Source organism: Myotis lucifugus, unplaced genomic scaffold (genome assembly GCF_000147115.1).
Source record: "Myotis lucifugus unplaced genomic scaffold, Myoluc2.0 scaffold_212, whole genome shotgun sequence".
NCBI classification, from domain to species: domain Eukaryota; kingdom Metazoa; phylum Chordata; class Mammalia; order Chiroptera; family Vespertilionidae; genus Myotis; species Myotis lucifugus.
In genome coordinates, this window is record NW_005871260.1 from 1115737 (window position 1) to 1187825 (window position 72089).

Sequence of the window (72089 nt, forward strand, 5' to 3'; positions counted from 1 at the left end):
TTTAAATAAATAAGAGTTTATTGCATTCAGATTTTGCTCCAAATTTTCGGGTAACGAGAACTAGTAAAATGGCCACATACATATATGATGTAGACTTGGAAGGAGATGTAGGGTCGAGATCTTTTCTTTTCTAGACTCATGCAGGAGAAAGAGCTTGTCTAAGTCTAACTTCTGACCTGAATCTCAAGACTCTCTGCTCAGTGCTCTTTCTCTGTCTCTAAATATATCAGACTAAAATAGCAAGGCCCTGATCTGCTTGGCTCTGATATGGGTTCATTCTACATGAGTCCAAGTTAGCATTGCAGATTTCTTTCACTCTTCCCTCTTTCCCCCCAATATTAACCGAAAATAAATGAGAAAGTATGTTGGTGCCAGACAGGAGAATGCTTCTATTCAAATCGAGAATTGCAAAGTCATTTGCATTTTGCTTTGCCCATATGCTCTGGTAAAAATGTGAAGGTTTTAGAGCTTATTTTGCATCTGTACAGAGACTCTAAATCTAAATTCAATTTTCCTTCACTGAACAAAGTAAGCAATATTTTTAAGTAAAGTTAATTTAATGCCTCTGAGTAGAAAACCAATTAAGAGCACCTTTAGCCATGCTGAAGTAGGCACTGGGGGTTCATAAAATATTCCTTGAGTACCCATGCTTGGTACCACCCAGGGGTGAGAGGGCCTCTGTGTCTAGTCCTCTAGGCATTTGTACGAGTCATTCCCCTTCACTGGGGTCCAGGCCAGGTCTGCCTTTCCCATAATCCTGCAGGGAGGTCAGTAAAACTACAGGAGCCTCAGGGGTGCTGCCTCGCCGCTCTATTTCTTATTTCCTAATTCATAGCCACTGCACTCAGTCCTGTCAAATGGAAGAGCAGAGAGCAGCTGAAAGTTTGTCCTTGTCTCCCTTAGTTCAAGCAAAGGCAGGGATTGAGGTTTAAGTGAATGCTTCTTCTTTTTTATAACTCCACTTGCAGGCTCAGAGCTCATAATACTCTTCCTCTGAGTGTTATTTTACTTACCAGCCTGCTGATGTGGTAATATGTGAAATGCAAACTCTACTCAAAAGGGAGGCGATGTAAGGATACTGACCTGGCCTAACCTGCCACGTGAGTCAACAAGCTGGTTCTGGTGGGCCCGAGATAGGTTTTTAGTACCTTCTTAGTGTTTAGAGGAGCTAGGGCAATTTGACGTGGAGTTTATTAATTTAACAGTGATTTCACAATTCCATTGGCTTTTTGCCAGTCCACTTATCTCACTTAAGTACCTAAGTGATGTTTTTCTCTCCAGCCTCTAATTTTTCCCCCCACGTCATCTGAGTTGGTCAATAGTTGGTGAGTCCAAGGAAAATGTGGCTGAAATGAAATGTACCCCAACTTTGCCATTGTTAGAGAAATGCCAAGAAAATGATCAATGAAGAGAGAATTACATTTGGATAAAAGCAAGAGGTATTATGTGAAAAGACAAGTATAAGACCCGAAAGGGAAAGACTGGGAAAATTGTGTTGTATTAGTTATGGTTCTTTGGTTGCAAGTAGCAGAATGTGATTAGTTAGGCAAAATTAAAAATAAATAAATTATATTTTTATATTTTTAAAAAACTGAATGGCTACTGAAGTATCTTACCAGCATCTGAGAATAATTGCTGGAGAGAGTTGGCTTTACCAGAATCTCACTCCAAAGTCTCCTTCTTTCTAAATTTCTCATTGGTTGGTGTGCGTGTGTGTGTGTGTGTGTGTGTGTGTGTGTGTGTGTGTATGTGTGTTATGTAATGTTCTGAATGGTCTACATCGCAGCAGGCATCCACCAGGATCCATCAGCCATGTCCGGAGTGCAGTAGACCTCATCTTTTGATACGGCTGCTGAGGGTCCACCTCTAGGCTCAGGGAAGATCCCAAAGAAGCTGGGAAGCCACTCTCAAAAGTGTCTAAGACCCATCCTTCCTTGTTGGCTTGAACATTGAATGTTCACAACATTTTTTTTTCTAGAAGAGTTTGCCAGTTAGACAGCTGGGGCTGGAGGAAAGGGTCCAAGGGTCAGTTTCAATGATAAAACATTGTCCTTTGCCAACTTTGTGATCCTGGCTTTACCTTGCCTCTGTTTCCTTATCTGTATAATATCTACCCTACTTGCCTTACAAAGGCATTGTGTGGATGAAAGGAGATGGTAGATGTGAAGTGTCACTTGTAGCACACCCAGACAGGACTAAGCCTTGTTGTGGTGCAATTCTGTAAGGAGTGCTGGTTATCTGGGCTGTCCAATCTGGGCGGCGAGATGCTGACTGCACTTGGCAGTGGGATCTATCTATCTAGACCTATTGGATACCTATCTCGAAAAAGCCTGAAGGGATTCCAAAGAAGCTGGGAAGCCACTCTCAAAAGTTCATAAAAAAAGTTTTTTATTAATTCAGAATGATTACACATCAGCTATGGAGTATGAGCCATATAGAGTTTATTAAATAGTATCTTCAGTATGATTATGATGGTAACCACTGATGTGAAATGTGTCCCTTTGGCTTCCTTCTCATTAAGGAGGAGATGAGAATATCTTTCATTTGGTCCAGTTTGGATTCTTTTCTGCTTCCCATCATCTATCACTGATGTGCTCTACTTGTACCCAATGCCGTTTTCGAACATCCTTTTCCTGTAACATTTGCAGAGGATTCTTAGTTTCTTCACCACCCTGTTTAAAACTGTCTTGGTCTGCCTGGGCTGCTATAACAAAAATACCGTGTACTGAGTGGCCTTTAAACAACAAACATTTACTTCTCATACTTCTAGAGGCCGGAAGCCCAAGATCTAGTGCCAGCGGATTTGGCTTCTGCTGAGACCTGCTTCCTGGTGCACAGACAGCTGCTTTTTGCTGGTCTTCACCTGGTGGAAGGGGTCAGGGGTCTCTGGGGTCCCTTTAATAAGGGCGCTAGTTCCATTCATGAGGGCAGAGTTCCCAAAGCCTAAGCACCTCCAGAAGGCCTTACCTCCAAGTACTATCACATTAGGGATTAGGTGTCAATATGTGGATTTGGGAGTGGGGGATGCAAATATCCAGTCAATTCCAAAAATGTAGCCTTGTGTTAGAATCCTTACCAGCCTTCTTCTGTGTTCCCAGCTGCTTTTGTTCTGAATGACAGTGAATTCAGGAGGTGCCTGCTTCTGTGATGTGCTGCTTGGAATGCATGTTGCTGGTAACTAATTGCGGTGGGTCTGACTTCTCTGCTTGGGCGGTGTCCAGTTCTCCATCCTCCTCTACACGGAGCCGACTCTGATTTATATGTCTGCGAGTCTCTGCTGAGCTGTGCGGTGGTGGCGAAGGGAGGCCGGAGCAGAAATGTATTGGAAACAGTACCGTTAGCCCTGATTTGAAGCTCAACAGAGAGTCAAATTTTGGCTGCTGTTCAGTGTCAAAATTTGGGCAGAGGAGCAGAAGTAGGTCTTATCATACCCAAACGTGATTCTACCTGGAGTCCATCAGTTCTCATTACTGGCTAAATCGGAGGCTAGGAAGATGGTTTGGGAGCTGGGCAGATGCGAGCCGGAGCCTTCTCCGGGGCCTCGGTGTTGTTTCCCAGATGCTGGTACAAGGATGCACTCTGCCTTTTTTGGAGACAGATGAGTCACTTCCAGATGGAGGCAGAGCATGAAAAGAAAACCCTCCCCTGAAAACCCTTCTGGCTTTTGCGTCTAGTCACCCCAGACCCGGTGGCGTGTGAGCCACAATGCCACCTCCGGGAGAGTGCGATGCGGTACAGAGCCTCTGGCACCGCCCCTGCAGACACGCTTGCGTTCGTGAGGAGTAACCGGCACTCAGAGGCTGCACTAACCCGGTCGGGGTACATTTTTACTGGCTTCCCGCTTCACTACCTTCCAGCAAGTGCCTAGGTAAACTCTGTTCCTCCCTCTCCCACAGCACTTCCTGGCAGCCCAGCATTGCCACGTGACATGGAGCCTCCTTTCAGGTCCAAACTGAGGAACTGACAAAGCTCGAGGTCACAGGTGAAAGAGTGATGCAGCGTCCCACCAGAACCCACTCCTCGTTGTTAGTTGGAAAAAGATCACACTGAAACTCTAAAATTGGGTGTTTTCAAGACAGTTTTAATGCCACTCTTCTGCTTTCTCCCAAGTACAGGCTGGGGCAAACGTAGGTTTACAGCCGTGAGTGCTTGAAACACGAGTTTATTCTTGTGATATTATTTTGTAATTAATGTATTATTTTCCACAAACAGCCAGCAGCCTACTTGCCCCACCCTGTATTCATCCTTCCTTTTCACACAGCTTGCCGCTTTTAATGTGGAATACAGAAGGTAGAAAGAAAATAGCAAACCTGTGAACTTTTGAGGGAATGGTTGGGGCATACTTTTTTTCTTTCTTTGTTTCCCAAGACTTTCAGATGAGAGGTTATGCTTAACTTTTTGTCTTAGTTGGGTGCGGTCTAGCCAATAAAAAATTAAGACTATTTTTCCAGCACAAGAGTAGGCATGAGAGAGAGAGAGAGAGGCCACAGATAGACTGGGTTATGCTGTGGTGGCAAAGCCCCTCAAATCTCAGTCGTTTACTACAATAATGGTCTATTTTCCCCACACTGCAGATCCATGAAGGGTCAACTGAGATTTCTCCCATGTTGCTTCATCCTGAGGCCCGGGTTGATGAGGCAGTATCTATCCAGAAACATGAATGGTATTGTTACAAAAAACAAACAAACAGAAAAATGGTGAGCCACTCATTGGCTCTTAATCCTCCTGCAGAAAGGGGCTCTAGAATATTTGGCAAGATTGTAGTAATACAATCTGCCACATCCAAGTATATAAAATATTTGTTATATGATAAAGATGCATTTCAAATTATTGAAGAAGTGGATAAAATAATAAGTGGACCTGGGAAAATCAGTTAATTATGTGGAAAAATAAATAAAATTAGATTGTTTTCTCATGTCATACACAAAATTAGGATGGATTAGTGCCAAAGAATTAGAAGAAATATGCATCAATAATTTATAATATTGGGTGTTGAAGGCTTCTTGATGTATAAAACCAAAGGTGAAAACTTCAAAGTCCAAGACCACTAGAGTAGACTGACCATATGAAAAGAAAATCCTCCAGTAAGTAAAAACAATTAGAAATAGAACTATATTGCAGCAGGTTACAACAAACAGGAAAAGTATTTGCAATTTAAATAGCAAAGAGTCAATATTACCACGGATAGAAGAGCTTTCATTTTTCAGAATGACAAAGAGGTGTGCGCCAGTGCGCTGTTCTAGGTGGCGCTTATTATGAGGGGGGATGCTACCCAGAACTGACCTCCCTGTCCTATCATTCCAGACTCACGGGTCTTTCCCAAAGAACCAGTAATCCAAGCCCAGGAGATGAAGAAAGGGACTCCTGAGGCCTCCAACTCTCTCACAAAATATTTTAACGCAGCCCCCTGGAGACATTGTCTCCACCTCTGACCCAGACAAGGAAGTCTAAGCCAGGAGAAAGGGCAGGACCCTTACCAGGACCTTCCGTGTTTTCCTCTCCTCCTTGTCCAAGTGACTCTCACCACAGAAGAGCCACAGATCTTCTCTATGTCTGGGAGAGTGGGGTGGATGAGGGAGGAGGGTAATTAGGGCCCCAGAGTGCTCACATTCCCAACTTTCCTCCTTCTGCCAAAGGAGACTGTCTTTCTCCCAATACATAAGTTATGTATAAATGACCCCTGAACAACTCTCTAGTCCAGTGGTTCTCAACCTTCCTAATGCTACGACCCTTGAATACAGTTCCTCATGTTGTGGTGACCCCCAATTTCATTGTTACAAATTGAACCTAATTAAAGCATAGTGATTAATCACAAAAACAATATGTAATTATATATGTGTTTTCCTATGGTCTTAGGCGACCCCTGTGAAAGGGTCGTTCGACCCCCAAAGGGGTCGCGACCCACAGGTTGAGAACCGCTGCTCTAGTCCACTATCTCATGAAGAGTTCTTAAGAGCAGTCATATTCCAGACTGGGAGCTTCCCAAGGATATGATTTCCTCCATTCATATGTTAGTAGATTTGCTATCCATCTCTCCTGGGCAGAAGAGAAGTCATAAGCAAAATGGTGTCCTATCCTAATATTGGCATCATCCAGCAGATTGCAAATGCTTTTCAGCCTCAAAGGAGGACAATGGCCTCAGGCGGAATTAACAGCCAGATGCTACCCTTTCCAGTAAAATGCCTGGACTCCTTAGCAGTACTCTAAATTTCTCCACAGTGGCCTCAATAATGTTCTCCTTTCTTCTCCTAAATCCTTCTCTAAATGACTATACAACCAACATGAATTCTATATTTTAATTTCCGTTTAGCTAACATACCTTCCACGTTCTGCAATTTTCTGGTTAACTATTTATACACCTATTTAGTGTTGTTAATTCTCTTGTGTTATGAACTTTAGCTGGTCTGGCTGTTGGTATCTCTGCTAACCTATACAAATCTTGAAGACAGGGAGGAGCTTTGTTCCCTGTCACCTTCAGTGTCTAGTACAGTGCTTAGCATGTAGTAGGTCAATAAATAATTGCTACATGAATTTGTCGCTAAGTGTTTTCACACCATGAGGGTAAGCAGTGCCTTGTTGAGGGCTGGGCTGTGACTTCGGGGGACCAGCAATTTCTGATTGTTGAGGCCTGGGCACCCTCTTCTAAGGTTTCTATTTGGCCTTTCTGCCAGCATGGATATATCAGCAATGGCCATAGTGGGAAAGTTCATTTCACTTTCAGTGACTACACCTGCACTATGGCTGGTGTAGAAGAACCCAGTTGAAATGGCCCATATGCTCTTAAATGCAGGACAGCCATGGGTTGCTGTGTGAGAGTTCAATGTCCTTAGAGTCATTGGAGCCTTATATTTAGCAGAAGAGAGCCTTCAAAGCAAGAGTAATCAGGTTTAGTAATTTAGCCTCTCTGTACCTCAGTTACCTCATCTACAAAACGGGGATACCAATCTTACATCTAGAGTAGTTTTGAGAATTAAATTAGCTAATAGAGGTAAAGTACTTAGTATCTGCTACATAGAAAGCCCTGTGTAATTGTTAGCCATTATTGGTATTATATAACTCACTAGCATGTCCTATAGCATCTCCAGGGCTGTGCTGTCACAGTCCATTACCAGAAAACACATCATCTTACCAATGATGAATCCTGAACACACCCAAAATCCAAAAAATGACGTTGAGTAGGTTTTGCTCTTTGAATCAGATCCCCCTTCAACCATGCACAATCAAGGTGGGGACATTCTTTTGGCTTCCTTCTCTCTTTTTGGTTAAAGTCCTATGCCCACTCCTCAGGTCCAGGTTGCAGCTTGCTGACCTCCTAAGTAACATTCGTGTGGTCAGGGCCAAGAGACCACTGTTTCAGGCTCCATCCTGCATAGATGAGATGGCTTTCCATAGGCTTCTGTAGGAGCAGGTCAAAGAAATTTTAGAATCTAATCACATCTCACCTCCTTCTCCATTGCCACCATCATCTTTCCTCTGAACCCTATCGCTGGACCCTCTACCTCTATTCTTGCCTCCCACAATGCGTTCTCCTCCCAGCACTAAGTCAACGCCCAGGACTACTCTGCTTAAAACTCTCCAGAGTCTCCAAGTTGCATCTAGAATTAAATTCAATCTTTGCCTTGGTTTACAAAGTCTTGTGTGAGCTGACCCCTGTCTGACCCATGACACCCTCCGTGTACTCTCTGGGCTTCAGCCACCCAGTCCTTCATTCTATTGCTTCAAATGCCAGACACATGTTCCTGCCTCCAGGAGCTGTCTTTCCTCTCCGAAGTTCCCTCAGCCTGGGATGCTCTCCTCCTGCATCCTCACATATTTGGCTCCATTCTTACATTCCATGCTCAGAAGCCTTCCCGGACCATGTTGTTTAGCCATCACTGCCTTCCCCATCCCTCTTGAGCCTTTGTGATGTTTTATATTTTTCACAGCAGTTTTTGTTATTCAATATTGTTTTTTTGTGGTTTGTTGTCTTTCTCTTCCCACTGGAGGGAAAATTCCATGATAATAGGGACTTGTCTTTCCCCATGTTCAACACTGCATTTCCAGTTCCTAGGACACAGTAGGTACTCAATAAATATTTAGAGAATAGATGAATTCCTTAGAGAATGGTATCTATTTATCAAACCTCTCTTTTGCTATCCACAGTTTTGATAGCTTATTGGGCTACAAGACTTCCTCCTTGGCAGGGAAGAAAGGGCAGGGAATGTGGCAGAAAATGTATCTTTCCCGCAGCTAGAAGCTGGTGTTTCTGTTTATTGTTTTATCGCGTCTGCCTCTAGAAAGATGTTTTATAGGGCAGGATGCTGTGTCTCCAACAAGAATGCAAGTCCTATTTCAGAGATGCCTGAGGCACAAAGATGCCTGGTTACTTTTCAAGGGTGTCATGTTTTCTTCTGGCTCAATCTCATACCCAGAAACCTGGACAAAATTCTACACTGGACAACTGGGTAGTTGGCAAAACTTCCCAACTTGTAAGTGAGATGACTCCAACACATTAAAAGAAAACTGTTGTGTGTGTGTTTTTTTAATTAAAACTTTAAGTGATAAATTTAAGTAGTCTAAAATCCCACAATCTACATCAGCCCCCAAATATGCTTGGTACAAGGAGAAAAATATAGAGTATGGATTCAAAAAGCCTGGATTTGAGTCACAGTTTCAGCACCAAACAAACTGGGTGAATAGGGAAACTCATTTAATTCTCTAGTACCTTGGTGTGGCAGCGTGGAAGCCTGCTCAGATCTGTGCCAGCTGCAGGGGCACAACTGACAGATGCCAGTGCTCTCTTCCATCCCCGCAGGAGCTGCGCTCTGGATCCGTCTAGCCAAATTCCCAGGGGTTCTTCCAACCCAGTGGCCTGGCACAGTAGGAGAACATTCTGGATGTGTTTGAGATTTCTTCAGTAGGCAACCTTGGCTTGAGAACACCTGCCTCCCCAAGCCTGGCTGTGTCTTTATTGTAACTTCACTGTAGCCCTAGACTTTTCTAACTGGATCCCCCATCTTTCCCTCCTCATCCTCACAGGGCTCAGACTTGCTTTGGGTCTGATGGTTCTCCCTGCCAACTCCCCTTCTTTCCCTCAATACATCACTGGCCTGTCTAACCTGTCTTGGATTCTGCTACTTGGTGGACTCAAACAACACATTTGTTTTACTCATTTGTGAAACATGGTCCACCCTCTAGGAGAGGGTTGTTAAACTCTTTGATTTACTCGCCTTTGGAGGGAATGGGTAGAATTTATCCCCGAATCACTGTATTGTTGTTAGGATTAGAAAACGAGGTGTGCAAAATTGCTGAGCGTGGCATCTGGCATACAGCTGGCACTCAATAAAGGAGAATGGATCTGAATAAATGTCTTCTACTTTCAGGAAAGTTCCTATATGAGGAAAGCCTTCTCTGCCTTGAACTTCTGTGTTACTCCCAAGACAGACCAAACAGGTGTATTTAGGGTGCCAGCGAGTCAGAGGCACTCTATTCTTTCTTTTCAAATTATTTGATGTCCTAGAGAAAAATACCAGAACTTCGTGGGCCCTTATACTTACTTTATGGCTTGGCATTGCTTTTTAATAATTAACTTTATGTGGAGGACAGCACTGTATCCTTCTCAATGCTTTGGGCCTCTACAGGTCTTAACCGGTCCCTGTATCTCCTCCTCCGCTGGTAGGCCCCTTGGCTACTATGGTCAGCTGCACCGAATCTTTTGCTGGGGCAGCCATCTGTTCCCTGGTGCCTTCTTCCTGTGGGTTTGACCACACTTGGGCTCAGGAGGTTCCCTCTAGCTGCAATATGAAGAATAAGCTACAGAGGGTGGGTGTAGAAGTAGGGAGATGGTTAGGAGGCTACTGGAGTATTCAGGTGATAACTTGACTAAGAGTGAACAGTGGAGATGGAGACAAATGGAGAGAGTTGACGCATTTAGGAGGCACCAGCCACAGACGGGGTGAGGATGAGGAACAAGGAAGTGTCAAGGATAACTTCTGGGTGTCTGAACTGGATGACTGAAGACATAGTGGCTGCATGGCTCTGTTTACCTTTGATCTCTCTTTTTAGGTATGTTTTGTCTCATTATGTTTTAAAGTCCGAAGAGTTGTACTTCACTGTCCCAAGAGATCCTATACCTGTTGTTCAGTGGCCTGGCTGCCCTGAACACCATGCCCAGTGCCATACTTCGGCTGGGTAATAAGGAGGAGGGGGCAGTAGTCAGTCATATTCTGATCAGCTCTCCTCAGATTTTTAAAAAACAGCTTTATTAAGATATAATTTACATGCTACATAGTTCACCTATTTTAACTATGCAGTCAATGGCTTTTAGTATGTTCACAGATATGCACAACCATCAACACGGCCAATTTTAGAACATTCCTCTCACCTCCAAAAGAAACCCAATATCCTGTAGCAATCATCCTCTCTTGCCCTCTTCCCTTGCCCTCAGCCCTGGGCAACCATTCATCTAATTTCTGTCTCATAAGTTTCCATGTTCTGAGCATTTCATATGAACGGAATCATATGTGGTCCTGCATAGGCTTTTATGAGTGGCTTTTTCACTTAGTGTAATGTCTACAAGATTCATCCATACCGTAGCATATATCAGTGCTCTGTTTCTTTTTATAGTCGAATCACATTCCATTGTTGGGATGTTCCACGTTTTGTTATCCATTCTTTGGCTGATGGGTATTTGGCTCGTTTCCACCTTCTGGTTATTGTAAGTAATGCTACTGTAAACATCCGTGTACAAGTCTTTGTGTGGACTCATCCCTCAACATTTTTATAATCTGTCTCAACGCTCTGATCACATCCAGGCCAAATAAGCAGCAGGATGTTGGATGGGGTGACCAGCCCCACACTTGCTGGTCAAGGGAAGGGACTCAGTCTTATGCACAAGAACCACAGTGCCTTGTTTGTTTGACCCTAAAGAGTTTCTTTGTTTTGCTCCCACTACCTCTGTGCCCACTCACCATTTTCTCCCAGCGGGTAATAGAAAGAAGGAAGACAGGGCCAAATGTAAGAACCTGTATAAATAACGATTCCTAATAATAAGCCTAAACTCTTCTTTGCCCACTGACCCTTCGCTCATTCCTACTGAGGCCTCCAGGTCATATAAATATCCCCATTGCTCCTGGATGCTTCGAGCATTTCAGATAACTGTGTCTGCGATCACCAGCCCTCTCTGCTTCTCGTCCCCTGATGGGAACTTGGCCATCTGCCAATCACAGCAAAATGCCTTAATTCCTTCAGCACATGTTTGGGGGTCCCCTGTGTGCGCAGCTGCAGGCACAACGCTGCTGCCAGAGCAACAGGAGCACAGCTGCTTCCCAGCTTCCAGGCTGTGGGGAGGGGCCGGGGCGCTGGACTTTACATCCCACCCAGCGTGCAGCTGAGCCTCATTGGATATCTGCGCCTTGTCAGGTCTTCACTGTAGCGTCTGTCCAAGCTGGCTCCCACAGGCTGGGGCCACAAACCGTTTGATGCCTCAGGGTGCTGGAAGAGGTGGCCAGCCTCCTGCAAAGAACTGGCCGAATTCTCCAGAAGTTAGCTCCGATGACCTGGTGTTCACAGTGCTCTAGCTACCGGTTCTTGCCTCTCTGTCTCCTACTTTTTGAAACGCCCACACAAGCAGTGGAGAGCTGGGATCCATCTGTACCATCTCCCAAGAGCTGACTGCAGCGTCTCTTCCCAACTGTGCATTTAGTCACATTATGGTGGTAGCTTGAAATCAGCTAGGTGGGTATTTACACTACAGAATTGGCACGTGCTATGATGCAGGGGTTTTATTTTCCACTCAGAGAGCAGGTTGTTAAACATTTAGCAGCATTAAACAGGTCCCTGCTACTCTGGTGTGGGAAAAGGGCTGTCTCCCTGGTTTTGATGGGCATATTGGAACCTTTGGCTATTATAAAATGAGAGTTGGATCAAGAGTATGAGGCAAGAATGACCACATACAAATTTTACAAATTATCTCGAGAGTTTCTTCCACCTTTTCTTCCTTCTTTCCTTCCTCCTTCCTTCTATCCCTCCTCTCTCTCTCCTTAGATGCTTTATTACTAAGCAACAGTCTCTGTTTGCCCATAAACCAACTGAGCAGACAAATGCAGGACAGACTCCTTTCCTTTCTCCCACTCTCTCTTCCCCCTCCTGCGTTCCACCCTCCCCCTCCCTTTCTGCCTTCCTCTCTCCCTCTCTCTTTTCTTCCCTTCTTCCTTTCCTTCCTTCCCACCATGTGCCAGGAGCTGTGCTGAGTACTGGGATACAAAGATGCATACGTTTAACCTCTGACAACGTCACTTCTTCCAGTTCTCTTCTCGTGCTCCTATGTCTTTGCTTACAGACATCTTCCCACCTACCTGGCTGATGACAACTGCACCTCTGACATGCTCTTCAGACGTCCACTCTTGGCACCCTTTCCTGAACCGACTCAGGCCATCCCATGCATCCCTGTAATGCTGCCTCAGGGTAGGAGGTCTTCTTTGATCCTCTCTCACTATGTTGTCCTCTTGCAGGCAGGGCCTGGGTCTGATTCATCCTTGTGGCCTCAACATTGCAGCTGGGATACTGCAGACAATGCATTTTGCTGAACTGAACAGAATACTCAAGACCCTTAAGAAAGAGAGAAGAGAAATTACACTTACAGAGCACCTACTATGTGCCAGTCACCATAGTAGGCACTTTATATTTTATTAAACTGGACCTTAGCAAACAGTAATTACTGCCCCCTTGTTGGCTGTTGTTGAGAAAAAGGTGCTGTGGAAGTTCAGAGAAGGGGTACATGAACCAGACTTGGTTAGAGAGCATCCCCAAGGAGGCAATAACTCACCTGAGTTTGGAAAGTACAAGTAAGTTGGCCCACGACAACCAGGATGGACAGTGGAGCAGACAGAATGACACGTGTTAAAGCTCAGAAATGTGGGATGGCTTGGTGAGTCCTGAGAATGAGAGTAGCTGAAAGAAGTTGGAACGTAGAGCGTGAAGAGTGTGAAGGCTGAGCCAGTAGGTCTGGAGACTCACACGGTGCCAGATCACAGAGTCTCTGTAAGCAGAGGCGTTGAACTCTGTGCTGATTAACTGCCTGGCTCTGTGTCTCAAATCTGAAGGGGATACTCTCGAGCTTCTTCTCAGTGGGAAACTCATGGCTCGCAGGCTGTTGCTGGCCCATGTATGTCGGTATACTCACTGGACTGAAGGTGAGGTCTTCCAGGGAGGTTTGCCTTTGCCTGGGACAGTCATGAGGGCACCATCAACCCCAAACCACTAAGTTCTCTGCTTAAGGATTACGGGGCTACAGTGAAAGTGTAAATACAGACCACAGAGCTGCAGGAGCAGCTGGTAGTTCAAAGTCTCCAGGGAGCCCCCCTCCCCCATTGGCAATGTGCAGACGTACGCATTTTCTTGCTGTCCCTTTCTGTGAGGTCCATTCATTTCTCATCTACACTTGCACTGGAGATATAACTGGTTGGCGTTCCAACTTTGTGAAGAGACTTCCTGTTAAGCTACATTATTTTGGGTATTTTCTTAATGGTACCTGTGTTTTGTTGTGTGTGGTTGTGTTGTGTTGTTTTGTTCTTAAATTTTCACCCAAGGACATGCTTAGAGAGTGAAAGGGAGAGAGAGAAAACCATCGATTGGTCACCCTCCATGCTCTCCCAAAATGGGGATCTAATTCACAACCCAGGTATGTGCCCTGACCAGGAATCGAATAGGCTATCTTTTGGTGCACAGGATGACGCTCAGCCATCTGAGCCACTTGGGCCAGCCTGTATGTTTTATATTCAATAGGATCTTAGATTCATTTGAATACAGCACTTGGCTCAACAGTGGATGCTCTCCTTAATGTGTAATAACCTTACCTGGAAGCTCCCAGGAGGCGACCCTCTGCCCCCACATCTGCCTGCAACCACCTCTGGAGAATAGCATGGCATCTGCTTCACTTCTGCATTCCAAGCATCCAGTGGTACCTCTCACTGGCAAAGGCTAGCCTGGCTCTCTGTGCCTAGCACAGAACTGTGGAATGTGCTATAGGTGCTGTGTGGAGAGGTCCTGGAATACTGGGGGAGGCGGGCACATCAGGGCTGGGGAGGTGGTGGACAGGGGCTCAGCAGCCAGAGCCCAGAGAGAGCTAGCAAGTTTCTTCTGCCCCAAATAGAAAAGTCTGTGACCCATAGAAGGTTGATGCAAGTGTCACACAATATTCAGCAAATTTCACAAATGTGAACAATGTAGGAGGGGAGGAGAGTATGAATGACCAGAAACCCCTCTTAATAAGAGTGGCTGTGGCCCCTGCCATGGTTGGGCATCGATATATCTTGCATTGTCCTAAGACTGCAGATGTAATCTGTACCCTGAGCTCCATTTATGATTTCTATTTGGTATTTATTTTAGTTGGAGTGATTTTTTTATTATTATACTTAACCTGGATATTCATGAACAAGGGGATCAAAGAAAAAAAGTGTTTCTTTTCTACCTGTTTTCCTAAGCACTTGCAGAAATAAACAACCAGAGATTATAAGGCAGGGGTCTGCAAGATATCTCCTGCGAGCTGAATCTCACCTGCCACCTGCTTTTTCAAATAAAGTTTTATTGGACTAAACCATGCTTATTGTTTACATACTCCTTTCACACTGAGTTGCATAGTCATAAAAGAGTCTGGTATGGCCCACAAAGCCTAGAACATTTACTATTTGGCATTTTATTTTAAAAAAATTGCCCAGCTCTGCTCTTTAGGAATATAATTTATTAGTACAATAAAAAAAAAAATAAAAAAATAAATCTTCCCCTTTAAAGTTTATCTTCCCACATAAACCCTCAGTCTTTTTTGGCAAAAAGCATCTTTTGACTTTGATTTTAACCAGACTTACTTTCTAATCACCAGCTTTAATAGCATATCTGACAACAGCTGAACAGAATTAAAAAATAAGATTTTATTTGCAGAATCCACAGCACCACTTTCCTCAATGTGTGCCAAGTATTAAGAGTTAAGCATGTTGAGTTTTTAACAGGGACCCACAAGGAGGGGAATCAGAGTAATTCCAAACCAAAATCGCGGTAGCAATATCGCATATAAATTTCATACGCATAACCTAGTCAGGGTGGCAAGAATTCATTTCACTGTAGGGAACATGGTTCCAAGTCGCAATTAAAGCTAATTGATCATTTCAACTGTTGAGTCGGCTCTGCTTGATAAAAACAATAATGGGAGAGATTATCCAGCAGAGGGGGAAGAGAATCATACACGTCTCTGGCTTCCTGTTTCCTCAGGGCCAAATGTTCTTTTCTGGTTGAACACAGCATCGCGAGGTTACTGGGGTCTCAGGTCAGATTGGTCAGGTCTCTTTGGAGAACACGAGAGCATGTTTTTCTGCTTGAAAGTCAGCCCAGGGCTGCCTTGTAGACACTGGCACTAAGGGATTGTTAGTGAGCCTGGGAGGTAGACATAGTTTTAACTCCTACTACATTTCTGACCTGTTTCCCACCACCCTGACCCTGGCTCACTCCTGCCCACTGGTCTGCATGTTGCTCCTCAGGCACAACCAGGGGGCTCAGAGCTTTGCACGTACAATTCTCATGCTCATTACTCTCTTCCTAAATACCTGCTTGGCTCCCTGACATCCCTCAGGTATCTGCTAAAGCGTACCCTTAAGAGAAAAGCCTTTCCTGATCAGCCATTAAAACAGAGCACCCTGCCTTCTCTCCGTCCCTCTAAATCCACTTTTATTGCTTTTTCCCCTCATAGCATTTATTACCATCGGGCTTACTATATCCTATGTCTTTGGTATTGCCTGTTTCCTCCCTGCAGGTCAGACGCTGACACTTTGATTTATTCACCAGCATATTACTAACTTCTAGAACTTACACTTGGCATATAGTGAAGCTTGCTTTTTATTTCGAAGGAAAAAATAAACTTGGGGAGCATCTTGTATTATGCTTACTGAGCTTTCCAAACATGCCTTATACCTCCATTTCATCCATGGCAGTACGATGAAACTGTTAGGACACATATTTAGTTCCCATACAGACCTGGTTCAAATCCTCACTCTGCCATTTAATGACTATGTCTGTAACTTAATCTCTCCAATTCTCAATTTTTTTTCACCTGTGAAATGAATATAATAGTAGTACTTATTTTATAGGCATGGTAGCATTGAATGAAATAATAAATGCAAAGCACTTACCTTGATATGCAATATGTATTTTAAAACATGATCTTTGTTATTTCACACATATTTGAATAGCACACATGTTTCAGTTCAAAGTGACTGTCGCCAGATTCCTGAATCTGGGTCAATATTGTATAATTAACTGCTGAACTAGAACCTTTACTGTGATTTAAAAAAAATGATTAAAGTGATTAAATGGTGGATAAAATGTGATACTAATATAAGGCTAAGAGAAAACTGGAAATCAGTTCAGTTGAGGGGCCGTGTGTTTTGTAACTGCTCTATAGAGAATTTAAAAATGTATTTAGTCAAATTAATGTCGTTTCCCTTATGATTGTAGTTTTTTATACCACTCTTGGAAAATCCTTCCCCATTGTAAGATAATAAGTACATTAATATATTATTTTATTATAAAATTTTAATAATTATTTTTTGCATTTGGATCTTAGACCCCCTGTCATTTATTTTGATGTGTTATTTTTAAATAGCGATTAATGTATCCTTAAACAAATAATTCAGCACTTCGGTGTTGTTCACATGGGGCATAATAATAGCCTTTAATGTCTAGTAGGGTTGGTCTTCTTTTGCTTTTAATTCCAGATGGGAACAAGCCTTTTAATGGGTTTAATCACAATCTTGTTGATTGTATAGAAAAAAATTATCAGCGCAATGTCAAATCTTTCTACCCATGAACAAGATATCTATTCTTTTTATTTGGCTACTTTTATGCCCTTTAGTCAGATTTTTAAAGTTTTGGTTAGTGTTACAGAGTAGATTAGAAGACCAGAGAATTAGGTTGGGAAATAAAACAGGAACCAGAATAAAAATTACATGATTGTTAAGCTACCACTGTTGGAATGAATAAACACTTAGGTAGTTTCTTTTGCCTTCACATCACTCTGTGTGACAAAGTCCTAAGAGAAAGTCTGATTGGATGAACTTAGGATACATGCCTGCCTCTTGATATCCAGAAAAAGTTCAGACAGAACAAATCTCAGGGACCTCTTCAAGAAAGCAATGAATATGTGGAATCTAAAGAACAATATAAACAAGCAAACAAAACAGAAACAGACTCATAGATACAGAGAACATATTGCCAAATGGGAGGGGAGTTGGGAGGTTGGGTGCAAAAGATGAAGGGATAGAGAAGTACAAGTTGGTAGTTACAAAACAGTCATGAGAATGTAAAGCACAGCATAGGGAATCTATAATAATAAAAGTGTAATATGCTAATTAGACCAAACAGCCAAACAACCCTCTGGACATCATTGCAGACATCCTTCCGGACAAAGCTGCGGTGGCGGGGGCCAAGGCAGAGGTGGTTAGGGGAGATCAGGCAGGTAGGTGAGTGGTTAGGGGAGATCAGGCAGGCAGGCAGGTGAGCGGTTAGGAGCCAGTGGTCCCAGATTGTGAGAGGGATGTCCGACTGTTGGTTTAGGATGTCCTAAACCGGCAGTCGGACATCCCCTGAGGGGTCCTGGATTGCGAGAGGGTGCAGGTCGGGCTGAGGGACACCCCTCCCCCCTGTGCATGAATTTCATGCACTGGGCCTCTAGTATATTCAGTGATATTGTAATAACTACGTATGGTGCCAGGTGGATACTAGAATTATCAAGGGATCACTTCATAAATTATATAATTGTTTAAGCACTATGTTGTACACCTGAAACTAATATAAAATAATTGAATGTCAGCTGCAACTGACGTTCCTTAAAAAAGGAAAAAAGAGGGCAGAGCATCTAGATTAGCCAGGTCACTGAGACTGATCTTAATTTTAGAGAGAAAATTCCCACAGAAGAAACAGGATTTCTAAAAAATGAAAATTGCCCATTCACACACAATTCACCATAGCTAAGATTTGGAAACAGCCTAAATGTCCATCAGCAGATGAGTGGATTAGAAAACTATGGTACATTTACACAATGGAATACTATGCTGCTATAAAAAAAGAAGGAATTCTTACCATTTGCAGCAGCATGGATGGAAGTGGAGAGCATTATGTTAAGTGAAAGAAGCCAGACAATGAAAGAAAAATACCACATGATCTCACTCATTTATGGAATATAAAGAACATTATAACCTGATGAACAAAAATATAGATACAGAGGCAGTAAAGCATTGAACAGACTGTCAAATTACAGTGAGAAGGCTGGGGGCGGGGGGAGGGGCGGGGGGAAGAGATCAACCGAAGGACTTGTATGCATACATATAAGCACAACCAATGGACACAAGACACTGCGGGGGTGGGAGGAGGGCATGTGACAGGGGGTTGGGAGGCTGGGGGAAGGTCAATGGGGAAAAAAAAAGATATATGTACTACTATGTGTAATACTTTAAACAATAAAATAAAAATTAAAACAAAATTTTTTAAAAAGAAAATTGCCCATTATTAGAAGACAATAGATGTTTATTGAAATGATACTCCAAGCTGGTGAAATATAATCTTGTTTAAAAATCATTTAATCCTTATTGTTCTCCTTTGAAGATATTTATATCTCCAAAAAGTTTATCAAAGAGATTCAGAGATTTGCTCAGCTTCACCCAAACGTGAAATGGCTGCTTTGGGATTAGAACCCACCTCTGCTTCATTCAAACCTCCCTGGTATCTTTTCTCAAAGGGACAGGTAACCACTGAAAGCTCGACAGAGGAAGTAAGAACCTGGGGAAGAGACAGCGAGCAGGAAGGAAGTTTGGCAGCAGGCAGGGAGGTCCGTTCAGCTAACAGACTGACGTTCAGTGCTGGTATCCAACGCTAGTTGTGGGCACTAAGTATTCATTTACTAATATATTCATTTGCTTAGCAAATGCATACTGATCCTTGCTCTGTGGCACAGCAATGTCAGAAGGACCTGTCTAGTGGTAAAGATGGACATTTGTTCATTTTTTAATTTACTCAGCAAGTATTTGTTGAACAACTAGTAGGTGTCACACACTGCTCTCGGTTTGGTATGGAAAGCCTAGGAAAGCTCTGTTGTAATCTTGGGAATTTACCCAATCTGCTTTTTGGATGGCACTATAGATTGAATTGTGTCACCACAAAAAAAAATCATATGTTGAAACCTTAAGTCCCAAAGTGATGGTATTTGGGAATGGGTTTTGGGAGATAACGGGTTTAGATGAGGTCCTAAGGGTGGGGCTCTCAGGATGGGATTAATGCTCTTAAAGAAGATATATCAGAGTGTGTTCTCTCTCTCTCTCTCTCTCTCCCCGCTCTCTCCCTCCCTCCCCCCTCACCCTTTCTCTTTCCTGTGAAAACAGAGGGAAACGACAGCCATCTACAAATCAGTAAAAAGCTCTCACCAGAAAATGACCATGCTGGCATCAGCTCTCACCAGAAAATGACCATGCTGGCATCTTGATCTTAGATTCCCAGCCTTCATAACTGAGAGAAAATCAATTTCTGCCACGGCCTGAGCTGATTTTAATTCAGATGGGGGAGGGGCTAGTTTGTTGCTCGAGGAAGGCACATCTCTAAAACTGGACATTTTGCTCATTAAAGCTTAGTCTGAAATACTTATAACATTGGTGGTAGAAGTCTCAGAGAAGGTTCATTACAAAACTACCTTTATCCTGAATTGTCAGGGAGTTGGTCTGACAGATCTTTTGACAATTAATTTCTCCAGCTTCAAATTTGTTGAAATAGAACATACTGATAATAAGAATAATGTAATGAGATTCAGTAGTAAAGTGAGACTAGAACAGATTAGGACTAGTAGGAAGCTTAGTTATTAAATAGCAGATATGAACATAGTTGCATGAAAACTTGCTGAGGCATAGCAAATATTGGGGTGTTTGTTAAAGAAATGCTGTGTAATAAACAGCAGGAGAAGGGAGAATGGAAAGAGATTTCTGGAAAGAAATTGTAATAAGCGACTGGAGGGAAGTATTGGTTTTGTTTATAGGTGGTTAGAAGTGCAGGACACACGACGGGCCTGATGCTACCTGCGAAGTAGCCGCTGGTTGAAGGACACACAGCAAGAGGACTGGACTGTCGGGGGACGTTTTGGTCCATTGTCAGAAACTCACTGCCCTGTAGGCTGTCCCTCCTTCCTTAGGAATCATGCTTTCCTGGGACTTAAACTTTGGCTCTGCACATGGGAACAGCCCAAGTCACACCTCTTTTGCAGTTGGTTTCATACCTTTGCAGGAGGTCCAAGGGCAGCATGGATAGCATGCTAACACTTGGATGTTAGGAATAATGACCCTATTTTTACCAATTCTGGTCTCTCTTCATATTCAATGTAATTTTAACAATATGAAGAAGAATTTTTCTAGTTCCTCCATTGGCAAATTTACTAGAAGTACTCCAATACACCATTTCTATGAATAACTTTATTAAATTATGCACAAGGAACCAAATCCTAGTGACTATCCCCTCTCTTCAACAAACCTGACATGGTAGGCAGATACTCCCCTCCCCCCTCCAAGATGTCTACATCCTAATCCCTGGAACCTATAAATATGTTACATGGCAGAGGGAAATTAAATTTGCAAATAGAATTAAAACTGCTAGTCAACTAACCTTAAAATAGGGAATTTATGCTGGATTGTCTGGATGGACTCAAAGTAATCACAAGGAATTTTTTTTTTTAAATTAAATCTTTATTGTTCAGATTATTACATTGGTTCCTCTTTTTTCCCACCATAACTCCCCTCCACCCAGTTCCCACCCCACCCTCCGCCCTCACTCCCCACCCACTGTCCTCATCCATAGGTGCACAATTATTGTCCAATCTCTTCCCGCACCCCCCACACCCTTTTCCCCCCCCAAGAATAGTCAGTCCATTCCCTTTCTATGTCCCTGATTCTATTACAATCACCAGTTCATACTGTTCATCAGATTATTTATTCACTTGATTTTTAGATTCACTTGTTGATAGATGTGTATTTGTTGTTCATAATTTGTATCTTTACCTTTTTCTTCTTCTTCCTCTTCTTAAAGGATACCTTTCAGCATTTCATATAATACTCGTTTGGTGGTGATGAACTCCTTTAGTTTTTTCTTATCTGTGAAGCTCTTTATCTGACCTTCACTTCTGAATGATAGCTTTGCTGGATAAAGTAGTCTTGGTTGTAGGTTCTTGGTATTCATCACTTTGAATATTTCTTGCCACTCCCTTCTGGCCTGCAAAGTTTCTGTTGAGAATTCAGCTGACATTTGTATGGGTACTCCCTTGTAGGTAACTGATTTTCTTTCTCTTGCTGCTTTTAGGATTCTCTCTTTGTCTTTTGCTCTTAGCATTTTAATTATGATGTGTCTTGGTGTGGTCCTCTTTGGATTCCCTTTTGTTTGGGGTTCTATGCGCTTCCTGGACTTGGAAGTCTATTTCTTTCACCAGGTAGGGAAAGTTTTCTGTCATTATTTCTTCAAATAGGTTTTCAATATCTTGCTCTCTCTCTTCTTCTGGCACCCCTATAATTCGGATGTTGGTACTCTTGAAGCTGTCCCAGAGGCTCCTTACACTATCTTTGTATTTTTGGATTCTTTTTTCATTTTGCTTTTCCATTTGGGTGTTTTTTGCTTCTTCATATTTCAAATCTTTGACTTGATTCTTGCGATCCTCTGGTCTGCTGTTGGGAGTCTGTATAATATTCTTTATCTCAGTCAGTGTATGCTTAATTTCTAGTTGGTTCTTTATCACAACATCGAGGGTCTCACTAGATTTCTTGAAGATCTCACTACATTTATCGGCGGTCTCACCAGTCTTTTCGAGGGCCTTACTAAATTTATCGGTGGCTTCTAGACAGTTCTTTAAAGACCTTAAAAGTGTGGTTTTGAACTCTATATCCAGCAGTTTGCTTTCCTCCATTTCTGTCATTTGTGTCCTGTTTCTTTGTCTCGGCATTTTTTTTGCTTCACTGTGTCGATAGAGTGATAGAGTGCCTTTCTGTGCTAAGTGTCCCAATTACCTGAGGTAGACACTCTTGGTGCACCCCCTTGTGGGCTTTGTGCACAGTCTTGTTGTAATTAAGCCTTGATTGTTGTAGTTATCACTGGGAGGAATTGACCTCCAGGCCAATTGACTGTGAGAATCAGCTGTGTCTGCAGTGGGAGAACTTCTGTGCTGGAGACACCCCTCTGGGGCAAGACTTGCTTCAATGGGGCTTTGGTGCTCACTGAGTCTGCCCCCTGAGTGTGTCCTTTATGGTTCCACGGAGCTGCAAACTGGATGGTCCCACTCTGACCTCTGGGATTCCTGGCTCCTGGATCTCTAGGGAGGTGCTAATCTAGCCTGCAGGGCTTGGGTGGGGCAGGTCCCACGGGATCAACAGGGCAGGGCTAGCAGTTATGGCTGCTCTCAGTCTTTCCCTCAGAGGCTCTGCTTCTCAGTGTCCGGGTAATCACTGCAAGCCCCTCGGAGAGAAAGCTGCCCTCAGGTTCTGACCGATGCCAGACAGTCCCGCTTCTCCCATATGAGTCTGGGTCCCTAGAGACTTGTCCGGAACTGGAGCTCAGAGCCTGAGACTCCCTCCTGATTGAAAATGACAACCCCGCCCTCAGCCGCCAGCCCGCTCTGCATGCACTCCGCACCTTAGTATTTTACTTCCGCATTGCGCCTCCTCTTAGTCTCTGTATGCTTTTCTCTTTCCTTCTAGTTGTAGAATTTCCACTCAGCCAGCCTTCCTGTGGTTCTGGATGATGTCCTTTCCGTCTTTTAGTTGTATTTTTGAAGTGGTTGTTCGAGGCAGCAAACTCCGGTGTTTACCTATGCCGCCATCTTGGTTCTCCACAAGGAATTTTATTTGATTTCTTAAAAAATATATTTTTATTGATTTCAGAGAGGAGGGGAGAAGGAGAGAGAGATAGAAACATCAATGATGAGAGAGAATCATTGATCGGCTGCCTCCTGCACGCCCCACAGTGTGGATCGAGCCCACAACCCAGGCATGTGCCCTGACTGGGAATCGAACTGTGACCTCCTGGTTTATAAGTAGATGCTCAACCACTGAGCCACACCAGCCGGACATCACAAGGATTTTTAAATGTGAAAGATGGAGGCCCAAGAGTTAGTGTTCGTGTGATGTGAGGTCTTGACCCTCCATTGCTGGCTTTGAAGATGGAAGGGGGCCATGAGCCAAAGGATGCAGGCGGCCTTTACAGGCTGAAAAAAAGCAAGGAAACATTTATCTGTGAAGCCTCCAAAAAGGAACACTTCCCTGCCAACACCTTCATGCTAGCCCAGTTAGACCCATGTTGGACTTCTGATTTTCATAACTGTAAGATAGTAACATTTTTGCTGTTTTACGCCTCGAAGATGGGTAGTTTGTTACAGCAGCCACAGGAAACTAATACACACGCTACACATTTTGTCTAACACTGCAAATGCAGAATAGGTAAGTGATTAATGCAATCAGGAAATTCAAGAATATGGTTATATATCCCCTGGAATTCTGGTCAAAAACATGCAGGAATACCACATAAGAATTTGGGTCTCTCCTAATGCCAATATTTAGATCAGAAAGAATTCTGATCATTCATGTAATGATTGAAATAAAAATGATGAAGACTGCTGAAGGAAATCTCTCCCCCCTCCCCCGAAGTAAAATAGCCTTATGGAAGGTTTTAAATCAATTCTAATTTTTAGTTTCTTTGGAATGAATGGATCCTTCGAACCATTTTGTCTTTTACCAGATTGGAGGACATGTAAACACATGAGGGAAATTTCACCTGTGAAAACAGATCTTCTGAAAATGTACTAGTAATTGTTCTCAACCTTAAGTTCTTATGCAAAATTCCAGTATCCATACCTGAGTTGTAAATCCTGCTTATTGGGAATAATTGGGATAACAATGCATTACTGCTCGTTCTTTCCTATGTCTTTAGATGGACCTTTTATATGGACCTTTCCCATACACGGGTTTACCTGGAATGTGCAAAACTGGTGCACAAGTTAATGCATATCTCTAAGTTTCCAGCTCTGAGCTGTTGCGTTCTTTCTTTCCTCTGTCCTCAGCTCCCTATTGGGCTCTAAGTCAGCTTTAATAATTTGCCCTTGTTCCCCACCCCTCATTCCCATGGCATTGATTGATATATCCGGGACATACTGCCCTGGCTTCCCTTTAGCACTTGAGGGTACCATTTTGGTATTTGCTTCTTGATCTTATGCAATGTAGTTGGAGGTAAAAGATAACCAACCTGCCTTCCATCCCATCCCCACCTCCCATGGCCAAGCCTATGCTAAGCGCTGACCCTCCTCCTGTTCAGCAATGTTTTTGTCCCTGCCTGACATATACCCCTTTGGAGAGAGAGGCCAAACAAATACTCTACATATGTCACGAATTTCAAATTTTATCATCCCACTGGTTCTGTCTTTATGGAGTATGCTACCTTTATTGTTTCATTGAAATTGGTAGCAATGAATTTGTAAGAACCTTTTAAAGTTTATAATGAACCCTAGCTCTATTAGTCCCATTTTTTTTTCTTTTTTCTGTATGATCTCTTAGTGTTCAACTGTGAATTCTTCTACCCTAGGGATTTTCAGAAACCAAATTCCCACAGTTGGTGAGGAACAGCTGTATTGAAAGTATGAATTGATTACAGTATGTGATATTTGAGATTTTAGTTAGGTGCCATCTCCTGAAACATCACATTAATATTCATCGCCTTTTCGATGAAAATTATTTTTTTAAATAAAACCATGAGATTTTAAGGGAACTGCTCCCAAGCAGCCCAGCACAGATTAGATGCAATTTATCATTTTATTAAAATAGAGCACCAATTGTCTTAAAGATCCAGTTGGGGACAGATGCATCGCTGAAGGAGTTTGAGCCGAGATACAAATACAAGACTGTCAAAGCAGACACCTCTACACTGGAAGCACGCTTTCCCTACACAGTTTCATCTAGAGTGGGCTGGAACGGGCCTGGAGATTTCTGGCCTGCACCTCAGGAAGTTCTGGGTGGCAGAGATAAAAGTCTCTGAGCAATGTGGGAGGCACACTGATGAAGGTGACGTCGTTTCCTTGACCGCTGAGGGTGCCCGTAGCTTCTCCCTCTTGAATGTGGCTGTGTGATGGTTAGTGTCAGGGAGTCAGGCAGCCTTCTTGGGAACACAAAGAGGATCCCAGATAATGAGAATGACTTGGATTAGGTCTTGCATGGAAGCTGTCATTCTTTGGTCGGGTGCCACAAAGGACAGTCAGGTCCTCCTGCAGTATAATGAGCACCTCCCAGTGGGTGACCGGATCTGCAAAGGGATAGTCATTATGAAGCAACGTGTATATATCAATTTATGGTTCACAGAGAGATTCCATGAGCAAGTCTTTATTTGAAACTGCAGAGCAGACAGGGCAGGGAGAATGACCCTCTTTTTATAGATGTAGAAATAGAGAAAGGTTACCTTGACCTGAATCCCACAGCTACTACGTGGCAGGACTGGGTCTCCTGGATGCGCGCTTGCCACCATACCTCCCTCCACTGGAGAAAGAGAATAGCTTAGCTGCACAGCCCTTCAGACTCACAGCGAAAGAGGGTGTGAAGCCCACAGCAAGGGTGTGTGTGTGTTTTCTTCTGCTACTTATAGGGACTATTACAGTAAAAGATGCTTTTTGTATATAAGAGATGGCAAGGAGAGAAACAAGAAGTGAGAGTAAGAGCTGGGGGTGGAGCTTGAGGAGAGAAAACGAACAAAAATGAGAACAGTGGACTAAAACTGACCGAAATGAATCAAAATGTTTTGAGGGAACAATGTTCAAAGGGAGAGAACCCACAGATATAAGATCACTCGTGATTCCAGCCCTAATCTATACTAATAAAAGCCTAGGTCCGTGGCCAGCAAACCGTGGCTTGTGAGCCACATGTGGCTCTTTGGACCCTTGAGTGTGGCTCTTCCACAAAATACCATGTGCGGGCGTGGCCCATGTGCAGAAGTCGGTATTTTGTGGAAGAGCCACACTCAAAGGGCCAAAGAGCCACATGTGGCTCACGAGCCGCAGTTTGCCAAGCCGCAGTTTGCCGACCACTGGCTTAGGTGGTCCTCACGCCCTCGCGTGACGCCCTCATATCATCACAAGATGGCCACCACAAGATGGCCAGCAGGGGAGGGCAGTTGTGGGCAATCAGGCTGGCAGGGGAGGGCAGTGGGGGTGATCAGGCCAGCAGGGGAGCAGTTAGGCATCAATCAGGCTGGCAGGGGAGTGGTTAGGGGGTGATCAGGCTGGCAGGCAGAAGCAGTTAGGGGCAATCAGGCAGGCAGGCAGGCAAGCGGTTAGGAGCCAGCAGTCCCGGATTGTAAGGGGGATGTCCCAGATTGGAGAGGGTGCAGGCCAGGCTGAGGGACACTCCCCCCGTGCATGAATTTTGTGCACCAGGCCTCTAGTCTAGCATAAACAAACAAACAAAACAAAACAAACACTGCCACTACAAAGAAAGACCCGAATATAAATACACAGAGTTCACTCACAGACCTCCTTATTTGGAAGGGACATTCTAGAAGGAAGAATGATGTCCATAAATCATGCTGGGGACCGCTCAAGGTGGGAGTAGTGTTTTCCAGGGTGGGCAACTCGCTGGAGGTCAGTGCAAAGGGCAGAAGTCAGCGGAAGCCAGCTCCCAGGGGCAGGGGCGGGGCTTCCGCTTTTCACCATGGAAGCTCCTGAACCTCACCATCTCCCACATGGTTAATTAAAAGGAACCTTTAATTTGAATAAGGAGGAAACTTGAATCTGTTCTTTGGTCCTCCTGTCGCTGTGGCTCTGGCACTTCATTACAGATCACTTGTCGTTGGGCTCTTCTAGGTCTCGGAGGCTAAGTCACCTTGAGACATTTTCTCTGAGCTCTGAGAGTGGGGAAAGGAAGAGCCTCATGAGTGCTCAGTGCCATGAACCATAAGGAAGGTAGCCCACTGTTCCTCCTCCTGGATGTACTTAGCCCATCAGTGCATAGCGCCTGCACAGCCCCTTAGAACTGGGAAGGAGGGCAGACACCAGCTGTGCTCCTCACAGGTGTGGGGCATCGCTTGTCAACCACTCTCTTTCCACTCAGCCTGGGCACAGCTAGCCACGCCACTGTCATCAATCAACCAATCTGAATTGACACCTCTTTGCCAGCCTTCTCCTAGATATTTGGGTAACTTTGCATGCCTGTAATTTGTGTGTGTGTGATAGAAAAAAGTATGGGGGTGGGAGGAGGCAAGCAACATTATGGTAAGCTGGGACAAGCGCAGGTCCCCCAGGTGAAACTTGCCCCCACCTTTCCATGGGCCCAGTGTCATTAAAGACTTTAGTCCAAGCATGTCAAACTGGTGGCCCACAGGCCACATGTGACCCACAACAAATATTTTTGCGGCCCAGCCAATATAACGGTATGTAAGAAATGTTTTAATAAAAATTCTGTAACTTAATTTTTACAATATCCTGTTATACATAACTATTAATAACAAACTACAATGTTCACTAATGACTGATTACTGTAATCGTGTTGCATTCATTTCCCTTGCACACCTTATGCGCAGGTGCACCATTTCTCTCCACTAATACTAGCAGCGAATATTTTAGCAGCTGATGGCCACATCGTTAGTCTTGTACTGACTTGTTTGGTGTGTGCAACAGGAAATATTTCGCTTTCGGAGAACAAGAAAAATAGGTTTATTTGTATTACGCTTCTTAATTTGTGCAGTTATTTAGTGTCTGGTAAGTTAATGTTCAAGAAAAAATATTGATTTTTATTAAAATGTTCTATTACTTTATGTTAACAATGACTCATTTATTTCAGCCCTTTGTATTCAGCATGTCTCTATTGAAATAAACCTACATTTCTATGAAAATTGAAGCTTTTGTTTTTTGTGGCCCACATAAACTTAAACCTGGTTTATTTAGCCCGTTTTAGCCTTTGAGTTTGACATGTTTGCTTTAGTCCCTTGACAGATGAAGAGGCAAGAATGGGAAAGATAAGAAGAATCACTCAAGTATGGAATACCTGGTGATTGTGAACCAAAATAAATGGACCAGAATCAACTACTCCAAGGATAATTTATCATAACAATTAAAAAAAACAAACAAAAAAACAAACAAGCAAAAATCCCTCAAAAAACAGTGGTGAAAGAAAAACAAGGAAAGGATCACTGGCCGCTTGGAATTTTTAAGCAAAAGTATGTAGTTGACACTATTTTTACATGTCTGGCTTATTTCTAGAGCCAAAATAAGTTGACAATGAGCTACTGGTTTCAGAACATAATTTGTAGCTGCTTTGTATTTCAAACTGAATGTCAATTTAGTAGCGAATTGAACTTAACTATAGCAAAATGCAAACTTTAATTTATCATTGGGCTAGAGCCAGAGTCAAAACAACTATTTGTTTCTCAGTTCAATCAAATAAGTGGTGGCTTGGGGAAGAAGAAAACAATTGTTTGAGTGGATTGGTCGAAAAGATTGCGGCAGAATCACAGCTCAGGCCCAGCCACTGAGCCTGTGGCCATGTCATCAGGCTTTTATCCACCCCCTCCCCCACCCCCACACTGTGCTCTCTCAATGGCACCAATGTTTTGTGATTATCTGATGAGACCATTAGAAGACCTGAATGGCTGGGTTGTGTCTCCTGCCAGTCTCTTTTCTTCATAACCAAGCCTTATTATGTGTGAAAGAAAAAAAATACATTAAGTGGAAAAGCGATAGAATTGAAAAGACAATGAACAGCTGAATTTAAATACATCTTTTCAATGTAGTGCTTTTATTTAAGGGTTTCAACTCAGAGCCTAAAGACATTATGCTTTCCCCAGCCCTCCAGGAAATCATATCAGTTTCAAGAAGGTTGTCTTACTTGAGCCACTTATTTGCATGGCCATTTAATGGAGAAGATAAAAGGCTGCATTAGGCTTCCCTACTTTGTCCTTGGTGGGACTCCATCCATTCTCTTCAGTCATCCACACTCTCTTTCCAAAGACCCATTGACTCCAGAGAGAGTTATCATTACAAATGCAATCCTGCTAGATGTACAAAAGAACAATGCTTAACTATTAGAAACCACTATCAAAGATAATTGCCCTGTGAGTACAAAGTAATAAAGCTGAGAAACCTATGGCAAAATCAGAAATGCTTTCAACATTTTTAGCCTTGGGTTAAGGTCAAATTACTTAGGCTTACCCATAAGTAAACTTTTTCCTCCTTGTTCCACTGTTTAAAATTAAAAAGCACATTGAATAATTACATAAATATTAGAGGCCCGATGCACGAAATTCATAAGGGGCTTGGCCCTTGCAGCCGTGGCTGCTGCCCTCAGCCCTTGCAGCTGTGGCGGCTGTCCTCGGCCCTCCCAGGCCCGCTTCATTCAGAAGGACATCCAGAAGGTAGTTTGGCTGTCCGGTCTAATTAACATATTGTGCTTTTATTATTACAGATTCTGAATATGTTTGAAATAGTAGTATGGGGATTGGGCAGCTATAAAAGGGCTCAAACTCTACCTCCAAGAACTCTACTCCCTTCACTATACGCACCTACAGCCCCTCTTCTATTTGTTAGTGTTTCCCCCATTATCTTAGGATTCACCCTCTCTATATAGACTTTATTTATTTATTGTTCCACTGATATGGCTCTCCACTTGGATGACTGCTCTTTAGGCTCAGAGAATATGGATCCTCTTGGGGCAGCAACCAGCTCTAAGGCGAAAACTAACAAATGTTCGCAAGTCTATTACACTGTCTGTGCTGAAATTGTTCTTTACTCCTGACCCGAGGATATTTTTCCACTAATTTCTAGAGAGGGTGTAAGAGAGAGGGAAAGACAGAAAGAAATATCGATGTGAAAGAAACACATCGATTGGTTGCCTCCTATACATAGCCCCGACCAGGGCCTGGGCCGGGGAGAAGCTTGCAACCGAGGTACCCTTGATTGGAATCGAACCTGGGACCATCAGTCCACAGGCTGATACTCTGTCCACTGAGCTAAACCAGCTAGCGCTGTGCTGAAATATTTTAAACTACATAGCACTTAACACACAAATCTCTTGAGACATCAAAGTTAGGAAATATAGTAGAAGTCAAAGGAACTTCAGAAAACCCTATTTCTCCCATCATCTGTCTCTTTTTCATTTCCTTCTTCCTTTTTAGCCTCTTCCAGCTATCCTTCAACATTCCCATTTATCATGAACAATCAGAAACATAACTCATGTCTCTGAAAATATGTGGAATCTTTCCCCTATTTTTCTCATGTTACATTAGTCATAACATACTGAATTCAGTGGAGAACCTGTCAACACAAGGAGAACATTGACAACATAACCACTGGGAAGAGGTGTGAGGCTAGGAAGTCTCTGTGCCTGCTGAGGGGGGATGGCCATTGTGAAATGGGTGCTCCTCAGAGCAGGTGGGAACCAGGAGGGATGGTGGATCCATTTTAGGACTGCACAGTAAGAGGGGTAACAATGACACTGACACTAACGGCAGTTTTTACCTACCATATTGGCAAAGAATAAATAACATGAGGAGACATGGAAATAGGCACTCATACATTTTTGTCAATCATGTAAATTGATCTTTTCTGTACAATGCATTTTGCCAGTATCTATTAGAATTATCATTGCATATACACTTTGATCCAGAAATCTCACCTCTAGAAATTCTTTGTACAGATTCATGTATGAGCAAGGATACATGTAGGAAGATACTCCTTGGAGCATTGTTTATAGTAATAGCTGAAATAAACAGTAAGAGGGAAATGGTAGAATAAAATAAGGCATACACAGTATAATATTGTATGTAGTCATTTTATAAAATGAGGCAACTCTATATGTACTGATATGGAACAATCCTTGCATCAATTATCTATTGCCACCATAACATCATATAACACATCATCCCTATTTTAGTGGCTTACTACCATAAGCATGTATCTAACCCATGAGTCTGTGCATTGATGACATAGGCTGGGCAGTTCTGGTTTCAGTTGGATGCTGACCAAAGCAATCAAGGAGAATTTTCTCTCATCCCACCAACAAATGTGCCATCATAACTGCCTATTTATTCTGCCTTCCCTTGGTTCAGAGTGGGTACACAGTCCTGGCTCTTGTCTGAGACACACCTCTCTATAAGTCAACGATCTTGACCCTGCAATTGTCCCCTCTCTCTTGAATCATGCATTTCCCCTCTATGCTAGATCATTTCTTTTAAAACATGCTGCATTGATTTGCTTCTAAAAGCAAAATACCTTTGGTAAATCCATGGAACCATTTCCCTCTACTCCTTTCCAAAAATCCAGAACTGTGCATATTTGCTGTCTCCATTTCCTCACATTCAATTCTCTCCTGAGCTTTCTCATCTCAAGCTGTTGTCTCCACTAATCCATGGATACTGCGTTTGCCAGGATCTTCAGTGATTTCCATGTTGACTCATCAAATGATTCCTTCTTTGTCCTCACCTTATGTAGCCTCTTGGCAGCATTTGGCACAGTCGATCACTCTATCCTTCTTGAAACTCTTTCTTCTCCTGGCTGTTGGTCAACTACTCTCCTTATTCTCCACCTACCTCACTGGCCACTGCTTCTCCGTTTCTTTGGCTGGATCCTCTGCATCTTCCTAACCCCTTCATGTTGCATGCTCCAGGACTCAGTTCTCAAATCTCTCTTTTCTTTCTTCATTCATCTCCTAAGCAATTTTGTCTAGTCCCTTGGTATTAAATACTAACTATATGCTGATGGCTCTGAAATTTATTCAGCCCTTCATTTTATGAGAGGTATTCGCTCTCCATTTTTTTCTACTGTGGGTAAAATGCAAGAAATATCTTTATACATATATCCTTCATTAATATTGATTTTACATCTTAGGAGTAGACAGTTGGGTGAAAGAGTGTATGTATTTTTAAAGCTATTATTATATTGCTATTTAAAAGATGACAAAATGTCACATTTTCACCAGAAATCTATGAGTACACACTTTTTCTTGCAACTCTGCCATTATTAGGCATTATCATTTCATTCTGTGTGTCTGATAGGTGTAAGGAGAGATCAACTTTTAGTAACTGGGTGGCAACAGTGTATCTGGTGTAACTGACTGACTGAAATAATACAGTTAAAGGCAGTGGGAGGGTTGTTACTGAAATAACAAACCTGTATTGTGTACTGTAGCAGAGGAAGAGATGATAAGATGGGTTTTCTATAAATATCTCAATGAAACAGCTGATCAAACTTTCTAAAAGGAAGAAGATAATGGCTCAGAGACTTCTGCAAATATAATAAACTAGAGGCCCAGTGCACGAAATTCGTGCATGGGTAGGGTCCCTAGCAGCTGCCAGCTGCTGGCCAGGCCTCCCTTCCCTTGGCTGCCTGCTATCCCCGCCTACCAGGAGGAAGTCGATGCCTGCCATGTTCTGCACCGCCCCCGGTGGTCAGCACACGTGTAACTCCTGGTCGGTCAAAATCCCACCTGTGGGGGCAATTTGCATATTAGCCTTTTATTATATAGGATGTTTACCTTAGGTAATTGTATTGGTTAATACCAGGTTCCGCTGAAAGTAACAGATATCCATAATAACAATGGACCCCCCTCCCCCACCCTGCCGCCAGTATCTCATATAGTAGCTGGAAGCAGTGGTTCCTAGCTGATGGGGCCCCATCACAGTGTCAACATTTTTTATCTGTTGTCCCAGCACATGTGGCTTCAATTCCCAAGGTCACCTCATAATCAGATATGGCTGCTGGAACTCCAGCAACTGCACTCACATGAAGCGGCAGAAACAAGGATTAGAAGAAGGGCTCGTGTCCTCTTTTGAAGGACATTTCAGAAAAGGGTGCACACTAATTCTGCTTAAAGCTCATTGGCAAGATTGGGAAATGGCTCATTCTTGGTGGATGCCCACCTAGAAATCAGGGGTTATTTTTTTAGGGTGAATGAGAAAATAAGTATAAATAAAAGAAAAAGTTAGAATTTTCTGCCATAGCTATCACTGGTTCTCAAATAGAAATTGTCTAAGAAAAGACTTGCTATACAATAATGATGGCAAGTCCCCATTATTACACATAGCCTTAAATAGGAACTGATAATCTTTGGAAAAAAAAAGAGACATGATTGTTTTTGGGTTCATTTGTACTAAACATACTAAACTAGTGGTTCTTTTTTAAAAAATTAAATCTTTATTGTTCAGATTATTACAGTTGTTCCTCCTTTTCCCCTGATAGCTCCCCTCCACCTGGTTCCCACCCCACCCTCTGCCCTTCCTCCCCCCCCACTGTCCACTGTCCTCATCCATAGGTGTACGATTTTTGTTCAGTCTCTTCCCACACCACCCACACCCCTTACCTCCAAGAATTGTCAGTCCACTCCCTTTCTATGCCCCCAATTCTATTATATTCACCAGGTTACTCTGTTCATCAGATTATTTATTCACTTGATTTTTAGATTCACTTGTTGATAGATGTGTATTTGTTGTTCATAATTTGTATCTTTACCTTTTTCTTCTTCTTCCTCTTCTTAAAGGATACCTTTCAGCATTTCATATAATACTGGTTTGGTGGTGATGAACTCCTTTAGCTTTTTCTTATCTGTGAAGCTCTTTATCTGACCTTCAATTCTGAATGATAACTTTGCTGGGTAGAGTAATCTTGGTCGTAGATTCTTGCTATTCATCACTTTGAATATTTCTTGTCACTCTCTTCTGGCCTGCATAGTTTCTGTTGAGAAATCAGCTGACAATCTTATGGGTACTCCCTTGTAGGTAACTGACTTTTTCTCTTGCTGCTTTTAAGATTCTCTCTTTGTCTTTTGCTCTTGGCATTTTAATTATGATGTGTCTTGGTGTGGCCCTCTTTGGATTCCTTTTGTTTGGGGTTCTCTGCACTTCCTGGATTTGTAAGTCTATTTCTTTCACCAGGTAGGGGAAGTTTTCTGTCATTATTTCTTGAAATAGGTTTTCAATATCTTGCTCTCTCTCTTCTTCTGGAACCCCTATAATTTGGATGTTGGTACACTTGAAGTTGTCCTAGAGGCTCCTTACACTATCTTCATATTTTTGGATTCTTTTTATTTCTCTGGTTGGGTGTTTTTTGCTTCTTCGTATTTCAAATCTTTCTTGCGATCCTCTAGTCTGCTGTTGGATCTCTGTACAATATTCTTTATTTCAATCAGTGTATTCTTAGTTTCTAGTTGGTCCTTTTTCATATCCTCAAGGGTCTCACTAGATTTATTGAGGGTCTCACTAAATTTATCGGTGGTTTCTAGAAAATTCTTGAAAAACCTTATAACCGTGGTTTTGAACTCTATATCCAGTAGTTTGCTTTCCTCCATTTCTGTCATTTGTAACCTGTTTCTTTGTCTCCGCATTTTGGCTGCTACCCTGTGTTGATAGAGTGGCTTTGTATGCTAGGTGTCCTATAGGACCCAGTGGCTCAGCCTCCCCAATTACCTGAGGTGGACACTCTTGGTGCACCCCTTTGTGGGCTTTGTGCACAGTCTTGTTGTAGTTAAGCCTTGATTACTGTTGGTATCACTGGGAGGAATTGACCTCCAGGCCAATTGGCTGTGAGAATCAGCTATTTCTATGGTGGGAGAACTTCTGTGCTGGAGACATCCTATGGGGCAAGACTTGCTTCAGTGGGCCTTTGGTGCTCACTGAGTCTGCCCCCTGAGTATGTCCCTTATGGATCTGAGGAGTTGTAATCTGGATGGTCCCACTTTGACCACTTAGTACACTGGCTCTTGGATTTCTAAGGAGGTGCTAATTTAGCCTCTGCCTGAGGCTACCCAGCAGGAGCTACGGAGAGATCTGCAGATTCCTCTTCTTTGTTTGGGGTTTGGAGGTGCCCAGATGAGGCCCAGCTGTGAAGCAATGCAAGCTGCTGTGGGGCCTTGGGCCTTCTTTTGGATGTTCTGGGTCTCTCTGACCCAGCTACAGTTTTTAGGTAATTTTAGATTGCAAAGGGCTAGGCCATTCATATGCGAAAGCCTCTGTGCACAGCTTGGGTGGGGCGGGGTCTCAGGGAATCAACAGGGCGGAGCAAACAGCTATGGCTGATCCTCAGTCCTGCCCTAAGAGGCCCCGGGTCTCAGTGTCCTGGTAATCGCTGTAAGCACCTCTGAGAGAAAGCCACCCTCGAGTTCTGCCCAATGCCAGACAGTCCAGTTTCTCCCCATATGAGTCTGGGTCCCCAGAAACTCACCCGGAACTGGAGTTCAGAGCAGTTGGGAACTTGTGTCTCCCTCCTGATTGAAAAAGACAACCGTGTCCTCAGTTGCCAGCCCTTTCCGCGTGCGCCTCTGTAACTCTGCATTTTACTGCCGCACCTCCTCTGAGTCTCAGTGTGTTTTTCTCTTTCCTTCTAGTTGTAGACTTTCCACTCAGCCAGCCTTCCTGTGGTTCTGGATGATGTCCGTTTTGTCTTTTAGTTGCATTTTTGAAGTGGTTGTGCGAGGCAGCAATTTCAGGTGTTTACCTATGCCGCCATCTTGGTTTCTCCAACATAAATTTTCTTCTAAACTACTGGTTCTTAATGGGATGATTTTATCCCCAAAGAGACATTTAGTAATTCGAGACATTTTGACTTGTCCCAATTGGGAGGGGGAAATGGGGGGAGATGCTGCTGGAATTAGTTGGTAGAGGCTAAAATCCTATAACGCACGAGGCAGCTCCCACGACAAAGAATTATCCAGTCCCAAATGTCAATAGTACTGAGGTTGAGAAATGCTGTCCTGAAAAATTCACAAAAGCTTTCATCAAAGTTCAGGATCTGAGCAAACAGCTGTGTGCATCATCAGTTTTGAGTGATGAAATTAATCAAATCTCATCTTTCTTTGGCTTCATTTGTGCTGTGGGATCTTCATGTATTTGATCTATTAGGCCAGAAATTAAGTAATTTCTCAGAAACACAGTGACCTCTTTTTAAGTGGAACTTTTTATGTAGCTATGTGACAATATGATCTATTTTTAAACCATCAGTATATCCATTTCAGAATCATTTTTAATCCTCTAGACCAGTGGTCGGCAAACTGCAGCTCAAGAGCCATATGTGGCTCTTTGGCCCTTGAATGTGGCTCTTCCATAAAATACCACGTGTGGGCACGCATGTACAGTGCGATTGAAACTTCGTGGCCCATGCGCAGAAGTTGGTATTTTGTGGAAGAGACACACTCAAGGGGCCAAAGAGCCGCATGTGGCTCGTGAGCTGCAGTTTGCCGACCACTGCTCTAGACCACCCTACCTTCCTACTATGCCCTGAGATGAATAAAGGCCTCTTACTTCTCATTCCCTCCCTCTCACCATACCATGTAGTGATCATATGTTGAAGTGTCTGAATCTACCCACCTAGATCACAATCTTCTTCAAATAAAGGATAATATTTCATTTTACCTTTGTATTTCTAGTGCCCAGTGCAGAATATGCAACTTAGCAGCTGTTCAAAAGTATCTATAGAATAAGCTACACTCTTGTGTCTCATTGGGTCTTTCTTTATGCCATGTCTAGTTGGGTGTCTTTTGGCTTGGAACCCACAACAAAGATCATATTGCTACTTATGCAAAATGCTCCTCATTCTGATATTTCATCTAAAATCCAGAGAATGGGAAAACTCAGAGGGTAGAGGCTGAGGTGTAAATAGTTCGATTCTCCTGTGCCATTTCTGGGTAAGATGCCTCCCTATGATTATATTGATTGCCAGCTTTCAGATGTAAGTATGAACAAGAAACTCATTGAGATGGTTGCTGTTGTATCCCAAAGGAACAGTGTATGTTCCATTTTGAAATTTTCTTGAGAAAAAAATGATATAACTTGTGACAGAGTTGGAAGGTGGGGGTACAAGGAGGTTGAGGTATAAAGATGGAGGAAGCAGGAAGCTTTTGAGATAAAAATCTTGGCAGGTGTGGAGGCAGGGAAAGGAGAATTTGCTGCAAACTGGGACATGATATTAATTATAAATTTTGGATGGTGAAAAGGTTAACTGTCAGGGGGTCCATTGGTCACACATCCTTTAGTAGGTTCCTATTGAAAGGTTCTGGCTCCCAGAGGCTAGTTAAGGTGATTTCTCTTTTACTAAGAATGCATTGTATCCAACAGAACTCAGCCCATTCCATTTTGAAATTTTCTTGGGAATTATTTATACAGTCTAACACTTATTACGTAGAGGAGAAGAATCTTCACAGCACAATGAATAGAGCTCGTTCTTTCTGACCACTCATCCATCTCCATGGTTCTTTGGGTGATATTGGGGAAAGGCTTGATTTAATGAGGTAAATAGCCAGTGAATTTTTTTACTTTTAAAGGTGAATAATACCGTATCTTCTGTATTGCTGCAATACCCTCTGCTGAGGCTCATTAAAGGCCATGTAGGCAATCTTAACTGACCGAGCCCATTCATTCACTCACTCATTCATTCATGTATATACACATACATTTAATTAATATTTATTGAGCTTCTATTAGGAGCAAGATGCCCATAAGGATTGTAAGACACTTGAAGCATGGCTCTCCCTTGATCTAATCCAGGTGAGAAGATAAAGCATAAAAGGTAGTGCCATCATAATACCAACTGTGACTTAAAAGCTTAGGGAAGTGGTATGGAATTAGAGTGTTGGCGAGTTCAGAAGAGCAAGTGGTTCTTCATCATATACTCCAGAGGTCAGAAAAAACTTCAGGAGAAGTTGCAAATTAAGCTGTAAATTTCAGGATGGGTGGGATCTGGGCATGCCTTAAGGTGCTACATATGAGGTTCTTTATTTATGGAATGCTCTATTGTCTGGCTAAATCCTCTTAATTTTTTACATTTCATATAAAAAAATTACTCCCTTAGGGAAATCTTCCATGAACCATAAATGAGATAAGATGCTCCTGTTACACGTCATCATAAGGCTTTGTATTTCTGCATAGCACTTGTCAAAGCTAAAGCCCAAAACTGCATTAGGAACCATCCTAAACACCACCATCATCCGGCTGCAGAAACTTTTAACTTTTTCTATTATTCATTCTTCTTTTCGTGCTCATCTCTGGATCCCCAAAACCTATTAAAATTTCTGAAACAGAGAAGATGCACCACAAATATTTGCCCAATCTATAATAATAAAAGCATAATATGCAAATTGACTGAATGGCTGAACAGCAGAATGACCATCCAGACGACTTTCCGGATGAAGCTGTGGCTGCGAGGACTGAGGCAGCCGCCGGGGCTGCAGAGACCTACTATTGCACGAATTTTGTTCATTGGGCCTCTAGTCTATATAATAAAAGCCTAAGTGACCCTTACGGCAGAACGACCAGTTGCTATGATGCGCACTGACCATCAGGGAGCAGGCGTTCAATACAGGAGCTGCCCCCTGGTGGTCAGTGCGCTCTCACAGGGGGAGTGCTGCTCAGCCAGAAGCTGAGCTCATGGCTGGCGAGTGCAGCAGTGGTGGCAGGAGCCTCTCCCACCTCCACGGCAGCACTAAGGAGCAGCGAGCTAAGTGGTAAGGAGCAGCAAGCAGGCGGGTGGCAAGGAGTGAGGGGTCCTGGACTGTGAGAGGGATGTCCCCAACTGTGAGAGGGCTCAGGCTGGGCTGAGGTACCTGCCCCCTCCCCCAGTGCACAAATTTTGTGCACCAGGCCTCTAGTAAATAAATAAACGAATGAATGAATGAATGAATGAATAAATAAATACATGAATAGGCAGAGAAAAAGGGTGGATTTTCACAGATTAAGAAGAGTGTAAGCAAGTCATCTTGATATGCTGTGACGTTCCTGAGTAGATCTCATAGCATGCCTGCAAGATGGAGCAGTGAGTAGTTAGGTTGAAATAATAGGTGATTCTCTAATGTCAGGTAAAGAGTTTATTCTTTTTCTATTGGCCATGAGGAGCCATTGAAAGTTTTGGACTCTGGAAATGACATACTGAAATTGGAATTTTAGAAAAAGTAATCTGCTCATATTGCACAAGTGAATTCAATGGGGAAGAGGGTTTGTGGAACTTTGGGACCTTAATAATTAATAGTAATGGGTCTGCCTCCCAAGAACCTGGAATAGGAGTTAGTTTATTGAAGAGTGACTTAACGTTTCCAAAGTGGAGATAATGACAGGGTTCTCATCCCTACCTCATCCGTACGTGGTGATAACAATCTGCATCTGGAAAGCAGAAGCCTCCTCCTTCCTATCAGGTGGTATAACCCAAGTGTCGGTTGATTCTGTGAGGATGCCCAATGTACTAACCAGGCAGGTCTCTCATCGGGTAAATTGCACAGTGAAGCTAATCTCATTGTAATCTCTGGAGAATGAAGTTTAGTTCCTGTCATGGGTTCTACTGATCTGGAATGTCCTTAAGAACTTCTTAGATGGCAATGCCTTCCCCATCTCCTACCCTCACCCCTACTCTCTCCACCTTAATTCCCTTCCATTTTAGCTTCCTCAATTTTGGCTCACAGTGGGGAATTGATGTTCTTCTGAAACCTCCCAAGTGTTAACTCATATAAGAATCTTCTAAAGGCAGAATGGAGCCAAGTCATTCTGAACACCGTGATCACGACCAGAACACCATCCTGCTGGCTCTTCTCCCTCCCCTGGGGTGGCCCTTCAATTACACCATAAGCTCCTGAGACAGGTTCCAAATGTCATCCTTGCATCTCCATATTCTAGGCTGTAATTGGTGCAGAATAGCTTCTCAGTCATTTGTCAGATGACTCAAGAATGGGTTAGACATTTGGATGCAGTTTTCCAGCTGTCACCTAGGAGTGAAAGAAAGCCTCATAGGGATCCTGCAGAATCAGGCTTTTTTTTGTAATCAGAGTGGACTCAGCCTACTGATTGTGGTGCAAGGATGAGAGCACCTTCAGTGACCTTCAAATTGTTTTTCTGCTTAATAGTGGGAGAGTTCCTTTACTTTGTTTATAATCTTCTTCCTCTTGTTCTGTTGATGGTCAGAGAGAGGTTCTGGGTTCTGGTTTCACTTTAGGCAGATTTGGCTACATGTACTTTTAGTCATCTAATTTCATAACACCGATATGGTCAGACTTCTTACTTGAGAGGTGACCAAGCAGAGCTGCAATGGAGTTGAGAGAAATAAGGAATTAAAATGTCCCATTCTGTGACCTGAAAATAATCTTATAGATCTACTAAGATTTCTAAAAATGACTCTCTTATTACTTACATGTGGAATTGCTCACATCATGTGTATTATACAATTGCACAATAAGCACACGAATGTCATGTTTGTTGTTCATCTCACCACCCTGCCTTGCAAATACAATTTCTGATCATTGTAAGAGTTGGTGGAGCAGTGGAAAGAGCACTTCCCAATAATTTAACAGGCTTTCCTCTTTTCATCTGTAAAATGAGAAGTTGGACTGATATAGCTGTTAAGAGCACTTCTAGCACTCAAATTCCATTAGTCATTAGTCTGCCAGAAAATACATCTTCACCTGCCAAATACGGACTCAGCACCCACGTGTTACAGAAGCTCCCCCAGATACCACTCCACAACTCCTTGGCTTCAGCCTCTCACTTTCCAAGCCTCCTTGAAAGCATCCTCACACTCTATTGGCAGTCCATTCCTAAAAAAAATGACTTTCTCCTGTCAATTTCTTTCATCAGCCCTTTCCTGTCTGCTTCCTTTGTTGCATTTAAATCATAGTAATGTCCAATATTTTTTTTTCTGGCTGACTTTCATTAAGAATGCATATTCATGAGATTTATTTTAGTCATTCCTCAAACATATATTAAGCACCAAATGTTTGCCAGATTTTGTGCTAGGTTGCAAGTTTACAAAGACAAAAAACAACAACAAAATGTGATTCTCATAAAGCACAATGAGCTCATGACCTAATGGAGATGGGGTCAAGAGTATGACTCCCATGGGCCCCAGGCACTTTTGCCTTCCTCCACTAAATAATATTTAAAGTGGTATTTTATAACAGCTGAAATGAAGATGACATTTTTGTATTTTAATATTACATATATTACTCCAACCTGAAAGGTTTTGTGGGTGTGTTTTTTGTTGTTGTTGTTGTTGTTGTGTGTGTGTGTGTGCCTACTTTGCCTAATGGATACATCAGCCCTGGAGAAGGTAGACAAGGAAATAATTACAGTGTAGTATGGTAATTAAGCACATGTCCTGTGAATAAGCAATTCTACTCCTATACTTGTACCCAAGAGAAAATCCATTTTTTTTTCTTCTGTGGAGATAGAGGGACAGGCCAGAAACAACCCAGGAAAGCTAGAAATGGTAACCCAAGGAAATACCGCTTTGCTAGGATGGTCTTCTATGACCTTGAAGGTCCTCCTTTCATTCACTCATTGAATATCCTCTATGTTCTGGGCACTGTTCTAGGTGCTTGGATTACATCCATAAGCAGAACAAAGTTTATTGCCCTGGCCCACCTGTCACATAAATCCGTACCTGAAGACACAGGTTTTTAAAGTGCATTGTTTCCTATGCTGCCTATTGAGGGCAAGGGACTGATGTATTTTCCAGCGGTTTGACGCATTAAAGCTCTCTGTCAATGCTCAGTGGGGAAGGCTGCAGCCTCCAGACAAGGTAGCACTTGAGGAGTCACTTAGGGGCAGTTCATATCATTACTTAAAGATCATCTCCCTGAACCCTAATTGCTATTCTGAAGCATGTTTGGGTGGGGGGTGGGGTAGTTCCTTGCAGGTGTTTTATTTCTCTAGGAATTTCAGGTTAAAAATACCTGTTTGGTATCGATGCAACAATTGCAACAAATATTTGTCTTAAAATATTAATTCTGGTTCCACTTAGGTTTTTATGAGAAGATGGATGACCTAATTTTCAAGGTAAACAGGTGGAAGCTTCCAGTTTTCTATGTGGGAGAAAGAAAAAGAACACCAAATGTTCTATGTTTGCAGGGAAAACTCAAAGCACAGCTAATTCAAGTATTACCATTTATGGACTTATCACAAGTAAGAGATACAAAGAAAACTTTAAGACTTAAGACTAATGATTTACATTAGTTGTAGCCCCTGGCATTGGTCCTTTAGATAATTTTTGTTCTTGTTCTTTTCAACTTGATGGCTATCCAGAAGACTTTAGTGTTATATTCCTATTAGTTTATTTTTATTTATTTATTTTTCAAATTTCTTTAAAAATTTTTTTCTTTATTGATTAAGGTATTACATATGTGTCCTTATCCCCCCCTTCCCTCCCCAACCCCCCACTCATGCCCTCATTTAGTCTCAGGGCTGGCTGATCTCATTGTTTCTAAAGTTCTAGAGGAAATGGTTAGCTCCCAATGGGAAAGAAAGGAGCATCATAGATGCTACACCGATGAGGAAGCTGCATTTTCTTTCCAGGTTGATACATAGAAATCAATCCTGTGGAGGGCAATCAGATGAGATGCTGATAAAGATGGAGGTTCGGCCAATCTTCACTCCAGGACTTCACTACCTCAAAGTGCTTCTATGGTCTACACACACCATTCCTTGTGGGTTTATTCCACAGTATTGAGTATATGATCGAATTTTAAGAATCCTTGTGGGTTTATTCCACAGTGTTGAGTATATGATCGAATTTAAAGAATAAAGAGTCATCTTTTGTTGGGTGCTGATGGAAATCTAACTATCTCTTACTTATAGTAACATTCTTATGAACAACAAGCAGGCTTTGAAAAACAGAAACCTCCCACTGAGTTATGAACAACAAGCAGGCTTTGAAAAACAGAAACCTCCCACTGAGGTTTTAGCTTGAACTGCAGTGTGGATGGTTTGGGACTTATACCACAAAATAACAAAATATAATTTACTCATAATTGGTACATTTCCATGACTTTTCACTTCTCTGTGATTTCTTATTCTATAGGGTGATTAATTATAGATTGACAATGAAAAGAAATACAGACTTCCATGCCCAAGGCTTGAAGAAATCAGTTATTACATTTAATAGTTAGCCTAAAAATGTGGGATGTGTTTTCATTCTGGTTTTGCTTGTGTGGGGTTTTTTTTTGTGTGTTGGGGTTAGTGTTAGCTGGAATCCTGGGGGAAATTTGGCAAGAAGAACAGTGTTGATCCTCTTAGTCCACTAAACATTAGAGCATAAAAGAAAGCAAAATTGGCCAATATGCATAACGAAAAGGCAGCTTTGTCTGTTCATCTTCCAGTTGCTGAATTTCCTCCAGTTTTCAGGGCCCTGGATGTGGCCCACAAGTCATAGGAGCGTTGTAAGCCAAGGGATCAGGCCTGGCAGCCTACACAAGGCAAACCAGTGGGGCAGAGGCCACAGGGAATGTTAAATGCATTTGCCACTGGGTAGTTGGTGTGAAGAGAGTTTTTATGAAGGTCTTAAAGGAGCTGGCAAAAAAAAATGATTACCACAGCTCTTCACACATTCCCTCTCTGAGGAGATACCATGAAAGAGACAAGGAGCCTCATTTGCAGTAATTAGAGGCACAGTGTTGTCTACACATAAATATTTCAGATTTCAGTGCATGTATTGGGCTTGTCATGAATATCGAAATGGAAGGAATGGGAATGAATGTCTGACACAAGGAGATTTCAAAAGACAGAATAGATGATTTCAACAAGAAGATTGATTTGGAAGCCTTTGAAAAACACATGAAATGAAGAAAAAAAACACCTACCCAAAGCATCAAGTTTTACAAACCATCATATGTGATTAGACTGAGAAATTGCATGTTATATGGCAAAATAAGATAGGTGCACACGTGGACATCAAGACCAATTTTGATATACGTTATGCATGGTTTCATTAGAGAGGAAATGTCTAAGATGCCTTCCCTTTCCCCAAGGCTTTCCCTGTGGAAAGGAAAATCTAAGAATTATGATTAATGAGCCAGTGCTTCTTTCACTTATACTGATCTACAACTGAATTTGATGCTGACGCTGAATCTTATCTTCAAAGCTCTGAATAAATTAGATCTGGGCTATCTTTCTAGTGAAGAATAATAACGAAACCACCAAAGTTTTAGACACCGTAAACTTATTTGGCGCAGCTCTCCAGGCCCTGAAAATAATTATTTGAGTCAGGACAGAGAATGACTGTGCTTGCACATAATTAAGTGTTCTCACAATAGCCACACCTTATAGGCTTACAAACAAATGCATTGTTATTATTATTGTTGCTATTATTGCTATTGTCATTATTTCTGTAGAGCCCTAATGGCAGTTTGCAAACCAATGTCCTTGACTTTGCTTCCACAGAGACATTAAACAAAACTATTTTGGCTGAAAGCCCTGGAGAGAACTTACAGGTCAGCATCCTGTAGTTCAGTATCACTCAAGGAAATATATCTTACTATTTCTTTTTTTAAATTGTTGACAGTATTATAGATGTTCCTCATTTCCCCCCTCTTTTGCCCTCTCCACCCAGCCCCTGCCCCACACCACACTATTGTCTGTGTTCATAGGCTATGCATATCTATATATATAAAAAGCCAGCGACCAGAAAGCCCTAACTACCGGAACAACCGGTAGCTATGATGCCCACTGTGGCCAGTGAACCGGCCAGATCAGGGGGTGGGGCCAGCCAACCTCCCCATGGCCCTTCCCCCTGGCCAGTCCTGCCCCCCAATTGGCCAGCCCCACCCCCATTGGCCCACAGCCTCTCCCCCTGGCTGGCCCCACTCCTGATTGCCCCCTACCCCAATAGGGGGTAGGGCCAGCTGGCCAACCTCTTGCAGGCCCTCCCCCTGGCCGGCCCCACTTCCAATGGGCCCCCACCACCCCGATCAGCCCACGGTCCCTTCCCCCAGCCAGCTCTGCCCCCGATTGGGCCCCTGACTCCGATCAGGGGCAAGGCCAGTGGTCCAACTTCCTACGCCCCTCCCTCAGGCTGTTGGTCTCTGATCGGCTCCCCCCACCTCATTCAGGAGCACCGCCAGCTGGCCCTAAACCCACAGCCCCTCCCCACAGCCAGCCCCACTCCTGATCAGCCCCCACCACCCCGATCAGCCTGCAGCCCCTCTCCCAGCCAGCTCCATCCCCGTTGGCTCCCCCCACACCAATCGGGGGTGGGGCTGGCCAGCCAACCTCCCATGGCCCCTCCCCCATCCCCATTTAGGGTTGGGCCTGGCTGGCCCACCACCCACAGCCCCTCCCCAGTGCTGGCCCCACCCCCAACTGGCCCCTCACCCCAATTGGGGGCAGGGCACACTGGCCAATCACCCATGGCCCCTCCCCCCAGCCAGCCCGGCCCTGATCAGGTCCTGATCCTATTGGGGCAGGCCATCTGGCCAACCTCCAGCCATCTCCTCCTTCCGACAGGCCTGGCCCTGATCTGCCTATTGGGGCTGGGCTGGCTGGACCCGTGCACGAATTCATGCACTGGGCCTCTAGTATGCTTATAAGTTCTTTGGTTAATCTCTTCCTGTCCCCTCCCCCAGCTTCCCTCTGAGATCTGTCAGTTTGTTCCATGCATCCATGTCTCTGACCTATTTTGTTTATCTGTTTATTTTGTTCATTAGATTACACTTATAAGTGAGATCATGTGATACTTGTATTTCTCTAACTGGCTTATTTCATTTAGCATAATATTCTCCAGGTTCACCCATGCTGTCGCAAAGGATAAGAGTTGCATAGTATTCCATGGTGTAAATGTACCACAGCTTTTTTTATCCACCCATCTACTGATGGGCACTTGGGTTATTTCCAGATCTTAGCTACTGCAAATTGTGCTGCTATGAACATAAGGGTGCATATATTCTTTCTGATTGGTGTTTTGGGATTCTTAGAACATATTCCCAGAAGTGGGATCGCTGGCTCAAAAAGCAATTCCATTTTTAATTTTTTGAGGAGACTCCATACCGTTTTCCACAGTGGCTGTACTATTCTGCATTCCCACCAGCAGTGAACTAGGGTTTCCTTTTCTCCACGTCCTTTCCAGCACTTGTTGTTTGTTGATTTATTGATGGTAAGTAGCAATTCTGGAAGGTGTGGTATATCTTACTTCTTCATTATTAGGGCAAGCAAATCCAACATTTCAATGGATCTTTATAGAAAGCTATTTTAAATTGTGATCATCACACTTTGGTTGTCTGAATAAAAATCTATAATGTGTAAATAAAACATTTGAATCTTGCATCATATTGTCATTTAAATGCATTATCTACTCCAACATTAGGGATTGATAAGTTCTATAAGTATGTTAAGTAGTATTTGATATTCATAAATCCTCCAGAATCTTAAGTCAATATTGGTAAACAGGGGCAGGTTTTATTTTTCAGCTAACATTATAATAAATTGAGGACATATCTTTATATTTATAAATATTTACAAATATAGCAACACTCCATTCATTAACCATAGTTCCAAGATACTAAAATTTCTGAATACTAATTAACTTGGTGGCAAAATCTAAACTAACCTGAACTCATTTGGACTCATTTGAGAGCACAACCTGGCCAGAACTAAGCCTATTTATTGTTCTTTAACTCATTTAATATAAATATTAATATTTCTATAGAAATATCAATGTATTTGACTATGAAGTATTGTATTAGAGCTGCCATGTATTACAAAGAACATATCCCATAATATCTTTCTAAAATCCAAAGAGTTCTGAATTCCAAAATATATCTGGCCACAAAGCTTTGTTAAGTGATTTTTTGGTTGATTTATTTAACCTGTGTATAAAATGAATTTTAGTGCCCAAGCTATGGTATGCAAAAACATTACTTTTTAGTTTCCTTTAAAAAACTTAGAGTTGAACCTGACTGCCCCAAACACTCAGTCCTGGTTGGAATACCCTGCTCTCCATAGGCGACTCCCAGCTGGGGAAGACATACATGGTGCCCACAGAGCCGGAGAAGGTTTTCTGATCTCTGCTCCATCACGGTTGCCACTTATTCCCCCTCAGGTAACCAACCCATCCTACTTTTCCCAGGACTCTTCTGGTTTTAGTGCTGCAAGTCCCACGTCCCAGGGGCTGTGCTAGGCAAATTGGGACAGTTGATCACTCCAGTCCTTGCTCAAGCCTGCAGTGGTCCCAGAAGGTTTGCTCACTGTGTTTGTTGTTGTTAGAATCTTGCTCTCCTGAGGTCTGCTTATAGGTCTGCTACTTCCTTGGGACACAGCCAAGGAGTGGTTGTAAATCTCAGGTGCCCAGGGGATCCGAAGGTCTCTCCCCCTTTCCCACTCTCTCCCCATTTCCTTGTCTTCAAAAGCATTCACCTCTCCCATCCGTCACTAAGATACTTCCCTTTCTCTTTTCAATGAGCGATGGTTTTCCTGGGACAGGAAGAACAGTAAATCCGGGTAGCCTCTGCTTTCATTTCAGTAAAAACTATCTGAGGCACAGAAGCCCCAAAAGCTTACTTAAAATGATAGAGAAAGGATACAAGGAGATCAAGTCCAAGTTAACAATGAGTGAACCGCTGTGCTGCACAGAGGTCTGTTTTACAGAAACTCCCCTCTTTGTCAATTGGACAGGCCTTAGTCTTTGGAAGAAGTGCCTTTGTTCTCATAGATCCTATGTTTGGACAGTGAGGCCCTGGCTGTACTAACATCTCACACCTCTTCAGTTGTTTACACTTTACCATACTCTTTCAGATACGTTATCTCAGAGCAGGGTGGGTATTGTTATCCATACATTTAGATCAGCCGTTCTCAACCTGTGGGTCACGACCCCTTTGGGGGTCGAATGACCCTTTCACAGGGGTCGCCTAAGACCATCGGAAAGCACATATATAATTACATATTGTTTTTGTGATTAATCACTATGCTTTAATTATGTTCAATTTGTAACAATGAAAATACATCCTGCATATCAGATATTTACATTATGATTCATAACAGTAGCAAAATTACAGTTATGAAGTAGCATGGTTGGGGGTCACCACAACATGAGGAACTGTATTAAAGGGTCACGGCATTAGGAAGGTTGAGAACTGCTGATTTAGATGGAGAAACAAAGACTTAGAGGTTTAAATAACATCAAGAGCTAGCACCTCTCAGGTAGTATTTTTTGGCAAATGCCATACAAGTAGTTTTTAAGTCTTAAAAGTAAAATATTGCCATCCAAATTGCTGCTTTGGATTCCTAAATTGAGAGGGTTTTTTTTTCTTTTTATAAATAATATAAAACATTTTCTAAGCATTGGTATTCCTAAATATATGTGTTTGGCATTACACAGTGGATTCAACTATAAGAAAAAAAATTTTAAGCATACTGCTATTCTACTCTTGTCAGAGAAAAACAAAACCTTAAATACAACTAGCCACACATTTTTAGTACACAACTTCTAGGAATGTCACTAAGACCAGTAACTTGTGTCCCAGGGGAGAATGGACTCTTTGACCTTGTAGAAGGTGCTTGGGTGCTTGGGTGCCAGCCCAGCATCTGCTTCCACTTTTTTCCTTCCTAACTGAATCCCAAATTTGTTCAGGTTTTACTCTTCTCCATGGACCTCAGGAAAAACTGAGTTCCGGGAGTGAATCTAATTGGTCAAAAGTCAATATTATCCCTCATCCCAAGAGTTAGATCTGAAACCACATGTGATCCAATTGTGGTTAATAAGACACGAGAAAAGATTTGCTAAAAGCTTATCTTTTATACACTTAAGAAAGACAGAGGGAGCCAGCTTCTCTCTTGCACCTGATGCAGATAAAGAAGGATGCCCTGAACACTATGTGCAGCCATCCTACAACCTAAAAGAGCCTCCCTTAGAGGATATCAATGGTAGAGAGACAGAGCACCTGGGTCCTTGATAAAATCATTGAATCATTGGCTCAGCCAATGCTGAACTTAGTCTACCTCTGGACTTCCTTTATGCAAACTAATATTTGTCCTTATTATTCAAGTCAGTTGGAATGGGTTTTCTGTTATTTGCAGCAAAAAGCATCCTAATTGATTCAGAGAACTATTTCTCCTCCAATCTGTCTTCCTTTTACAGAGGAAGAAATAAAGGTTAAGAGAAGCCACATAATGTACAAAGGTCACACAACCAGGATTAAATGCCAATTTATAAACCTGAGATTAATTGTAAAGAATATTGGAATATGTTAACCCAACCACTGAACCACACAACCAGGGAGGAATTTTTTATTTTTATTTTTAAACTAGAGGCTGGGTGCATGAAATTCGTGCACTTGGGGGGAGGTCTCTCAGCCTGGCCTGCGCCTTGTTGCAGTCTGGGAGACCTTGGGGATGTCTGACTGCTGTGGAGGTGGGAGAGGCTCCCACCACCACTGCTGTGCTCACCAGCTGTGAGCCCAGCTTCTGGCTGAGTGGCACTCCCCCTGTGGGAGCACACTGACCACCAGGGGCAGCTCCTGCATTGAGTGTCTGCCCCCTGGTGGTCAGTGCACCTGGTGGCCATAGCAACCAGTCATTCAGCCATTTGGTCAATTTGCATATTAGCTTTTTATTATACTGGAGGCCCAGTGCACAAAATTTGGTTCCCCTCAGGCCAGCCTGCACCCTCTCCAATCCAGGACCCCTCGAGGGATGTCCGACTGCCAGTTTAGACCCAATCACGGGGATCGGGCCTAAACTGGCAGTTGGACATCCCTCTCACAACCACTGGCTCCTAACTGCTTACCTGCCTGCCTGCCTGATAGCCCCTAACTGACCCCCCACCAGCCTGATCACCCCTAATTGCCCCCCCACCAGCCTGATCACCCCTAATTGCCTCTGCCTGCTGACCTGATTGCCCTCAACTGCCCCCCCTGCTGGCCTGGTTGCCCCCAACTTCCCCCCTCTGTCGGCCTGGTTGCCCCTAACTGACCCCCTGTCAGCCTGGTTGCCCCTTACTGCCCTCCTGCCATCCTGGTCACCCCCAACTACCCCCCTGCTGGCCTGGTCGCCCCACACAGCCTGCTGTTCAGTTGTTTGATCGTCCCTCACTAACCCCCCTGCCGGCCTGGTCACCCCTCGCAGCTTGCTGGTCAGGCGTTTGGTTGTCCCTCACTAATCCCCCTGCTGGCCTTGTTGCCCCATGCAGCCTGCTGTTTGGTCGTCACTGTTACTGTGACGGTGTCCCGGACATTTTGCATATTCCTCTATTATTAGTATAGATAGTATGCTGATAGATGGATTTTTAATTAAAAATAACTTTCTGGCCCTGGCTGGTGTGACTCATTGATTGGAGTGTCGGCCCATGCACCAAAGCATCTCGGGTTCAAGGGCACCTGCCTGTGTTATGGGTTCACTCCCTGCCCCTGGTTGGGGTGCACACAGGAGGCAGCTGGTTGATGTGTCTCTCTCACATTGATGTTTCCCTCCCTCCCTCCCTCCCTCCCTCCCTCCCTCCTTCCCTTCATCCATGCATATATCACTTCCAGATTCTGAATAGCAAAGAAAAAGAAAACCTCAGATGAGGATTAACAAAAAACAAGCAAACAAAACTTCTGTATATTTCACAACCTGTTTCTTTGTCGAGTCTGTAGCACTATGTTAAGGGAATAATATGTGACAGGTAAGGAGAGGAATATATTCCTTTTAAGGCAATTATAGAAACTCTTTGTTCTGCAGACCAGCACCAAAGCGAGAAGTAGTAATTATTTTTCTTTGATTATGTTCTGAGACTTTTCTCACAAGGCTTACAGGGAGACAGTTCTACGAGGGACATTGTTGGAATCAGAGGCGCAAGCTCAGTGGAATACGTTGAGAGCTCCTTTTATCCGACATGTACAAAATGATGCTAATGCTCCTCCGTTGCTTCCCTGGCTGTATCTTTCCTGCCCTGAGGTTTTTAAAGTGAAAGTAATGGCGAACAGGAGAGAAGGAGGCGTGTCCTGGCAACCATTGCCAGGAAACAGGTTTCACTGAAACTATAAATTAGAAAGATAACCCACTTACTGGAGGTGGGTTCATATGCAATGTTGAAAAATCTGCCAGTTGGAAAACATCACTACCTTTAGCTTTGGTTTTAAAAACATAATTTATGTTTGCTAATTATAGAGAAGTATAAATAAGAAAAAAGGCTCATAATTCTAACATTATATAATCTCTGCTAGTGTTTTTATCATATATATGTTTTCATATAAAAGTATAAATGTACATGGTAAAACAAAAATCAAACTGAAAAATAAAAGTCTATTTACATATACTTCTGAAAACTTTCATATATATGTATGCATATGTATGTTTTTATTTACATAAGACAGATGTGTTGCTCACAGGTTTTTTGTTGTTGTTGGAGTTTTTATTTTTATTTTATTTTTTAGTCTTCACTCAAGGATATTACTTCCATTGATTTTCAAAGAGCACAAGGGAGGGAGGGGAGAGAGAGAGAGAGAGAGAGAGAGAGAGAGAGAGAGAGGGAGAGAGAGAAAACACAGCAATGTGAGAGAGACACATTGATTGGTTGCCTCCCGGACTGGACTGGGGATCAAACCTGTAACCCAGGTATGTGCCCTTGACCAGAAATCAAAACCTGAGCTAAACTAACCAGGGCCTCACGGGGGTTTTTTTCTGGATTTTTCACTTTTTGGAACTTTACAACAATATTTTAATTCTACTTGATGGCTGTATCATATTTTACTGAAACAATCTCCTTTGCAAATGTATTGATGGACATTGTTTGCAATTAATGATAAAGGGATTTTACACTTTAGAATCAAAATAGGAATCAAAGTGACATCATCTCAATGGTCATTCATTTGTTTATTCATCTGTTCAATAAGCATTTGTTGAGCATTTGGTATAGAACCAGGTATTTTTTTCTTTATTGATTAAGGTATTACATATATGGCCCCATTGCCCCCTCCAAGCCCCTCACTCATGCCCTCACCCCCCCTCCTAGTGTCTGTGTCCATTGGTTAGGCTTATATGCATGCATACAAGTTCTTTGGTTGATCTTTTCCCCTTACCCCCACCCTTCCCTCCCTTCCCTCTGAGGTTTGACAATCTGATCGATGCTTCTCTGAACCAGGTATTTTGTTAGGTCCCAGGAATCAAGTAGGATAACTGTCCCAGCGCCAAATGGGTCACAGCCTAAACGGAAGGAGATAGTTCAGTCCTATCATTACTGTCACTGCTGAGACCTGGATAAGCAAAGGGTGATGCAGCTGCCCTGATTAGATGCCCAGAATAAACCTAACATAAAGGGATCAGGGAGGAGGATGCTCAGAGGAAGCTCAGGTGGGAAGGCTTGGAGACAGGAAGCAGCTCAGGGTATTCAGGTTGCTGCAAGAAATTTGGAGAAGTCAGAGTGCAAGTTTCATGAGGTGAGACTGGAGAGACCTTAAGTTGTGATCAAAGCCATCTCCCAAAGGCCTGGAGTTTCAACTTTATCCTAAAACCATAGAAGCCAACTTAGGTTTTAAGTGTTAAGGTAAAAAGGGAGTTGCTGAGTGACATGATAATGTTTAGGGAATTTAAGAAAAACAAACAAAACAAAGGTAAAGGATAAAAACAGGAAAATCTTCTGGCTACAGACTAGTTCTCAGCATAGAGAAAGGGAATAAGAGCTAAATAAGAAAAAGAAACAGACTTTTCTGTCTGGGGACTGAGAGTAGGAAAAAGATACAAAGTTGCTAAAGGGTAGTAAGAAAGATAAGAGACATTTTTGTTAGAGTATTATAACTTAAATCATTTTGATGAGTATTAATTTTTAATAAATATATTTTTATAACATGCATCAGGTAAGACCAACCTTGGCAAAGGAAAACTAGAATTACTCTCAGTGGTAAGCTGGAGCCAGCTAAATTGGTCACGGTGGGAGTATTTACACCATGGGAATGAGCAAACACTACAAGTCAGGTTTTGGTTGTGGTTCCTTCCCACCCCCACCCAGAGCACCTGTTAAAACATTTGTCAGCACATCATTGATCTCTCTCCAGCGAAGCAACCATGAATCATTGAAAATACCCACAATTTAATTCCTATGCCCCCTCCCAACATCCCAAATCCTAAAATCTATTTCACAACATTCCCAAAAAATGCACTATGAAACACATCATTACATGTGTAAAGGGATTTTTATAAAATATAAAAGCATAAAGACTCCTGTGCCCAGCCCTGGTGAAGACCAAGAAGCTGATGGTGATGGTGGCAGCTCTCCATTTTAAGAGCCTATTTCCCACAGGTGAGAGGGAACGGGCCCATGGACACCAGCCCATCACAGGCCTGAGGTAATGCCGATGATTCATGGGGAAGCAGTCCAGCTCGTTTGGCCAGTTTGGGGATTGTTTTTCTGACAGCAGTTTTGGAGCTACTAAAGTCTCCTCTCATTCCCCCAAAGTTCCATTTCTTCTATGAAACTCAAAGAGAGGTTTTTATTCTACTGCTACCATTTTGGTATAATTTTATGTCTTCTCTTCCCATAAACTGCTGTGATAGAGCCAAAGTAATGGAACTGGATCCACTTTCTTTAAGTGTCCGTGACAAGCTGCAGAGACACCCACAGCCTGGAGTTCCCGAGCCAAAAGCAAACAACAGGCCTTTGATTAGGCTGTATCTGCAGCAGGAGGTCCGGGCAGGCAGCTTCGGGAGGAGCCTGGCCATATCACCTCTTCATGCTCCGGAGGTGGGTGTGAGTGTGGGAGTCAGAAATGAGTGAGCCACTGAGTTCACCAGCCCAAGGCTGGCTGGGAACCTGCAATTCAGGTTGTAATAATTAATTTATTGGCTCTGGTTCAAAAAAAGGGTGACCATTTCACATTATCTCCGACGGACTGAAAATTTCACCTAGTTGTGAAAGTGCATGAAACGCTACATAGATCCTTGGATGTGGGAAGAGATAGGAGGGGGTGGGGAGAGCAGAGCTGCCTGGGCACTGGTTCTGGGCTCAGACAGTTTCCCATTCTCCTCAATATAGGGCATGCGGACCTGCGGATGGGCACAGAAAGTGAGCCGGATGGTATCCTGAATGCCCGCGAGTGCTCATTTCCTTATCAACATAACTCTATTGGCTATAATGACTGATACGTCGTGATATACCCCCTTCCCGGCAGCGACCATCCAGCTTTAGGCCTTCTCAGAAAACCTCTTTGCTTTAGGAGGGTTTTGGTGAACAGAGTCCAGACTTAGGGAAATACCTCGCTGGCCTCTTTTCTGTAGAGCAGATGTGGAAAGGATGTGAGCTCTGGTCAGCTTTCTTCTTCCCAAGGACCTTCCTCACGGCTTAGACAGCAACACACCCTGATCTGCCTGGGACTTAGGGGCTTCTGGGATGCTGGACTTTTATTGTGAAAATCAGGAAAGTTTCTGGCAAACTGGGATGAGTGGGTCCGCCTGATGATGGCAGTCGCTGTTGAGCTGCCCAATGAGTTGAAAGACAATAAAGGCTGTTGAAGGTTGGAATCAGTCACGTCACAGCAGCGTGGGGTTCAGTGGGGAGCTCTGTATTTTACAGTGCACTGTCACATCCACGGTCTTAATCTCATAACCCAGTAAAGAAAGTAGAGGAGGTATTATTATTGCTTGATGTTGTTGAGAAATCGAGTCACAAAGATTAAGTGACTTGTCCAAGGACATGCACCACTGGTTGGTAACAAAAGACTTGGGTGTCATCTCTGCCTCTCTCTGAGATGGGGTATGATTAAATGACTGAAGTTCGGGGTTGTTTCTACAGTACTGTGTTGCCTCTCTAGTTGTATGCAGGATGGAATTACTTTTCCTCCCATTGCTTAGCTGTGTGTGTGTGTGTGTGTGTGTGTGTGTGTGTGTGTTGTGAGTGATGATATGTTGTTGTAGAGTGACAATCTTGCAATAAAAAAGAATTAAATGAAAATTCATGGCCATCATTCCTTCCACCCACTACCCAACAGAAAGAACAGATGCTAGAATGAGAGCTGTGACCTGCACCCAAAGCAAGGTAAAATGCCTTTGCCAAAGACGGCGTTCAAAAGTCCTGTGATGGTTTTCTGGTGGCGGGAAGAACTGAAGGCAGTGCCCGTCCAGCAGAGATTGCTGAGGGAGGAATCTCAGAAGGAGACCGAGAGAGCTGTGCTTACAGTGAGTAGGGTGACAGGCCCAGAAGTGGACCCGAGGCCTAGAAGTGTGGAGAAGCACCCAACACTCTAGGATGAGAAACATTTCTCAGCATTCTCCCCCCGCCCCCCATAAAGCATAGTGTGTGTTAAAGCTGCATTTGAAATTTGACTCTAAGACCAGTGGCAACACCTAAATGATGGGCACAACATGCATAACTTGATACTAAGTAGAAGAGAAACCTTATTAAAATTAGGGAGGGCATTGGAAATATCGGGGGAACCCTTTGTAAAGTATATGATTGTCTAACTGCTATGCTGTACACCTGAAACCAATCCAAAATAATATTGAATGTAAACTGTAATTGAAAAATAAAATTAGGAAAGGAACAACCAAACCTAAACTTATCAACACTGTATATATGTTTCAATGATAGTCACAGGAGTATAAATGTCAATGGGGGGAAATCATGAATCTTTGGTTTCTCCAGCCAGTTCCACGCACATTTCCAGAACTTTACACAGAATTTATCTCAGATTTTTAAGTTTAAATTCAAGTCTGCTTTTAAATCAGAGGAGCCTGTTTGGTAAGTAAGAATACTGTAAGCACGATCTGCACTACATATTAAGCGGTGTTGTGACAGTAAAAAGAGTCTCTGAGCTGTAGTAGAAGCGCTGTGGTAAATTGGTATGTATGGCAGAGAGAAAAGAATTTGGGCTTCACAATCAGACAGATTCAAGTTCAAAACCCCAATTGGGTGGGCATGTGAGCTTGAGTGTCAAGTTTCAATATTTTCATCTGTAAAAGGAGGATAATAATGCATACACCTCGCAGATTTTTGTACTCATTAAATGGGATAATGTATACAAAGTGCCCGGCATAGAGCCTGGTGGGCAGTAGGCATTCGTTCAATGTCATTGCCTGTCTCCTTCCTCTCTTGCAGTAGCTACTGCTGCATGCAATACCCTTGGTGTTGCTCTTTCCCCAAGTCTAGATGTGGAAACACAGTCTCCTCAGCTCCCTTGCAAAAAAGCGTCCCCAACACAGAACAGGAAATACAAGAAAGTTGCAAAGGATTTGAAATCTTATGAACTTTTTCCAAGTCATGGTTCGATGACTGGAGTCCCTGACACACCTGAGATGACACATGGCCAGCTCCTTCCACCAGTCAGCACCACCTCTCCTGTGCTAGGGTTAACCCATCGTAATTGTTTCACGAATTGTCAAACAAACTTTAGGAGCAACTGACATGTTTAGAATAAACACATCTCCAGCCCACCTTAGAATAAGTGGCATCGATCTCTTCTTCCTTTAAAAAAAACAAATGGCACACCCAGGCACACTGAGGGGTGCATGAAATAGGGTGGTGATCAGATCTCCTGGCTCTGCACCCTTCAGTGTCATGATTGAAGCATTTCCTCACTTACAGAGAGGCTATCCGACTAAACAGCACAACGGCTGTAGAAGCTCCTGGAAGAGTGCCTATCTAGTTTAAAAACAAACAAACAAAAGTTGCTGCCTTTCTCCTTCCAGTATTCTTCCTGGGTTCTAAAGTTACCGAGGTATTTTACATTTGACATCATGCTCATTTTTCTTGCCAATGTATATGCAAGAATGAGTTCTGATGGATGTGTAAGTTTTGAGAAAGGAGGACTGAGGAAACACTTTTTATTCTAGGTTATCTAAAACTCTCATTGCACAAAGTGATATCATTATTACCTCAGTTGTTAAGAAACTGCATATAGATAAGACAAAAGGCTAATTATGCTGCTTCTAGTCATTTACTATCCGCCTTCATGTAGTAGTGATTTAAATTATTATTAATTTAATATTGCTTTCTGTTATGAATCTTTTTTAACATATTAGAATGGTCATGTTGCTGTCCCAAGTAAAGTGTATAAAATAGAAATGACATGTAAATTAAGTTTCAGGTGCCTTTAGTTATGATGAAGGAAACCTCAGAATTCTTAGACATAAAAATGTTCAGATTTATTTGTTATAGAAATGGCTGAAAACCTCAGAATTGTTTTATTATTTTCTGTATATTCTGTTTCTAACTGCACTAAGATAAACAGTATATGTATATATGTATGTATGTATGTGTATTTATATATTTTTCCATGTTGTGATATTTTCTGATCTTTCTCTAAAAATGTACACTGAAGTTGAGTTAATTTGGATAAAAACATGAATTGTTTTCAGTTTAAGTTTTCCAAATAGTGATGATCTGATACAAAACAAATTTTGTTGTTGGTCAGTTTCATTATGGTTAAAATGCTGCATCTCAGGAATAAAATAAATCTTAAAGAAGGGGCATCTTCTAAATGGGAGCCAAGAAAAAAAACGACAATGAGGCTTATCTACTTGTTATGGACTGAATGTGCCCTCCACAATTTTATATTGAAGCCCTAACCCCCAATGTGATAGTATTTGGAGAGGGGCCTCTGGGAAGTAATTAGGGTTAGACGAGGTCATAAAGGTGGAGCCTGGTCCAGTGGGATTTGTGCCCCTATCAGAAGAGATGCCAGAGCACGTTTTCTAATGTTTAGTGGCCACTGGAAAGTGTCTGTTAAAGTCTCTTGACTGTTTTTCCATTGTTTTTCCTGTCTTTTTCTTATTGACTTATAGATATTTTGAATAAAAATTATTTTTTCATTTCTATATCAGTCTCTGTGGCTTATCTTTTAATCTTACATAGTAATGTTTGATTAATAGAATTTGATAATTTTAATGTAATCAAATGTACCACTTTTCTCTCTTTTGGGGCTTCTAATTTTTACGTTATTTTAAGTCAATCCCTGCCTAAGCTAAGATCAAATATATTCTCATGTAATTTTCCAAGAGTATTATAGCTTAGGTCTTTTAAATGATCGGTAATTTATTTTGGTCTATGGACCAATTTTATTATCTCCCCAAATAAATAAACAATCGTCACAGCACTCCTTACTGAGACATTCTTCCTTTCCCCACTGATCTGAGATGCCATGCATGGGCTTAATTCTGGGTTCCTTTTTATTTGTCTTTTCCTGTACCAATGCCTTGCAAATTTTCATATTAATACTTTATAATAATATCTGATATCCGGTAGGGCAAATCCTCCCACAGAAATGACAGCTAAATTTTTCCAAAATTGAAGAAAGACATATGACCACATTTCAAGCAATCACATCATAGTGAAACCACAGATCAAGCAATCACATCATAGTGAAACCACAGAACAGAAAGTAAGAGAAAAGAAAACCTACCACAGAAAAACCACAGATTATCTTCAACAGAATGAGCCAGAACATTCTTACCAATCTCAATACAACCCGGAAATCATTGGGAAATGTCTTCAAAGTACTGATGAAAATAATTGTAAAATTAAATTCCATTCCAGAGGAAGCAGGAGGAGGAGGAGGAGGAGGAGGAGGAGAAGAAGAAGAAGAAGAAGAAGAAGGAGGAGGAGGAGGAGGAGGAGGAGGAGGAGGAGGAGGGGAGGGAGGGGAAGAAACAGCAAGAAGGTGGCCATCTATCTTCCAGGAGAGAGCTCCAACTAGAACCCAAACCACGCTGGCACCTTGAACTTGGACTTTCAGCTTCCAAAACTGTGAGCAAATAAGTTTCTGCTGTTTAAACCATCCAGGAGATGGTGCTTTGCCACCTGAGCAAACAAACACACAAGGGAAGATGGGCTTAGATGCTTCTGCCAGGAAGAAATGAGTGCAGTGGGATGTCCCCCCTGAAAATGTATCTTGTGCTTTTATTTTGTGTGTTTTGTTTTGTTTTTGCTCCTTGGGTCATCCTTGAGAAAGCCAATCACCATTGGCAGGAACAAGGCTTCATTCCCCCCAAAGAGGTGAAGAATGTAGACTCTTTTGGGATAATCAAGGCCTAATCCAGAGGAAGGTAAGAAAACCTTTACTGCTGAGAGTGTTCTGGGGGCTCTGAGAGGCAATTAAAGCCTGTGGATGAGGATCCAAAAATGAGGAGCTTCCCAGCCTCACTGTTGGTAGTCAAATCCCCCAAGGGGATAAAAAGGATGCTGGGCTATGGGGCCTCTTTTTTTTCTTCTTTTTATTTTATTGTTTAAAGTATTACAAATAGTAGTGCATATGTCTCCTTTTTTCCCCATTGACCTTCCCACGGCCTCCTGTGGGGCCTCTTTTGATACAGCACTCCTGGGACAGCTGGTGCCTTGGCTACCAGTTTAAAATTAAACTGTGAACCTGGGAACTCAAGTGCAGGAACTCTCATCTTAGCTTTGTTCTGAGGAAGGGGCTTAGCTTCATGAAAGGATCCAGCTTCCTCAAAGCGTGACTGCAGCTCCATCTACCCCCACAGACCAGGGTCAGAACTATTCTTCCTTGGCCTTCAGATTTTATGGGACAGCTTCTGTAGTGACACCATGTGTTGAGGAGGATTGTGGCAGTAAATGGCTGAGCTCGGCTTGGATACAGAAGTCAGATAGAGTTTCTCCATGAGACTGCGTATGCCCTTGGCATTCTTAGACATCGAAAGGGTAGGAGTAGACTCACGAATAAGACACTGAACTTCCTGCTTATCTGGCGTGTGGGAACTCAAGCTTATTTTAAAATTAGTTTAGAATATAACATAAATACATGTATCCCTGCAGTGGCCAAGTGTGGCTGACTACCATGCATGCCTGTGGTAGTGTGTGCATGTGAGCTGTAAGGAGATGCTCTGGGGAGACCTGAGGCCAAGTGAATGGTGGCTTGGAAAGGAGTCACGGCCTGTGTGTTACTTTTCAAAGAAACTGATGAAGGATTCCGTTCCCAAATGGTCAACATGCTGCTGAGCCTAAAACTAAATGAGACAGAAAGTTACAAACTCATTTTTGTATTTGATCTTTTTGGCAATGTTCTCTTAATTCCTCTCTCAAGCTACCTTTTCAGGTAACATAAATGGGAGAAATATATAATACCTAACTCTGCAAAAGGGTAGAGTTATAGTTTTATTCTCCATTTGTGAGTCTCTGTGAAAATGAAATAGCTGATGAGAGCAAATGGAATCAGGCAGGTATAAAATCTGGATATTAATGAACCATATTTATGTACCTAATTAAGTTTTAAAAAATGAAAATCAATTATGTTTTCTGGTATTAAGTGACTTGAACTAGAACTGAATTTCTTTTCTCACCTTCATGAACACAGTAGCACTTCCAAATCCAAATGAAGAAGATACTGGGTTTTTATCACAATTTCTATTAAACTCTTTATTTTGGCATATCTTCGCTTTCCTTCATTCCTCATCTAAATTTCACCCCCACTCCTAACTATTTATAAAAGAAGTTTTTCTGTTGAACTCTTTAGTATTCTGGTAATGTTTTAAAGATACAGTTAAAAAGAGTATATAGATTTGAATTATTATATTATGGAGAATCTTATTAGACCAAAAAGTACATAATTTCTTATGCCTTCAAAATTAATTTTCTTTCTCCAGGTTTTAAACTTATATATGTATCATATAAAACAAGACAAAACTAATCCTAATTATATTAGAATTAATATTTAGGAAAACAAAATGGTGAGTACTTATTTGACTTTTCGTTACTACTTTTGATTTTCCACACTTTGAATACAAGAAGGTGTGTAAGAAAAATAATCTTATACTTGTAACTAAAATATTTGATACAAACCATCATGTTTCACAAATATGAAAAATATGTAAAATTTTTCTGGACATGACAAAATATAAAACAATGTGTCAAAACAATCATGAGCTTGACTATTCACAGACATTTAAGGGTTCTGCAGATCAGCAGGTTAATATCTAATCTGCTATTTCTATTAAAAAACAAATTTTAGCTCTTGTCCAGGATTTATTAAATTGGCCAGTTTGTCCTTTCTTGTGAAGTGGTTCATATTTGCACATTGAAGTTTTAGCTCATAACATTGTTTGACAAAGAAAATGGCAATATTGAGCTTTCTGTGAAAAGGTAGATGACCTGCTAAAATAAAGAATAAGCAAAGAAATGCAAGCGATGAATTTTCTGCTCATTCTGAAGTTCATCTGCTTCCTGAGAGAATTCAGCCTTGCTTTTGTGGCTGGCACAGTGTCTTCTAGTTCTACATTTGGGCTCAATGACTGTATTTTAGCTCAGAAAGGCCAACTGTATGTAGTTAATTATTGGACTGTACATTAGTCTCATTTCTAACCAGGAAATGGTACTGGAAAATGTTTTCGGCATCCAACAAAGACATTTTTTAATGTGGAACATTTTAAAATAAGACATTGTTTTCCAATATAGCAGTTGTTTTAAAATATTTTCTATGCTGAAATTTACTCTGTATATCACCATTAAGGATAAAGTATCTTAACCCTCCTCTTAGAGATTGTAATTTCTGGCAGCCTCCGATGTATCAATATATGTGTTTGATAAATAGGCTGGCGGTTTACTCCAGATACTACATTTTACATATATTTTGCAGTGGAACTAAAACTGATCAACTCCAATGTTACTGTTTCCTTGTTGGTCTCTGCCACTGGGCCCCAGGCTCCTTGAGACCAGGAACTGTGGCTTTTCTCCTATACAGTTCTGCCTGAAACAATCCCATCATTGTAGGCATACATTTGTGTTTTTCTTCAAATGGTCACTGGATACTGTGAGGCGTGTGGCATGGTGTCAAGGTTTCTATTTTAGTTCCTCCACAGCCTCAGGGCAACCTCATAGCATAGGCATATTGTTGCCCTCATCTTGCACGTGAGGACATGAAGGCATATGGAAGACAGACCATGACGGAGTAAGTGGCAGAACCAGGCTTCAAACTCAGGCAGCCTGGTGTCAGAAGTTCTGCCTTCACTTTCTCAAATACTGCTTTACAGCAATGACCTGGGGTGAAGGTAGATGAGAGAACAGTAGTGAAGATGACCCCACAATGACAGAGTTAGGGGGACAATAGAATACAAATTCCCAAGTCTTTGAGCCGGGTCTGTGGAAGTTGCTTGCATAGTTCCAGTCTTCATTCCCTCAATCACTGTCTTCTATGGCATGTGAGTTGTTGGCCATACCTCTGTGTTAGCATTGTGCATACAGTTATACTTTCTAGAGGCAGTTCAATAAGATCTGAAGTGCTCCAACCAGAAGTCCATACTCTAAGGGTGGTGAGCTAACAGTGGGAGGAGTCTACACTCCAGTGGCAAATACTTCAAATATTACTATCTAAGTATGCCCCCAGAGGGTTGATTACGTAGCTTAAAGGATACTAGATTTTTTTAAATATTGGTGAAATAAGTTGTGTTTATGCTACCTGGTTACAGGGAATGATTTATAGAGAAAACTCTCTTATTGCTTGAATAAGATATGGTAATCCAAATAGGAGACTAAAGGTGTGAGAGGTAAGTAATTGAGAGCAGAGGATTTAGAGCAGAGAGTTATCAGGTTAGAACCCTGTTCTAGGGAAAACAAGTTATAGAAGTAAAAGTTGGTGTCAGTGTACTTTCAAGAAGGAGCCACAGCTGGTATGTGTGTTTGATTGACAAGGAAACAAAAGCTAGGAAAGAGGATTCCTAGCCCTGGGTTCCAACCATGGAGTAATTTTTTCATGAAAATGAGTAACGCTTTATTCCTGAATTCTCAAAATTGTAGACACATGTCCATTTAATTTTAAATTTAAACTTACGTTATAAATGCAGCTCCTCCATCACACCACCCACATTTCAAGTGCTCAATAGCCACGTGGGGCTCGTGGCTACCATACTGGAGAGCAGAGATCACAGAACATTTTCATGACCACAGAGACAGACACCTGTTGGACAACCCTGCTTTACATCAATCACTTCCGAGATCTCTTGATTTGAAGCATAAGGTAGCCCTGATCTCCTCATTGCTCATTGGTATGTATGGGTCTCATAAATGACTGACTGGGATATACGTGTCCTTGTATGGTGGGAGGTATTATCTATGGCAGTGATAACTAACCTATGACACGCATGTCAGAGGCGACACGCGAACTCATTTTTTTGGTTGATTTTTCTTTGTTAAATGGCATTTAAATATATAAAATAAATATCAAAAATATAAATCTTTGTTTTACTATGGTTGCAAATATCAAAAAAATTCTATATGTGACACGGCACCAGAGTTAAGTTAGGGTTTTTCAAAATGCTGACACGCCGAGCTCAAAAGGTTCGCCATCACTGGTCTATGGAAAGGTAAGCAAGCAGGACATCTCTGGAAACACCAATGCTGCCATGATTTCCCCATGCCATAGTTGTTGAGGAGAAGACACTTTTATGTCATAATGGCCCTAATCATACCTGTGTCTGCAAGTCTTCAGCCAGCAGAAACCCTCGATCCTAAGTCCACTCAGTCTGTGTTAGGGTGGCTTACAGCCTGATGGTCACTAAAGGCACTAACTCTTGGTGCTGCTCTCAGCATTGTTCACCACCTGTTTCTATGGCTCCAGGTCCTGGATGAATTACTAATGTTTCCTCTTTGATGTCAGACACATGAAAATAATTCAAATATTGGAATCCCTGGAAGAGTGAATATTAAAGGTGTCCATAAACCTGGATGGATGGAATATATTCTGACGACGATTTGTGGCATCTTTTGTTCTCATTAAAATTCGCCCCTTTGTTTCCATTCCCTGCACAGCACTAGTAATACTTTTCCTCTATCTGTTTGGCAATCAGACATATCTGCTGTTCCTCAGCAAGGTCTGTAAGCATCCACACTAAGTACAATAGATAAAGATGACAAGTAGCCTCAGGTCTGTTCAGATCAGGCTTCTTCACCAAATATGTCAAGATCAGGTCAAGATTTATTACCAAATTATTTTTCTAAAAACTTAATTTTCAGAGCTTGTTGGATTTCGGAATTGTAGAGAAGGGATTGCTGGCCAGTACAGCTTATTCTGATTTCTACTGAAATGTCTCCTCCTCTAATAATCCTTCTCTGACCACCCATACTAGGTTAGGACTACATTTAAAAAGTCAGCCCAGCCTGGCCAGTGTGGCTCAGTGGTTGAGCATCGACCTATGAACCAGGAGGTCACTGTTCCGATTCCCGGTCAGGGCACATGCCTGGGTTGCACCCCAGTTGGTGGCCTGCAGAAGACAGAAGGCAGATGATCAATGATTCTCTCTCATCATTGATGTTTCTACTTCTCTTTCCCTCTCCCTTCCTATCTGAAATCAATAAAAATATATTTTTAAAAAGTGAGCTTAAACTTTTTTTTTTCATAGCTTATCACAGTGCAAGTTCTTGGAAGGCAGGAGATCTGTCTCTTTTGTTTCCTGCTCTTGCCCTAGTACCAAGTTCATTGATGGCAAATTGTAAGCACTCAATAAAATAAATAGTTGGTGAGTGGATGAGGGAATGAATGGTGTTAGATAAATTCCTGTTCAGGCTTCTAGAAGTAGCCTGTTTCTTCCAGTAGCTTTCTATCCTTTGTTATCTGCAGCAAGGATTGCTATATGCTAATTGATACCTGCTTATTCCAGCTCATGGAAACACAGCTAGCCTTCATTTCCAGCCTCTCTTGCAGTTAGGTTTGGTCATGTGATTGAATCCAATGAAATGCAGGCAGAAGACATGCATGTCCCTTCCACACCCACCCCATAGAATTCCCATGTGACCTCCATGTGCTCTTCTCCTCCTTCCACGGGCCAAATGCCAAGGCTCCAATAAAGATCAGCGAGGCTCTAGAGCAGTGGTTTTCAACCTTCCCAATGACGCGACCCTTTAATACAGTTCCTCATGTTGTGGTGACCCCCAACCATAAAATTATTTTCGTTGCTACTTCATAACTGTAATTTTGCTACTGTTATGAATCATAATGTAAATATCTGATATGCAGGATGTATTTTCACTGTTACAAATTGAACATAATTAAAGCATAGTGATTAATCTCAAAAACAATATGTAATTATATATGTGTTTTCCGATGGTCTTAGGCGACCCCTGTGAAAGGGTCATTCGACCCCCAAAGGGATCGCGACCCACAGGTTGAGAACAGCTGCTCTAGAGGCATGCAGAGCCGCAAGATGGAAAAACGGCCCTAGGGGGCCTATGTTAGTTTGCTAGGGCTGCAGTAACCAAGTGCCACAAACTGAGTGGCTTAAACAACAGAAATTAATTGTCTCACAGCTCTAGAGGCCAGAAGCCTAGGATCAAGGTGTCGGCAAGGTGAATATCTTCAGAGGCTGCAAAGGATCTGTTCTATGACTTTCTCTTGGCTTGTAGGTGGCTGCCTACATGTTCCGTGGCATTCCCCTGTATGTGTACCTGTGTCCAATTTCATAAAGATTCCAGTCCTATTGAGTTAGAGGCCCTACAAATCATAACTAATTACATTTGAAACAGCCCTATTTTCAAATAAAGTTATATTCTGAGATCCTAGGGCTTAGGACTTCAACATATGATTTTTATCAAACCATAATGTTACCAAAGAAAATTGTGAGTGGTCTTTCTCTGTTGTTAGTGGGAGTGGGGTTCTTGGGGTACCACTGAAATAAGCATTTCCGGAGGCTCGCCATGGGAGGATGAGAGATGGTAGAAACTTTGTTTTCATGAAATTACATCCCTCAGTTTCTGAAGTCCCGTTTCCCTTAATCCAGTCCTGGAATATGTGCAGCTGGGGCTTCAGCAGAGTCAGAAGCAAAGCCGGTGTTTCTGTTCCATGTTGGAATTGGGTCTGGTTTAGCATCAGGCTGGTTGCAGTCCATTAGTCCATTGTGTGTGGGGTCCACATGGCTGCGAGCCATGTGGGCGAATGCAGGGGAGCCAAGAGAGCGTGTCCCCTGCAACAAGAGTCCCAAGAGTCCGGAAAACACAAGAGAGAGAACTTCTTTGTTTAGGGGATTAAATATCTCAAATCTTCCTGTGCTTGCAGTGGCCACGCCTACTCTGGCCAATGACCTGGTCCCAGGTGTGACTAACAAGCAAGTACCTTCCCCATGTCACTCAGACTAAACTGGGCACGCATGCATACTCCCCCTTGTTCACTCGCTTCCCCCAGGGATCTGTGCGGAACAGACCGGTGGTTTCCTGGGAAGTGTTAAACTGCAGCTTCCTGGCAAAGCTGCACAAATGGCATGCCCATCATATTTGGCCTTCCCCTTGCTCCTTTCCTGTCACCAATAACCAGTTTACTTACAACAACATCAATAACAGACCACAGGAAGGTCACCTGCCAAAGAACACCTGCCTTAGACTTTGTGTGAGACACTCTGTGTTAAGTTACCACTCATAGCAGGTAGTGTCTCTTCACCATAACTAAGATACCATCCAGTCACACTAACCTTGGCCTTGAAAGCAACAAAGAAAATAATCTACCTATATATTATGCTTTTTGGAAAAGTATTTTAAAAATACTTAAAATTGTCTCTCACCCTCCAGACTTGCAATTCTGTCTGGACTTCCAATATTTGATTGCTCCATTGGATGCGTCATTGTCTGGAGAGAGTCACTTTCAGTCACGTGGTAAGAAGAGGACAGGTCTTGATGTCAGATGATCTGGGCTTCAGTCTGGCTCTAAAAAACAGCATGACCTTAAAGCAAATCATGTTTTTCTCTAAGCCTTTGTTTACTCATTTGCAGAAAAAAGACAATACTTCCCTCCTGGGATTTCTGGGAGGATTAATCAGATTAAATTAATCTTCACAATTAACACAGTCTGGCATGGACTGTGTAATATGAAATATGATTTCTTAAAAAGTGAACCGACAGATTTCTTTTAAAAAAAATCCTCATCCAAGAATATATTTATTGATTTTAGAGAGAGGATGGAAGAGGGGGCGGTGGGGGCGGGGTTCTGAGCAACTGGAGAGCAGGTTTTGACTGTAGACTTTCCAGACAGACTGGGGATTGCCAATTCCAACACTTACTCTGGGCTTGAAAGGGGGATCCTTTTGGAAACCTTGTGGTCAATTAAACCCATCAAGTCTTATATTCTTCTTCCTTTAATTACATGAGATAGACGCCTCTGTGGCTTTTGTGCTCATCCCCACTTTGCTTTTTCCTTCCTCTTCCCTGCACAACCCCCTCCCCTCCTGCTCCTTTTTCCCTCTTCATTTTTTCCTCTGTACCATATGGAACTTCTACACCATGGAAAATATACTTCCCACCTCTAGTCCAGAGCCTGATTGAAACCTGGCTCTCCCTGGACCAACATGTCTCTTGCAGTTGTTCATTCCCGTCCACAACCATACCCCAGGGGAGGTGGGTCAGGCACCAAGCACTCCCCACCCCGTGCCACTTCCAGGTCATCGCTCCTCTGCCACAGTGTAAGAAACCTGGCTCCTGGGAAGGCTTCCGCCATCTGGATCTGCTTTCAATTGCATCCTTAATTGCTCCACAAATGGTAGAAAGGACTAATTTTAGCATTTCTCTCATTTACCAAGTCATAAATGTTGCAGCATGCATTAACCCCCTTTAGTTTAGGTTGGGAATTCTTGCTCTGCCCCTTACTAGCTCTTTGAACTTTGGAAACGTATTTAACCTTTTAGAGTTTCAATATCTTTATCCAGAAAATGGGGATAAAAATGCCTACCCAAGGGTATTGCTGTGAATTGAGTGATACGTGTGAAATCATTCTAGTAGGCATAAAATGTGAATTTAAATAGAAATGTCTTCAATAGTGTGACTATAATTCATCCTGAGGTAATTAGGAGTTAGCTATAGCTATTTTCTTAATATTAAAAACTATTTGTTAAACCTATTCTATATGATATGGCAATGGTAGATATATGTCATTATATGGTATACTTGTTAAAACCAGAGAGTGTATCTTTTGGGTTCCTGTGGAGGGGATGGCCCCACACATCCAAGCAATGCTCCAGACACCAGCTCTGTGTCCTACAATTCAACCCAATTTTGACACTATCTACCTAGAGACAGCATCAGGTTCCACAGGGTAAGGGTTTGGTCCTACAAGAATGCCCCCCTCCTCTACTTCAGACACCAGTTGCAAGCCCAGGTGGTTACCTGTGCTTCTGACTAATGAGCTACAGGTTGGAGGCTCCCATTATCTCCTCCTGTGGCTTGATTAGTTTGCTAGAGTGGTCACAGGACTTGGAAAAAAATACAACCCAGGAGCAGTCAAATGGAAGAGATGCATAGGGCAAAGGGAATGGGGCAAGAGTGTGAGGGTTCCGTGCCCTTTTCAGAAATGCCACTCTCCCCAAATTTCTATATGTTCACCAACCTGGAAGCTGCCTGAACTCCATCCTTTAGTTTTTTTCTGGAAGCTTCATGATTTAGGTGTGAATGATTAACTCATTGGCCAATGACCATTGATTCAACCTCCAGTTCCTTTCCCCTTCCCAGGGGTTAGAAGGTGGGACTAAAAATTTCAACCCTGTAGTCAGGTTGGTTTCCTTGGCAACCAGGTCTCATCCTTAGGTGCTTTTCAAAAGTCACCCATTAGCATAACAGAAGACAACTTAATCATTCTTAACACTTTGGAAATTCCATGGGGTTTGAGACCTTTGCATCAGTAACAGTGGACAAAGACAAATACTGTATAGTATATATTTCTTATTATAAATCACAATATTACAGTATATAAAGAGTAAACCCTAAAGCGAACTATGGATTTTATTTTTAGTTAATAATAACGTATGGATATTGGCTCATCAATTGTAACAAATGTACCACATTAATGCAAGATATTAATAATAGGAAAAACGGGGAGGGGAGGGAAAGGAATAGATGAGAACTGTACTTTCCACTTAATTAGTGTGTAAACCTGAAACTGCTCAAAAAGTAATCTATTAATTACAAAAATACTTTACTTATATGAAGCAGGTGTATCCAGGAGTTGATAATTATTGAAGCTGATGATGGGTACATGTGGTTCATTACACATCTTTTTTTCTAAATTTTCCACAATAATAAAGTTTCCAAAAGCACTTGTTTAAACTGAGTCTCTTTGTTAAAGGAAGATATTGGACATCTCCAAATATCAAGGTATTCATTTTAATTAATTTAATACTTAAGGATGATTTAGTAATCATCAAACTCAGCGTCAGACTGAGCCACTTTGAGACATGATGAATCCCTCCTTCAAGGAGTTTAAACTTACTGCGGAGGCAGGAGGACTACTTGTGAAATGAGTGAGTGACACCAGAAAACAAAAGAGTAGAGAACTTAATTCCCTGGTACAGAATGCAAGTTCTATGAGAAGTTTGGAGTAAACAAAATAGAAGATCTACCAATAAATCTAACGTTTCTAAGCTTCTGAACATCAGAAGATTGCCAGGCAAAATACATGGACTTCTGGCTGACTTTGAGGCATAGGTCATTGCATTCTGTTCAACCTGAATTTTCTTTTAATCCCAAAGTAAAGAACAGATGATGACAAAACCACTTAGTAAGATCTCATTCTTGAACTGAAAGTAAGGAAAAGCTGAGACAAAGTTGGAACAGAGCGGAGCCCCAAGTTATTGATGAAATGATCATTCAGGTGTTTGGGGACCTTAGAGTATTAGTGTGGGTTCTGTGAAGAGTTCAGATAAGGAGACCAATTTCATTTTAGACAAATTTAAAATAAAATAAAAATGTGTCTATGTGCATACATACATTATAAACCTTTTGCTCTTTGTAAAATTTATTGAGACCTGCTAGGGCACTTAGAGTATAGTCTGCCTTATTGGAGAATTAAATGATGGTTCTGCATGAGATTCTAATGTTGATTCCCACAGAATTCATATAGTAAGTGATTTATCAAAAAAAGAGAAAAGATTGTATATTCAGATTTTCACAGAAAGCTCTTAAATTATAAGACCTTGGGAACCAGGAGCACTGGGACTCTGTGTAGGACTGTTTGTTACTCTAAAATTAGATGTCAAATCAACTTTCCTGAGACACAAAGTCCAGGGGGTTGTAAATTTCAAATTTTAGCAGCTTGTGCAGCACACAGGTATCTTGTGATGACTTTTAATTTAGGTCTTGGAAAAGGAGAGTGGGGTTTAGGGTCTAATTAGTCTTCCTCTTTTTTTTTTTTTTTTTACCTTGTGGAGTCTTTTGAATAGTAAACAGACTTTCGAGGATGCAGAAGAATATCTCTACTGTGGAGTTGCTTTCTCTGACTTCCTTCCCAGGGGAGCTGCTAAATCATTCCCCGTGTTCCTAACTGCTGCCAATTCCTCGAAATTTCCCTGGTTTTAAGAAACAAATCCAAGAAATCATAGCTTTTATCTGGAGAGAGAAAGAAAGGTATTTGTGCTGAGCTCACTTAAAACAAAGACATCGTAGCAGTCATGTATAGAACACAGAGTGCCAGGATTGGTGCATACCTGCCACCAAGGGGTTACCTCTGTTTTCGGAAGAAAAAACTGAAGGTCAGTTTGTGAAGTGTTGCAGGACCCACAGCTAGGACGTGGCTAAGGATCTGAATCTAGATTTGTCTCACCCCTGAAACCTTGGCTTCTCATCATGATGCTTTTATAATTTCAGTTTGTTGACTCTGGATCAACAATTCAAGCAGAGGAGAAAAGATGAGGTTCTTAATTCATTCCCTGAAGTCATTCAAATCATTATTAAAAAGATCATCAGTACACAAAGCAGAGACGTCAGCCCTCCCTAGGATCATTGGAGGGAAAGGCTCTTGTGTTCTAAAATATCCTCCCTCCCCCCAATCTACAAAAGTGCTATTCATGTACATTATCGGAAATTCCACCATGACATTTTCGATCCTTTGCTTTAAATATTTCTTTTTCTTAGTTTTTTAAAAGGAAAATATATTCAAGGAAGGGATGGCATAGTAATCATTAAGACGAGAGTCTTAATTGTCCGGTGATTACATACCTTGTCCTTTGTCAGAAGGGACTAGAACAGTGATGGCGAACCTATGACACGCGTGTCAGAGGTGACGCGCAAACTCATTTTTTTGGTTGATTTTTCTTTGTTAAATGGCATTTAAATATATAAAATAAATATCAAAAATATAAATCTTTGTTTTACTATGGTTGCAAAGATCAAAAAATTTCTATATGTGATACGGCACCAGAATTAAGTTAGGGTTTTTCAAAATGCTGACACGCCGAGCTCAAAAGGTTCGCCATCACTGGACTAGAGTATTTCAACCTAATAGAAAAGGAAAGATATGCTGTTTGGGTTCACACCCTGGGGTTGTGGATTGCTTAAGGTACAGGGATAAGGCAGAAAATTAGTAACAGAGAAGAGGTTAGCAAACTAGTTCTGGCATGAAAACACACATTGCTTGTTCATTGGCACAGGTCTTCACATTTTTAGAAAAAGCCCTTCGTGTTGGCTTAGCCTTACACTGAAATAAGGGTGCAATGACATTTTGTCCTGAAATCCCAGTGAGTGATGCTGGGTACCAGCTCCTGCAGTCAGCTCCCGAGGGAAAGGGTTGGGTGTGCAGGGAGCTCCTGCTGCCCACACACCACGCTGAGTGCGTCACAGACCCCACCACATTCACCTTCACAGCGACCCCGAAAGAGAGGCTATTAGACTGCCCTGCAATTAATAGTAGCCATAACCCTCTTTAATTTCAAAAAGAGACAAAAGCCAATTATTCATTATGTACAGATCAGTTACAGACAAAACAATAAAATAAAACCAGTGTTAGTTTGGGCATCACTGGCATATGAAAAGAAATACTGAATTTTAAACAACAAAAAAACTGTTTTCAAGCCCTGTGTTTGCCACTACCAAGTTGTTTGACTCTAAACTAGGCATCTTACTTTAAGCCTTAGTGTCCTTATCTATAAAAGGGAGAGATATTAATAACTTATCTGACCTGACGTGCAGGGCTTTCAGATGAAGTTGCTAGTTCAGTGTATTTGGAGTAATGTTTTATCACTGGCACCCAGGAAAAGAGGCTCTAAGGGGGAGGCAGATTGTGAATCCTCCGAAAAAGTACTTACCTAGTCTAGCTCACAATTTTGCTCAACAACAGCTCTTTCCCCTTAATAACTTCTTTATCTCATTCTTATGGTTCCTTATACAGCTCTGTCAGATTTCTATAAAACTGCCACAAATATATATTTTTAAATATCTTACATTCTTAGTGTTGTTGACCCTGAGAAGGAATACACCTGCCAAAAATAGCTCCTTGTGGTTAACGGGGCCCAAATTCATCATCAGAGTCTAGCAACCACTGTGTGCAGGTATCTCTCACACACTATTTCCCACACGCCGTGTTTCCAGGAAAAGCCACAGACTGAGCTGTCAAGCCTCTTGCACTGTGTTCCTGCCATCTGTGCCAAACCTTATAAAGAAGTTCCTGGAATTATATTTTAACCCAGTGGTTCTCAAC